The sequence below is a fragment of the Mobula hypostoma genome, chromosome X2 (assembly GCF_963921235.1).
Source record: "Mobula hypostoma chromosome X2, sMobHyp1.1, whole genome shotgun sequence".
Classification (NCBI taxonomy): domain Eukaryota; kingdom Metazoa; phylum Chordata; class Chondrichthyes; order Myliobatiformes; family Myliobatidae; genus Mobula; species Mobula hypostoma.
Genome location: NC_086129.1, coordinates 32824542 through 32896630, shown reverse-complemented (window position 1 = coordinate 32896630; position 72089 = coordinate 32824542).

Sequence of the window (72089 nt, the reverse complement as noted above, 5' to 3'; positions counted from 1 at the left end):
CTTCGAGCCACGCAGCCCAGCAATCCCCCGATTTAACCCTACGCTAATCACGGGACAATATACAATGACCAATTAACCTACCAACCGGTACATCTTCGGATTGTGCGAGGAAGCCAGAGCACCTGGAGGAAATGCCACAAGGTCACTGGGAGAACGTACAAACTCCTTACAGATAGCGGTGGGAAGTGAACCCTGGCCGTCTGCCCTGTGAAGTGTTGTCTTAACCACTACTTTATTGTGCCATCTAACTTTGAGGCTTAACTAACAGAGGCCAAATATGACTATTTTTGATTATCTCAGCCATTATTAAAATTCAAAAGCGTTCAAAAATATCCAGAATGAATCGTAACTAAAATTCCTAAAATATTAGTTCTTAAAAAGCTAAAAATAAAATATTTAAAGATGCTTGAAAGGGTAATATTACATGGATTTAAGATTACCCAATTCATTCAAAGAAATTAATTCACAGGCATCTTATCTTCCTACCTTACTGCAGTTCTACTCCGTTGAGATTATTTTAGTTCCAGAACAGGTGGCAAGTGCCTCAAGAATGCATCACTGTAATTCCCTCAAGAACGCATAAAGTTATCAGATTGCCATTCCTCCCTACGTAGAACCAACATCATAGAGCAAGTGACAAATTGCCAGCCAGATCTCCAATTAAGTTCAATGCATTTGCATTTTCACACAAAGGAGAGTTCAACCCCAGTATCATCTTTTAGGTCTGGCCCATAATCACAGCCAAAATGCTCATGGCTCATACTTCAATCATTAAGGCTCCTGAACCAGCGTGGATGATTTTGCTCACCTCATCTCTGAACTAATTCCACAACTTATGGACTTTACGATTCATGTTTTAATATTATTTATCTGTCTATCTATCTATGGGCTATCTTTCATGTTCTCAGTATTATTTACTGTTTTATTTGCACAGGTTGTCTTTTTGGTACATTGGTTGTTTGCCAGTCTTTGTGTGACAAAAGTCTTTCACTGATTCTATTGCACTTCTTTGCTTTACTGTGAATGCCTGCAAGAAAATGAATCTCAGCTTTGTATATGATGACATATATGTACTTTGATAATAAATTTACTTTGGATGTAGAGTTGCAATGGATCTTCCATATTGTGAAGGTACAGAAAGAAAAATTACCTTGTTCCTGATTGGATGCGGTCATAACAGCAGAGACCAGTATTTCTTGCTTGTCCTTAAATTGTGTTTGAGAATATGATGATGAGCCACCCTTTAGAATCACTGTAACACTTCTGAGGATGTGTTATTGAATAGGGCTTCCCTGCATTTAGACTCGGTGTTGATAATGGAATGACATTATATTTCCAAGATAAGACAGTGCGCAGTGCGCAACTTGGAACCTGCAGGTGTTTGTGTTACTATGTGCCTTCTTTCCTTAGCATTCTCAGTGGTAGGAGTTACAGTACTGTGCAAAAGTCCTAGGCATGCATTGCACTGCTGCAAAAAAAACACAAATTTCATGATATATGTGAGTGATGATAAACCTGATTCTGATATGGGTTGCCATTGTCAACTGAAAGTGGGAAGGGGGCAGGAAGAGGGGAATCATGGTTGGGAAAAAATGAAGGGAGAGGGGAGGGAGTGGGAAGCACCAGATAAATGTTTTGTAATGATGAATAAACCAATTGTTTGGAATCAAATGACCTTGCTTGGTGACTCAGGGCTGGCTGGCTATGTGTGCCACCCCTGCCCCTGCTCCCTGTTACCTGTCTCTGCCACCTGTCCCACAGCCCGCCATGGCACTCCACCCTTGTCACTCCCAACATCCTTTACTCTTGCCAGATTTATAAAATCGCTCTTCACTTCACGTTGACAAATACAGTATTGTGCAAATGTCTTAGGCATTCTGGCTATATATATGTGCCTAAGACTTTTGCACAGTACTGTAAGCTTAAGGTACTTTCATATTATAAACACAAGAGATTCTGCCGGTGCTGGAAATCCAGAGCAATGCACGCAAAATACTGGAGGAAATCAGCAGATCAGGGAGCATCTATGGGATGAACAAACAGTTGACATTTCAGGCTGAGACACTTCTTCAGGACTGGAATGGAAGGGTGAGGATACCAGAATAAAAAGGTGGGGGGGGGCTATTTTTTTTTAAAAAGCCACTTTCATATTCACTTAAGTGAGCAACTGTAAGTTATTTTATAGTTTGCACACACGGATGCCAGTGATGAAGGAAATGAATGGTTACATACAGGAAGTATTTAAATCAAGTAGGAGACTTTATCCTGAATGGCATCAAGCTTCTTTAGTTCGCATGCACTCATGCAGGAAAATGAAAGTTATTCCATTATACTCGTGATTAATACCTTGGAGGTATGGGAGTATCCGACGATGAGCGACTCACTGCCGGATAGGCAGGCTTATCTTGAAGACACAGTATTAATGTAGTTGGTCTAGTTAGTTAAATTTCCAGGCAATGTTTATGCCAAGAAATTGGCAATGGTGATATCTTTTAAAATGTCAAGAGTAGGAACAGGGTAGGAATGGAATGATTAGAGTTAAATAGTTTGATGATATGCCACTTATAATAATCTTAGGTTTATTCAACAGTCTGAGAGTCTTCAATGCAAAAAGTGAATGGTTGCAAATATTGTTTCTGAGACCATAGTTTCATTCTTCTCTCAAGAAACAATATGATTTAATCTTCAAGATATCAGCAATTGAGAAAACTGAATTAATTGTGTCTCTAGCTTCTTTTAGCTCCAGTCCCATATTTATGTTCAGCCTTCATTGCCTCATTAACTATGCTGCTATGAAATCCCAAGCCACTCAGCAGCAATTGCAGTTTTTCGAGATTCACTATATTGTAAAGGTTAATTGTTTTTTTTTGTGAGTGGGAATTCTTCTCTTCGGAATGCAACGGATTATGTAGCTGTGACCTTCTTTCTTCTCATGCTGACTTGGATAGAGAATTCTGGGTAACAGCTGCATGGTAGATTTATAACATCTGTAATCAGGTTAAAATGTTGATGTACAGTACGATCTTCTCTGAAGCAAGAATAATTAAATTATATCTTTTTCATGCTTGGTATTAGTTTGGGGAAATGTACGCTTGTAAATAAAATGGCCATGCAGCTGTAACTGTGAGAATTTCTTGCGTGTTGCTTATTGCTTTTCTTGTTAGCACAACCAATATAATAAAAGCATTGAGCAGACCTTAAAGACAATAGCCTTCAGTTAATTTCTTTGCCTATCAGCATGAGATCACACCAGGTTTAATCATTTTACTACTTTAATGAACTGCTGACATTCACTTCTACCTGAAGTGGGCAGGGTGGAGATGAGATCTGGCACCTGGTTTCCGGAAAAGTAAGCAGCTGCTTGTTGTTTGCTGGCACTGTGTTAAATACGAGGAAGGGTTTTTGAGTCAAGTTTGACAAGGAATGTGGGAGACCGGGGCAGTCTAAATTTTACCTGTAGCATCTTTAGGAGCATTGCTGTTCCCATAAGGAACACCTGGCATCTTCAGCTTCTCTATGCATTTCAAGGTGACCTTCATCAGATCCCTATATTGGATATTTTTCACCGTTCATGTAGAAATAGACCATTCAGCCCTTCATGTTCGTGACACCATCTCTATCAGTCCCAATCACCCTGTGGTGACCCACTTTCCAGTGCACTCGAACCGGCTCACAAAACGACGCGCACCGGCAGAGAGGCCGCTCCCAAAAAGGGCGCCAGGCCATCTTCACCAGCAGGGGGAAAAACCCGCGCGCAGGAAGGGTCTGCGAATATGCATTCCCCACAGCCGTCCCGCCCAGGGAGGGCAGGAATGGGAAGGCTTTAAAGCAGGCTGCAAAGTTTGAATAAACCTCTTTTTTCGCAACTCCAACTCACCGACTCCGTGTGGTTATTCTAGCGCTGTGTGTAGCACACCGCTACATTTGGTGACCCCGACGGCCCAAAGGATATTTGGACCAGAGATGACCGACGCTGCATCTGTTCATGCAGTTTCGTTAAAACTGCCAAGCTTCTGGACGCTACGACCTCGCCTATGTTTCGAACAAGCAGAAGCACAATTCCACATTCGGCAGATAACCTCGGATTCCACTTGCTACTACTACGTAGTGAGCTCCCTCGACCAGGACACAGCTGCACAAGTTGAGGAGTTTATACAGTCGCCCCTGGAGGACGGCAAATACACAGCATTCAAAGTCCTGCTCATAAGGACTTTTGGACTCTCACAGCGCGAGCGAGCTGCCCGCTTACTGCACCTGGATGGTTTGGGAGACAGGGTGCCGTCGGCATTAATGAACGAGATGCTGGTCCTGGCTGAAGGACACAAACCCTGCCTCATGCTTGAACAGGCGTTCCTAGAGCAACTGCCCGAGGACATATGCCTGCTGCTGTCTGACGCAGATTTCAGCGACCCCGGAAGGTGGCGGCCCGGGCAGATGTGCTGTGGAATGCCAAGAAGGAGAGAGCGGCGTCTGTCGCACAGATCACCAAGCCGCGTGCCCAAAGACAGATCAGACCAGGCCCGGCAGCAGAGCCCAACGAACAATGGTGCTTCTACCACCAGCGGTGGGGCACAGAGGCCCGCCACTGTAGACCGCCCTGCAAATTCCCAAGAAACGCCAGGGCCAGCCGCCGCTGATGGCTACGGCGGCTGGCCATCAGGACAGCCTCCTGTACGTCTGGGACAAGCAGTCGGGATGCTGCTTTTTGGTCGACACCAGAGCGGAGATCAGCATTTTACCTCCAATGAGTTACGACACCCGCAACAGAGAACCGGGACCCACCCTGAGGGCCGCAAATGGCAGCACAATACGAACCTATGGCACCCGCACGGTGCGGCTACAGTTCTGCTCCAGCCGGTTCACGTGGGACTTCACACTGGCCGCCGTGGCACAACCACTCCTGGGGGCGGATTTTCTGCGAGCTCACAGCCTGCTGGTCGACTTGCAAGGGAAGTGACTAGTCCACGCCAAAACTTTTCAAACATTCTCCCTGGGTGAAGCCAAGTTGCCAGCCCCACACCTGGACTCCATCACGCTGTCCGACGATGAATTCACCAGGGTCCTGGTGGATTTCCCATCAGTACTGATACCGCAGTTCACGGCAGCCATGCCCAGACACGGAGTACAGCACCACATCCCGACCCAGGGACCACCCCTCCACGCCCGTGCTCGAAGGCTTCCCCCGGACAATCTCCGACTGGCGAAGGAGGAGTTCAAGAAGATGGAGGAATTGGGGATCATATGATGGTCCGACAGCCCATGGGCCTCCCCGTTTCACATGGTGCCCAAGGCAAGGGGAGGCTGGAGACCATGCGGCGACTACCGCAGACTGAACGAGGCTACAACGCCAGACCACTACCCTGTGCTGCACATTCAAGACTTTACAGCAAACCTACATGGTGCAAGGATCTTTTCCAAGATAGACCTTATCCAGGGATATCATCAAATCCCGGTACATCCGGACGACATCCCCAAAACAGCACTTATCACCCTGTTCGGACTTTTCGAATTCCTCCGAATGCCGTTTGGTCTAAAGAATGCCGCACAGACTTTCCAGCGGCTAATGGACGCGGTGGGACGCGACCTGGACTTTGCATGCATCTATTTGGACGACATCCTCATAGCCAGCAGTAGTTGTCAGGAGCATCTGTCCCACCTCCGCCAGCTCTACTCCCGCCTGAGTGAATTCGGCCTTACAATCAATCCAGCCAAATGCCAGTTCGGACTCGACACCATCGACTTCCTGGGCCACAGGATTACTAAAGACGGGGCAACCCCGCTGCCCGCCAAGGTAGACGCGGTCCGCCACTTCCCCCGACCCAACACAATCAAAGGCCTGCAGGAATTCGTGGGTATGGTGAATTTCTACCACCGTTTCCTCTCTTCAGCAGCCCGAACCATGCGCCCCCTGTTCACTCTAATATCAGGTAAGGGCAAGGACATTACCTGGGACGAAAAGGCTGCAGCCGCTTTCGTTAAAACCAAAGAAGCCTTGGCAAACACCGCGATGCTAGTGCACCCCAGAACGGACGTTCCTACTGCCCTCACGGTGGACGCATCCAACACAGCAGTTGGTGGAGTGCTGGAACAACTCATCGAGGGTCGCTGGCAACCCCTGGTGTACTTCAGCAAACACCTACGACCACCTGAACTCAAATACAGTGCTTTCAACCAGGACCTATTGGCACTATACCTGGCAATCCGGCATTTCAGATACTTCTTAGAAGGTAGGCCCTTCACCGCGTTTACAGACCACAAACCTCTTACCTTTGCGTTCATGAAGGTGTCCGACCCTGGTCGTCCTGCCAGCAGTGACATCTGTCCTACATCTCCGAGTACACGACGGACATCCGGCATGTCTCTGGAAAGGACAACGTCGTGGCAGACGCACTTTCCAGACCTACCATACAGGCCCTGTCCCAGGGAGTGGACTATGCAGCGCTGGCAGAGGCACAGCAGGCAGACGCTGAGATCCCCAGTTACAGAACAGCAGTCTCCGGTTTGCAGCTTCAAGACCTCCCCGTAGGCCCAGGTGAGAGGACCCTACTATGTGACGTAGCTACCGGCCAACCCCGCCCCGTTGTCCCAGCAGCCTGGCGCCGGCAGGTTTTCGAATCCATTCACAACTTAGCGCACCCCTCCATCAGGACAACCGTCCGGCTGGTCGCCAACAGGTTCGTGTGGCATGGACTGCGTAAACAGGTCAGTGAATGGGCCAAAACGTGCATGCAGTGCCAAACGGCCAAGGTGCAGCGGCACACCAAGGCTCCGCCGCAGCGGTTCAAACCCACCCGCCGAAGGTTCGACCACATCCATATGGATATCGTGGGGCCCCTGCCAGTGTCGCGAGGAGCGCGGTACCTCCTACCTCTGATAGACCGGTTCACCAGATGGCCAGAGGCGGTCCCGCTCACCGACACCACCTCCGAATCCTGTGCCTGAGCGCTGATCGCAACCTGGGTAGCACGCTTTGGGGTACCGGCCCACATTACCTCCGACAGGGGCGCCCAGTTCACCTCCAGCCTGTGGTCAGCTATGGCCAACCTTTTAGGATCGCAGCTACACCACACAACTGCCTACCACCCACAGTCGACCGGACTAGTGGAGCGCTTCCACCGTCACCTGAAGTCGGCTCTCATGGTCCGCCTGGAGGGGCCTAACTGGGTGGACGAACTTCCCTGGGTCCAGCTCAGAATCCGAACGGCGCCCAAGGAGGATCTGCACACCTCGTCGGCCGAGTTGGTGTACGGCGCACCCCTGGTCTTCCCAGAAGAGTTCATACCAGCCCCAAGGGGGCAAGAGGAAGAACCCACAGCAGTCCTGGACAGACTACGTGAGAGGCTCGGTAACCTGGCCCCCATACCCACTTCACAGCATGGACAGAGCCCGACCTGAGTACCCAAGTACCTGCAGAACTGAAAGTTTCTTTTTGTACGATGGGGCGGACACTGGGCACCGCTACAGCGGCCCTACGAGGGGCCGTTTAAGGTGATCAGGAACAACGGGTCCACGTTCGTGCTGGACATTGGGGGGAGAGTTGAGGTTTTCACAGTGCACCGACTCAAACTGGCCCATGTGGACTTGGTGCAGCCGGTCCGGGCTCAGGCACCGCGGCGCAGGGGCAGACCTCCCAAACAGAGGCCGATCCAGACTGTGGACATTGGGGGATGTATCGCCGGTTCTGGGAGGGGGGTTATGTGGTGACCCACTTTCCAGCGCACTCAAACCGGCTCACAAAACGACGCGCACCGGCAGAGAGGCTGGCCCCAAAAAGGGTGCCAGGCCATCTTCACCAGCAGGGGGAAAATCCCGCGCGCAGGAAGGGTCTGCGAATATGCATTCCCCACGGCAGTCCCGCCCGCTGAGGGCGGGAATGGGAAGGCTTTAAAGGAGGCCGCGAAGTTTGAATAAATCTCTTTTATCGCAACTCCAACTCACCGACTACGTGTCGTTATTCTAGCGCTGTGTGTAGCACACCGCTACAACCCAATCATTTCTCTGACACATGAGCATCAAGTTCCCCCTGATTTTTATGCCACCCACCTGTATCAGAGCTCACTTACAGTGGCCAATTAACCTAGCAACCAACAAACCTTTGAGATGAGGTCACCTTGAGGAAACCCATACGGGCGTGGAGAGAAATCCACATGGACAGCAACGGATGGCAGGATGATATTTGAATCACTGGAGCTGTAGGAGAACACTATCTGAGGTGCCACAGTTCCATCCTTCTCAGGAAATCACTGCAGCAGCCACATACAAAGTGAAGTTATTAAAATACGCAAGTTGGGAATCGAATAACCGTGAATGGGCAAATTAACCTTCTATCCATATGGTTCATGAAGTAATTGCCAGAGGGCATAACCTAGGGCATTTCAAGGGTACAGACAGTCTCAACCAGATGTAGGTTTAACCACTTCCCTGCTACTCTCACACAATATCTGTGGAGTGTCACAGTAGCATAGCAGTTAGTTGGAGCTGTTACAGCTCGGGGCATCGGAGTTCAATTCCGACAACATCTGTAAGAAGTTTGTACGTCCTTCCTCCGGATGCTCCGGTTTCCTCCCACATTCCAAAGATGTACCAATTAGTAGGTTAATAGGTTAATTAGTCATTATAAATTGTCTTGTGATTAGGCTAAGGTTAAATAGATGTGTTGCTGGGCAGTACGGCTCGTTGGGCCGGAAGGGCCTGTTCTGTACTGTAAATAAAATAAAATAAAACCAATTAGAAAATAAAAAATAAGATCTCTTCTATCTCCAAATGAGTGAATACTGAATTCTGTTGAGAGGTATACAAATCTACTGAGAAATATTAACTGATAGGAAGTGGAAGAGATTTCACAATAAGATCAAAACTAAAACATGATCATTTCTTCACTATTTTTCATAGCAGCTTTGATTCAGTAGCATCAGTCCCACTTCAATATTCAGAAGGTTGAAATTTCAAAAGCTTCTCAGAGTATGGATTCACAATCTGATTGAGCTTTCAGTGTAACACTAAGGGAGTCGGAGTTACCAGCTTTCTGATGAAATTTTAAATTGAGTCTCTGTCTGTTAACTCAAGCGGATTTAAAACATCAATGCTGTAAAACAGTGTACAGCAGGAGATTTTTCCCCAGTATCGTTCAACCTCAGAAAAAAAACACTGAGATAAATTAATTGCTAATCCCATGCATATGTATGCACAGCTTTGCTGTTTACAAATTGGCTGATGCATTGCCAATAGTGACAACACTTCAAAGAATATTTTTTAACAACAAGAGGCAAGAAATTTGCTGCACAAATGCAAGTTCTTTCGATTCTTTGAAGAATTTAACATATTAGAAAATACTTGTTCATTTTAGAGTGTTAATATCTAACTACTTGCTTTAGACTAAACAGTCTTATTTTCTAGAAATGCTTCTCAGGAAATAATGCTTTTGCAGCGCTAATTTGCAAAATAAAAGAAATATTGGTTTGAAAAGAAAGCCTTCACGCATTAACCACCTTCCATATCCAATATTAATTAGCGGGTTTAATCTGAATAGAGTTTGTGCTATAAACCCTTGTCTGCTAGAACTGGACTAAGAATTTTGTACTCTGTTCATTTTTCCTTCATTCTGGTTCAGATTTGTTCCCTTGACAAGAGAGGAATTAACAACATTTAACTCATTTTTTTCTCTGTCTTTTCTTTGGATTTATTTCAACTCAACCCATGCCAACCCCATCATCTCATTGCTTGTAAATCAGAAAAGAATGATTCTTTCATGTAATATATGAAATATATATTACTTTTACTTCTCATTCTAGCCCTAACTGCACCTTTGTTCTTACTTGCTGAATCACTTGCTCAATAAGCATGTTTTATACTTGGTGTTTTAAAAACTATACCTGTATTTGTAAATCAACATTTCTAACTGAAAAATGCTATAACCATTTTGGAGTATGCTATTTAGAAAGGACATTCCAGTACAACAAGGAATGGTGCTACAAGTTTGTCCATGTTCATTCCTGAGTCAATATTTATGTGCAACACCAACTCTATTTCTAATTATTATCTTAATGCAGAACTTAATCACAAAGAGAGCCACTTCTGCAACATAGTTCCTGAATATAAATGCTTCTTAGAATGTATGCTAACTGAACTGTACGTTACCACACACCAAGTCTTTTCTCCATAGCAACCAGTGTTGCAATATATGCAGTAAGCTTGATGCTACACCTATCATTCTACACAGAACTCTGCATGCAGTGACACATTTAATGAATATTTATTTAAATGCATATTCTAAATCAAAAATATACAACTTCCAATTCTACTGTAGAGTTCTGATAAATAGAAGTGTTATTTCAGTAAATGATATAACATGTTACCATCTTTCAGAACACTTCAAGTGAGTTAAAAATGTCCTCCAATTTCCAGAAAGACATTTGCAAAATGCTGAGGAAAAGATGAGTAGTTTTGTTTTTGTCAGACAAATCAATACTCACAACTCTGAAGCAGAAATGACAGCAGCAAGTCAACATTAATCAAAGGAGGTTTCTTCTTCAACTTCAGGTGGATTTGATGGGATAAAAAATAAGGGGATCTGATTTATTATCAGCAAAGTTATACAATAGGTTCCAGACATCCTGCAAACTACTGGACTGTTTCAGTCAAAGGCAATTTGCTGTTCAGAATGCACTAGTCAGTTAAACCACCTAAGCTGTCATGTCTAATATGTCCCAGAGAGCCTTGTTTGGAATTCTAAGATAAGATGACAAAATTGCCCCTCATTGTAACTTAACTAAAGCCTAAAACATGTAATTGCAGCTTCTGTGCAATACAAATATTTCTGAATTATTCTAACATTTTTTGTTATGTTTCAGTTGATTGACCCATATCATGATTAACAAGAAGGTCTAAAGAGGGTCTTCACCAATAATCGAGATATTGGCTGTACATCAGTTTGTGTTAAAGTGAAGGAATCCTGCTTTTTTGGTCCATGGACTGCGTTTACCTTGAACTTACTACCACACAAGTTGAATGGATAATGAACACCTATGGAAACTGCTTAGATGTTCCTTCACAGACTCATATCTGTATCAAAATAACTACATAAGGAAATCAACCCAACCTACCTTCTCTACACTGCCCACAATGCAAATTCATCCTTCCTTAAATATGGAGATCAAAACTGTATGTAGTACTGCAGGACTAAATCTGCTTCAAACTATTGTATTGAATGTTCCTTATGTCCTACAATAAAGTTTAACATTCCATCCATCTCCCCGATTACTTGCTGGACCTTGGTGTTAACTTTCTCTGTTTCTGATCCCATTGTGCTTCAATGTTTGTAATCTCAGCACCCTGTCTTCCAACTTCTTGCCCATGCAGTTAATTTATCATCTTGTGAGCTCTTTATGTCCTCCACCTACTGGCTAATCCAACTGTTTTGTATCATTATCAGATTTGGTCGGGTACACTCAATTCCTTCCTGCAAGCTATCAATATAGAGTGTTAGCAGCTGAAGCCTTAACACTGATCCCTGAGAGGTCTCACTAATTATTGACTGCCAATCCAAAAATAACCCATTTATCTTGGCTCTTGCTTTTTTCTTTCTTTTAGTCACTCCTCTGTCTATGCCAATAGGCTACTCCAACCCATATGCTCTTATCTTTCCATTTGGCACCTCAATGAATGCTTTTCTAGAATTGTAAACACACTACGCTCTACAGATTATCCATCTGGTTTGTTACATATTTAAAGAATTCATACAATTTTTAATTATAATTTCCTTTTCGTGCTTGTCTTATGATTTTCTAAATGTCGTGCTATTTACTCCAGAATTGTGATTTTAGCATTTTCAAAGTTCAAAGTAGAATTTATTATTGAAGTACATATATGCCACTATATACAACCCTCGGATTCATTTTCCGATAGGCATACTCAGCAAATCTATAGAATAGTAACTATAACAAGATCAATGAAAGATCAACCAGAGTGCAGAAGACAACAAACTGTGAAAATACAAGTATAAATAAATAACAATAAATAACCAGAACGTGAGATAATAAGATAAAGAGTCCTTAAAGTGAGAATATTTGTTGTAGGAACATTTCAATGATGGGGCGAGTGTAGTTATCTCTTCTATTCAAGAGCACAATGGTTGAGGGGTAGTAACTGTTTTTGAACCTGTGGTGCGAGTCCTGAGTCTCCTGTACCTTCTACCTGATGGCAGCAGTGAGAAGAGAGCATGTCCTGGGTGGTGGGGATCTCCGATGATGGATGCTGCTTTCCTACGACAACATGAAGGTGTGCTCAATGGTTGGATTTCGCCAAAGAATTAACTGAGCTATAGTACTCACTTCTCTATCTCCCTTCTTCCATGAGTCAAGCTACTACATTTGCATTTTTCCAATCTTTTGGGACCTCTGCAGAATCCTGGGAATTTTGATTATAACTTACCATCAACTAATCCTTCACAATTCATCCTCCTGAACCGGTATGGATAACTTCACTCACCACTACTTAACTTGTAGACTCACTTTCAAGGACTTTTTACAACTCCTGTTGTCAGTATTTTTTATATATCATTTTGCACAATTTGTCTTCTTTTGCACATTGGTTGCTATCGGGGTTTGCTTGGGTATATTTTTTCATAAATTCGAATGCATTTTGTTATTCTGATGTAAATGCCTACAAGAAAATGAATCTTAAAGTAGACACAAAATAATCTGCAGATGCTGGGGTCAAAGCAGCACTCACAACACGCTGGAGGAACTCAGCAGGTCGGGCAACATCCGTGGAAAAGATCAGTCGACGTTTCGGGCCGGAACCCTTCGTCAGGAAACCCGAAACGTCGACCGATCTTTTCCACGGATGCTGTCCGACCTGCTGAGTTCCTCCAGTGTGTCATGAGTGAATCTGAAAGTAGTATAGGGTAATGTATATGCACCTTGATAATAATTTTTCCTTTAATTTTGACTTTGACATCTTCAGTCACTTTCTTTATGTGATTCTCCATGACGCTAGTCATCAAAGTTCAAAGTAAGTTTATTATCAAAGTTCATTTTTGTCACTATAAACAACTCTGCATTTAATTTTCCTGTGGACACACTTGATAATCCATAATAGAATAATGATCATAATAAAATCAATGAAGGACCACACTAACTTGAACGTTCAACCATTGTGCAACAGACAATAAACTGCAAATACAAAAAGAAAGAAATAATGATAAATAAATCAGCAGTAAATATTGAGAACATGAGATGAAGAGACTTTGAAAATGAGTCCATAGATTGTGACAAAAGATATATATAGGGATCACAATAGATATGTCTTTTGCTTACTTTTTTGCATGCAGTAAATGCAAATATATTTTTCCTTATATAAAGAGTTTTGAAGTCTCTTGCAGCAGCCCCAGCCTGCACATCTGAATCTCTGAGCAGATAATCTCTCTTTAAGAGGTTCTTCCATCAGCCTCAAAGTGCAACGCACAGAACAGAAAAAAAGGGTAATCAGTAAGATCAAATGGACAAAGTGATCTACTGATTCTGATTACCTGCTTCCACTGTGTTAACTGACTAGACCTTACTGTTTTATGAGCTTGATTAAAGCAACCACAAATTAACTATATTTTCAAAACATCAGCCATGTTTTTTTTTCATAAGATTTCTACCATATGAAATAAAACACATTTTATGGTATTATGCCTGATATTCTTCCTGCTCTGCTGAGGGTGATGTAACGATAAGAACAGAGCGCTCACTGTGTTCTGTGAGGATTCTTATTCAAATTGTTGCCTGGTCATCAGACTGTGCAACGTACAGTAATTAGCTAAAACTGTGGTGATACTTAACCCACAAAAGGCAGTGCAGTCTATCAACACTTCTCTAACACCTCTCAAACTGAAACACAGCAAATGTTGAAAGATGTAGACAGAATGGACAAGGAGAGGACATTTCCAAAAGTGGGAGAATCAGGACCAGGGGGCACAGTCTCAGAATAGAAGGACCTTCATTTAGAACAGAGATGAGGAGGAATTTCTTGAGCCAAAGGGTGGTGAATCTGTGGAATTCATTTCCATGGATAACACTGGAGGCCAAGTCATTGGGTATATTTAAAATGGAGATTGATAAGTCCTTGATTAGTAAGGATGTCAAACATTACAGGGAGAAGGCAGAAAAATGGGGTTGAAAGGGAAAATAAACCAGCCATGATCAAACAATGAAGCAGACTTCATGGACCAATTGGCCTAATTTTACTTCTATTTCTAGTAAAACAAGTCCAACTCCCAAAATCTTTCCAAAGTTATGACCAAATATTAGCTAAAAAAATCAGGAGATGAGCATCACTTAAGTGAATTTGAATTGTCAACGCCTGTCAAAGCAGTGTATCCAGCACGTGTGGAGACTAACCTTCAAATGTGGGCTGCCTGACACTGGCAATGGATTGGCATCTGCTCAGGTTTCACCACTCAGGTGATGTTCTGCCAGCTAGAGGCAGTTTGATAACAGAACAGCTATTTTCAATCTGTGAAGACTCGCTGAACCTGCCAAAAATATGGTTTCCCAACAAAAGAGCTACATTAAAGGGTTGGGCATACTGCCAATCAATTTACTAGCTGCTATTTATCATATTAAGCTGCACTTGATGTTATGTGCTAACAGGAAAATTGAAAACAATAGATATAGTGCAAAGAGACACTATTCTTTTGTTACAGACTACAGTTCTGATCTTTTGAAGGAGCAATGCTTAAAAAAGGGTGGAATGGGGTTAGGAGGTGGTTGAAAAATGGAAACTTAATACATTTTGGACTGAACTTTTTTTGAAAGGCAGCTGATGAAAAATTGAAAGGTGTTCTTGATAATAAAATTCAGAAGGTTACAAAAACTACTTTAAGCTTTAAGATTATACAATATCCAAACAATACCCGAACAGCAACGTGGTGGACCAGAAGCTGCTGGACACCCACCTGCGCTCCTTCCTCACCTATATTTACCCTTTCCGGGCACAGAACTGAGAGGTGGAAGGGAAGGTGAGTGGAGTTCGTCCTCCTGCAGCATTTCCTGAGGCCCCACAGCTCACACATCCTGAGGGCCTTCAACAGTTCAAATTGTTGGTGAATTTTGAAACTTTCAAATTGTTCAAACAGATCAGAGTACCAAATAAAGTAGAAAAGTCTCATGCGCAAATCTGCACTTATCCGCAGAGTCAGCAAATCCATTACAGGTCAAAATCAAGTTTATTGGCATATGCAGAAGTACGTGTAAATACAGATGCAATAAAAACGTACTTACAGCAGTGTCACAGGAACGTAATATCAGAGCAGCAGTATTCACAAGAAAAGTAGAATCAGAAACAGGTTCATTATCACCGGCATGTGACGTGAAATTTGTTATCTTAGCAGCAGCAGCTCAATGCAATACATAATATAGAAGAAAAAAATAATGATAACAAATAAAATAAAAGTAATAATAATAAATAAACAAGTAAATCAATTACAGTATATGCGTATGGGTTAGATTAAAAACATGCAAAAAAACAGAAATACCATATATTAAAAACAGTGAGCTAGCATCCAAGGATTCAATGTCTATTTAGGAATCGGATGGCAGAGAGGAAGAAGCTGTTCCTGAATTGCTGAATGTGTGCCTTCAGGCTTCTGTACCTCCTACCTGATGGTAACAGTGAGAAAAGGTCATGCCCTGGGTGCTGGAGGTCTTTAATAATGGACGCTGCCTTTCTGAGGTACCACTCCCTGAAGACGTCCTGGGTACTTTGTTGGCTAGTGCGCAAGATGGAGCTGACCAGATCTACAACCTTCTACAGCTTCTTTTGGTCTTGTGCAGGGGCCCCTCCCCTCATACCAGACAGTGAAGCAGCCTGTCAGAATGCACTCCACTGTACAAATATAGAAGTTTTTGAGTGTATTTGTTGACATGCCAAATCTCTTCAAACTCCTAATAAAGTATAGCTACTGTCTTGCCTTCTTTATAACTACATTGATATGTTGGGACCAGGTTAGATCCTCAGAGATCTTGCCACCCAGGAACTTGAAACTGCTCACTCTCTCTACTTCTGATCCCTCTATGAGGATTGGTATGTGTTCCTTCGTCTTACCCTTCCTGAAGTCCACAATCAGCTCTTTCATCTTACTGACGTTGAGTGCCAGGTTGTTGCTGCAACACCATTCCACTAGTTGGCATATCTCACTCCTGTACGCCCTCTCGTCACCACCTGAGATTCTAACGACAATGGTTGTATCATTAGGAAATTTATAGACAGTATTTGAGCTATGCTTAGCCACACAGTCATGGGTATAGAGAGAGTAGAGCAGTGGGCTAAGCACACACCCCTGAGGTGCACCAGTGTTGATCATCAGCGAGGAGGAGAAATTATCACCAATCTGCACAGATTGTGGTCTTCCAGTAAGGAAGCTGAGAATCTAATTGTTCTTATCTTCTTATGAGAGGATGAGAATATGTTGTCCACTGCTGGCTGGCTAAAGTTAACAGCTGCTAACGTTGGGCATCTAGAGCTAGAGGTTCAAGTGATGGGCATGAACGTTTCTAATTGTGACATTGTGACTTTCTAGTAGTCAGGGATTCTGTTAGCACTGAACAACCTGTCCTACACATTATAGGCATGAACATTATCAGAAAATGTAGTCAACTTGTCAACGTTGAATTTGACATGACCCTAGAAGGAAAGTTGGCTTTTGATTGGAGAGATGTTTTTCAGAAAGTGCAGATGCACACTGATTAGAAAGCCGTAGTCTGAATATTGGAAAAGGATACTGTGCACATACCTGCTGAATCTGTAGATACCATCGTGGCTAAGAAGGCCACTGGAGACGCTGGTGGTGACCATAAGATGTTGCTTGAGCCATTTAACACCCCTGTACTGGAGGTCTTGCAGTTATTCCAATGTTCTTTGGGGGCAATTGAGCAGAGATGGATCTCCCAGCTGTCAGTGTTTGACTTTGATGTTCAGTATCATCTGGGTCAGAGCAAAACCATGGCTGATGCTCTATCACTGCAGTCATTTGCATGGAAGCCTGAGCCTATCTCAGAGGATGCTGAGTTTGACAGGTCTGATCAATCACGACACGGCTCTTGACCAAGCACTGGTTACAGTTGGTCTTAAAAGCTGTAAGGTTAAGCAAATCTGAGCTCTAGAAGCTGGTTCTAGCGATGTAAGTGGTCTGATGCAAAGAAACACCCACCCCACCTTCCCGGGTTATTCTAATGGAGACTTGCACATTTTTCAGCAGCAAGACCCTGTGTTAAGTGTCTTCAGAAACTTATGGGGCATAAAAAGAAAGCCAAAAGGCAAGGAATTTAGCGCTCTGCCTAAATCTGTTTTGTCTCTGTTAAACCACTGGGACGGTATCAAGGAGCACAAGGGGTTACTGTATAGTGTGGTCAGAATCAGAATTAGAATCAAAATCAGGTTTATTAACACTGGCATGTGTCGTGAAAGTTGTTTACTTAGCAGCAGCAGTTCAATGCAATACAGAGCACAGGCTATTTGGTAGGACAGTTGAGGAACAGTGGAATACTTTCGAAGAGGTTTTTCACAGTGTTCAACAAAAGTATATTCCAGTCAAAAGTAAGGACAGTAAGTGTGGGGAGAACCAGCCTTGGATAACTAAGGAAATAAAAGATAGTATCAAATTAAAAGCTCATGTGTACAAAGTCGCAAAGAGTAGTGGGAGACTGGAGGATTGGGAAAACTTTAAAAAGCAACAGAGAACAACTAAACAATAAATAAGGAAAGGGAAGATCGAGTATAAAAGTAAATTAGCACAAAATATAAAAACAGATAGCAAATGTTTTTGTAAATATGTAAAGCGGAAGAGGGTGGCTAAAGTCAACGTAGGTCCCTTGGAAGACGAGAAGAGGAAATTGATATTGGGTGATAAGGAAATGGCTGAGGCATTGAACGACTATTTTGTGTCGGTCTTCACGGTGAAGGACACGTTTAATATGCCAAAGAAGGATGTTATGGACGAAATGGGAGGTGAGGACCTCGATAAAATCACTGTCACTAAGGAGTTAGTGATGAGCAAACTAGAGAGCCTGAAGGTAGAGAAGTCCCCTGGTCCTGATGGGATGCATCCTAGGGTGCTGAAGGAATTGGCGGAGGTTACAGTAGACGCATTGGTAATCATTTATCAAAACTCTCCAGACTCTGGGCAGGTCCCGGCGGATTAGAAGACAGCAAATGTCACACCACTTTTTAAAAAAAGATGTAGGCATAAGATGGGCAACTATAGGCCAGTTAGCTTAACATCTGTAGTTGGGAAAATGCTTGAAGCTGTCGTTAAGGAAGAAAGAGCGAAACATTTAGAAAAGAGTGGTTCTATTAGTCAGACACTGTTTCAATGTGGCGTAGGGAGTGGACCCAAGTGCAGGACACAGACACGGAGGTAACATTAACAGAAGTGTATTTATTAACAGATGCAAAGAAAACCGGAAAGCAAGGATTAGATGCCTACGTGGACGTGATCATTGGACAACAACCGGAGGAACCTGGACCCGGAGTGTGGTCATGGAGCCTGGACTTGGACTCGGACACAGAATCTGGACTCAGACACGGAACCTGGACTCGGACTTGGACTCGGACATGGAACCGGGACTCTGACTTAGGCTACGTCCACACTAGACCGGATAAATCTGTAACCGAAGCTTTTTCTCTTCGTTTTGACCCTCTGTCCACACTGAACCAACATTTTCTTCCCCCAAAAATGGAGCTTTTCTAAAACGCTCTCGAGAGTGTGTAAATCTGAAAACGCTGGTTGGGTGGTGTAGTGTGTACGGGGTAACTGGAGCTTTTTAAAGATGCTGTCATGACGTGCCGGAACAGATGGTGGCGGCAGCGCGACATTTCATTGTTTTCTTGAATGCATATAGCGTTCTTTATAGCGATCGAGGATGTCATTGCATTTGGTTTGGCATGACTCCCAGTCCCACGTTCTCCACTACTTTGCTGACTTCGTAGTCATTTGTAACTCGCAGAAGCAGCTCGACTTCATTGTCTGTCCAAACGAAGAAGTGTGCTCTGCCTTTTCCAGCAGAGGTTTTCTGTGTATTCCTCGAAGACATTGTTGAAAATTTTCTTTCGCTGCTGTTGTAGGGACTCTAGTTTTTGACCAATGGACATAGCTTGGCTCGGAATAGTGGCAAACGGCCTGCAAAACTCTGCTAGACAGGAGACGACAAAACCAAACAACGACAGAGAATTTGTATCTTGACTCGGGGTAGCGGCCAATGGCCTGCAATCCTCAGCTGGACACGAGACGACAACGACAGGCACCGAAGCAACTTTGAGTCCATTATTCTCAGCGGCCCAGAATGTGCATTGCAGCACTGGCTCAGTTGACGGTCCAGCCTTCTCGAAAGCCCGGAACGTGCATTGCCGGACTGGCTTCCGGTGACGGTCCAGCATTGAGTAGATGTAAGCCGGTGCTTTTATGCTGACCCGTTCGAATGAGGATCAGATGCCCTAATCAAGGAGCCCAGTGGGACACGGGGAAAAGGAAACTAACTGAAATGAGGAGTCAACGGACCGGACAGTGACAGACGCAGCATGGATTCAGAAAGGGCGGGTCCTGTTTGACAAGCTTACTGGAGTTCTTTGAGGACATAATGAGTGCAATGGATAGAGGGGAACAGGTGGATGTCGTTAACTTGGATTTGCAGAAGGCGTTCGATAAGGTGCCGCACAAGAGACTTATAAATAAGATACGGATGCATGGAGTCGGAGGAAATGTATTGGCATGGATAGTGGATTGGTTAACCAATAGAAGGCAGAGAGTTGGTATAAATGGGTGTTTCTCCAGTTGGCAGACAGTGGTAAGTGGGGTGCCACAGGGGTTGGTGCTGGGCCCACAGCTGTTTACTATTTACATTGATGATTTGGAAGAGGGGACTGAGTGTAACATAGCAAAATTTGCTGATGACACTAAACTGAGTGGAAAAGCAAATTGTACAGAGGATGTGGAGAGTCTGCAGAGGGATATAGATAGGTTAAGTGAGTGGGCCAAGGTCTGGCAGATCGAATACAGTGTTGGTAAATGCAAGATCATTCACTTTGGAAGGAATAATAGAAGAGCAGATTATTATTTAAATAGTGAAAGATTGCAGCATGCTGTTGTGTGGAGGGACTTGGGAGTGCTTGTGCATGAATCGCAAAAAGTTGGCATGCAGGTGCAACAGGTTATTAAGAAGGCAAACGGAATGTTGGCCTTCATTACTAGAGCGATTGAATTCAAGAGCAGGGAGGTCATGCTGCAACTATACAGAATTCTGGTGAGACCGCACCTGGAGTACTATGCGCAGTTCTGGTCTCCATACGTGAGGAAGGGTGTACTGTCTTTGGAGACAGTGCAGAGGAGATTCACCAGGTTGATTCCAGGGATGAAAGGGTTAACCTATGAGGAGAGATTGAGTTGCCTGGGACTATACTGTCTGGAGTTCGGGAGAATGAGAGGGGATCTTATAGAAACATACAAAATTTTGAAATGGGTAGATAAGATAGAAGTAGGAAAGTTGCTCCCATTGGTAGGTGAGACTAGAACTAGGGGACATTGCCTCAAGATTCAGGGGAAAGGATTTAGGATGGAGATGAGAAGAAACTGTTTTGCCCAGAGAGTGGTGAACCTGTGGAATTCTCTGCCCAGGGAAGCAGTTCAGGCTTCTTCACTAAATATATTTAAGATACAGTTAGATAGATTTTTACATAGTAAGGGAATTAAGGGTTATGGGGAAAAGGCAGGTAAATGGAGCTGATTTTACGGACAGATCAACCATGATCTTATTGAATGGCGGGGCAGGCTCTATGGGCCGGATGGCCTACTCCTGCTCCTATTTCTTATGTTCTTATGTTCTTATAATATAGAAGAAAAAATAATAAATAAGTAAGTAAATCAGTTACAGTATATGTATATTGAATAGATTAAAAATTGTGCAAGAACAGAAATAATACATATTAAAAAAGTAAGTTAGTGTTCATGGGTTCAATGTCCATTTAGGAATCGGATGGCAGAGGGGAAGCAGCTGTTCCTGAATCACTGAGTGTGTGCCTTCAGGCTTCTGTACCTCCTACCTAATGGTAACTGTGAGAAAAGGGTATGCTGGGGGTCCTTAATAATGGACACTGCCTTTCTGAGACGCTGCTCCTTGAAGATGTCCTGGGTACTTTGTAGGCTAGAACCCAGGATGGAGCTGATTAAATTTATGACCCTCTGCAGCTTCTTTCATTCCCCTGCCAGACAGTGATGCAACCTGTCAGAATTCTCTCTACAATACATCTAGAGAAGTTTTTGAGTGTTTTTGTTGACATACCAAATCTCTTCGAACTCCTAATAAGCTATAGCTGCTGTCTTACCTTCTTTATAGCTGCATCGATATGTTGGGACCAGGTTAGGTCCTCAGAGATCTTGACACCCAGGAACTTGAAGCTGCTCACTCTCTCCACTTCTGATCCCTCTATGAGGATTGGTATGTGTTCCTTCATCTTAATCTACCTGAAGTCCACAATCAGCTCTTTTGTCTCACTGATGTTGAGTGCCAGGTTGTTGCTGTGGCACCATTCCACTAGTTGGCATATCTCACTCCTGTACGCCCTCTCGTTACCACCTGAGATTCTACCAACAATGGTTGTATCATCACCAAATTTATAGCTGGTATTTGAGCTATGCCTAGCTACACAGTCATGGGTATATAGAGAGTAGAGCAGTGGGCTAAGTACACACACCTGAGATGCGCCAGTGTTGATCGTCAGCGAGGAGGAGGTGTTATCACCAATCCGAGCAGAGTGTGGTTTTCCTGTTAGGAAGTCAAGGATTCAATGACTCACAGAGTAGCTGATATCTTCACTTCTCAGCTGAATTGCCACTGTCCTTCAGCCCAATTCATTGCTGTAGAACTGAAAATGGACACCAAGTACCATACATACAATTTTCATTATTATTTTTATTATTATAAGAACTACCTCATTATGATTTGCTTCCACTTCAGTTTCGTGGCTTCTGGAGTGATTGCTAAGGCCAATGTTTTGAATGTATGAGGCAGGTGGTGCCATCATATGAATAAAACACAATTAACTCCAGTTTATCAAGTTTCCTCTTTAATGGAGTGATTAACCCAGTTATTTTTAAATGGCCTAACATATGTGTTTTAACAACACTTACTGGTTGATCATTTGACACATATGATGTGCAGACGGCAACATCAAAGTTCGTGACTTCTTGCTCATAATCCAACTCTTGACTATCAGAAGCAGTTATCAAAGCCTCAGGCGTGAACTGCATCCAAGCACCGAGCATGAGCTTCTAGCTGTTCAGACGTATGCTCAGCAAATTACGCAGAGCATTATCCTAAATCTGAGGAATGCTGAGGTGGAAGGATGACTGGTGCACCCTCTTCATCTCGGAGAGATACAGAAGATGTGTGTTTGATGATGGGACAGTATAGCGTGTTGTGTCATGAAGGAATAAAAAACACAAGGCGATTAGAAGAATTTGCAGAGCAGCATCATATGGCATGAAGGAAAAATATAAAGGGATTACTTACTGCAATCTGTTGTGTAGTGTGCATGTTTCCTCATGAGTATTTTTGATTTTAATTCACTTTCACACATATCAATAATTCATGATTGCCATGCTTTCCCACATACCCAGCCAATATGACATTTCAATCTAAATAAGAAGCATGCTCACTGATTTTTTTAAATGAATTACAATGGGAATTATGTGATGCTGCTTATTTTGCTTATTCCTTCCTCAAAGATGGGGAAAGACTGATCATGAAGCAAAGATCCAAGTCAAGTGAGGGGAGAGAACAGGAAATGGAAAAAATAACATTGAAGTTGGTGGACCAGGGTAAAGAGGGGAAGAGAGAGGTGGGGGTGGGTCCGAGATTAAAGGTGCAATCAACAGCAATTTCAAAATCAAAAACTTCTGGAAATCTCTAGAATTTCTGGAATTTTCCAGAAGCAGAACCCCCCCCCCCCCCGCGGGTCAGGCGGCATCTGTGGGGGGGGAGAGAGAGAGACTCTTCGCACTTCAGAATTAGGGTTCCCCATCAGAGTGCGGAGCCTTTGAAGTAAAATGTTAACTCTATTTCCCTTCTTCAAGGTTTCTGCCTGACTTGCTGAGTGTTTTCTGAATTCATGTTTTTATTTGCAATTTCAAAGCAACGTGCTGTCAAGCCTGGTCTTCACTGGACTAACAATTTTGCTGAAGTTACTTTGTCAAAGTCATGCTCTTTGGCAGAAGGAATAACGACATAGAATATTTTATAAACAAGGAGAAAATTCAAAAATCAGAGGTGCAAAGGGACTTGGAAATCCTAGTGCAGGATTCCCTGAAGGGTAACTTGCAGGTTGAGACAGTGGTGAGGAAGCCAAATGCAATGTTACTATTCATTTCGAGAGGTCCAGAGTATAAAAGCAAGGGCGTAATGCTGAGGCTTTATAAGGCATTGGTCAGACCACACTTGGAGTACTGTGAGCAGCTTTGGGCCCTTTATCTGAGAAAAGATGTGCTGGCAATGGAGAGAGTCCAGAAGAGGTTCATAAGAATGACCCCAGGAATGAAAGGGTTAACGACTGACAAACGTTTGATAGGTCTGGTCCTGTACACACTGAAGTTTAGAAGAATGAGGTGGGAGCTCATTGAAACCTGTCGAATACTGAAAGGCCTAGATAGGGTGGCTGTGGAGAGAATGCTTCCTACAGTGGGAGAGTCTAGGACCAGAGGGCACAACCTCAGAATAAAGGGATGTCCATTTAGAAAAGAGATGAGGAGAAATTTCTTTAGCCAGAGCATAGTGAGTCTGTGGAATTCATTGCCACTGACAGCTGTGGAGGTCAAGTCATTGGGTATATCTAAAACGGAGAATGATAGGTTCTTGATTAGTGAGGGTTTCAAAGGTTACAGGGAGAATGCAGGAGAATAGAGTTGAGAAGGATGATAAATCAGCCATGATGGAATGGCAGAGCAAATTTGATGGGCCAAATGGCCTAATTCTGCCTTATGGTCTGATGGTTATTTACAGTACTATATCTGTTAACATCCCAGGCTAGCTAGGGACCAATTAGTTGGATAGTGTGTTGCTGTCCATTATAAGATAGGCATCAGATGACTCTCAAAATGATAATTGCTAATATGAAGCCCAGCATATGTGCATATTTTGGTAACTCCTCGTAACAAGACCATTTATGGGCTTCAGTGGAGAATAAACCAGGCTGAGAAATTTGCAAATCACTAAGGTTCAGCCAAAAGTGGACCAGAGGACGGTCACAAAAATCTATTCTCTTTCTCTGGTCATTTACTTGCACTCCAAGCCAGGAATAGTGCAATAAACACAGGAGGTATTAACTAATGAGCATGTGACCTCAAATTCGTGAGATCCAGATGTTGTCCAGGTTATAGAAGGTAAAGCAAAGAGGGTTCTGTCAGGAAGAAAGAAAAGTGTTGATAGGTCTATAACTTAGTCCCAATGAGAAACACAATGGTTAAACACTCATCATAGAGGAAGATCTCTTCTTTGCATATTGCTATGGAGTTGTATGGCAATATATAGACAGAAGTTTGGGGAGGTTTAGAGTTGCTTGTCAGTCCAAGTTCCACCCTAGAGGATACCGTCAGTGCTTCTTATTAGCTTTATTTTCCTTACCATGGTTTTCCCTTTCCATGGCTTTTCCATACTATATACCATGAGGAAAAAGGGATGTCAGGAAGGTGGGATTTTGGATCAGCACAAATGCCACTGCTTCTCAACTAGCTGCTGGTAAAAAGATGTGGTAACCTCAGGGAGCTGATTGGTGGGAAGGACGAGATATTTGAGCCAAAGTATAAATGGCTCCTGAGCCTTTTTTCCCGAGAGAGACAATGTTCCATCTTATGCATCTCAGGCAAGCTGATCTTCTTGAATCTACTTCCACTGAATGGATACAAGAGACTCCTCAATTCATGCTCCTCAATAGAACCCAATTTATGCTTATTGATATAAATTACATGGATACAAATTACAGTAAAACAGGCATGTTTCTGCTATTCCACTTCCACGTGTCTAAAAGAGGAAGCTTTCTTCTCAACAATAAATTTAACAAAACGTCAGTCTTCCTTTAACATTTCATTGTACATACCATACAGAAAACCTTTCCCTCCAACCATAGATAAATTTGTCTTGAATTTACAGCTGCAGAATACATCAACCCACTCATACTCTGTAGGTGACAAACACAGAGGGAGACAACAGCTAAGACATCTACTCTGAAGAAAGTGTGTCATTTCTCTGTCTGCATAATACTGGAGTATTGCATTACAATGTCGAAATGCTGTCTAGGTTAACGAATGAAGCTGTGGAAAGGAGAGCTATTCCATTGGGCTTTGTGTGGAGATGAGGAGGTTGAGCGACTGATTCATCACACTGAAATAAAAGGATAAATTATTAATTATAATTAAGATTAATCTTAAGCCTGGAAGCAGTCGTGAGGGACAATTTCAATAAGTATTTCCAGAAATGTTAAGTCTGGCAAAAGATAGTTGAATTTAGTTAATTTGTATCCCTTAATTTATTATTTATAAGTAAAATACCTCCATGTGTAGAAGATTAATCTTCTGTTGACTGTGCTAAATCTGTATCAGAGAATCAGTTACCTGTCGGAATCAGAGGTGGGGTAATGCAGTGACGAAATTCCCGGATTAGTAGACTGGTTTTGGATTATTGATCCAGAGACATTACATTGATTCCTACCCGAGCAGCTAGAAATTTTAAGTTCAAATAAATGCATTGTTTTGAAAACAAAAACTGGCATCAGTACGGAAAACACAAAACAGAGAAATTAAAAAATTGTCTTTGGCCGCTAATGCTAGATGAGGAGTGAGTATCACCACCTGCATTGACTGTGAATCTTGTTGGAGACGTTTGCACTTGCTATCCATCTGAGATGAAAGGAGAAAATGGTGGCAATAATCAGCAGTTCAGGCAATATCTGAGCAAAAGAGAAACGGGTCCATATATGATTTCTTTTTCCTCCCCCACCCCTCTTCTTGCTCTGGCCTATTACCTCTTCTCACCTGCCTATCATTTCCCCCTGGGTCCCCTCCTCCTTCCCTTTCTATGACTCTAGATTTGCTGAGTGCAGATTGACATTTTAAATTAGGGATGGATAGCAAATGCAAACATTGCCAACAAGATTCACAATGAATAAATTTAAAGAAATCCAGAGCTCTTGTTCCATAGACAATGAGCAGATGGTATTACTCAGTACTCATCTAGCATTAGTGGCCAAAGACAAATTTTCTTTCCCTCATGGATTAGCAGAATATGCACTGAGACATCTGAACTGGATGAGGAGCCTTGGCCTGAAATGTCCACTGTCCATTTTCCTCCATTGATGCTGCTGAGTTCCTCCTTGATTTTGAACCTGACTAAGGATTGGTATCCAGGGATCTACTCACCTGTAGTCCCTGCTCCTCACTCATTCACTGAAGAAAGCATAGTAGGTCCAGTTCTTGAACCTTAATCTCACACTGACTGTGAAGGCTGTGGGCCCAGTCCCTGAGCCTCACTCATTCAATGACCAGTCTGTCTAGGTTTCAAAATGTACTTATTTAGAGATACGGTGCAGAACAGGCCCTTCCAGCCCAACAGGCAACCCATCTATTTAACCCTGGCCTAAACACAGGACAATTTACAATGATGAATTAGTTTACTAACCGGTACATCTTTGGACTGTGGGAAGAAGCAAGAGCACTGGAGGAAGCCCACACATTCACAGGGAGGGACATACAAACTCCTTACAGATAACGCTGGAATTGAACCCCGAAATCCAGCGACCGAGGTGTAATAGCGTTGCGCTAACTGCTACGCTACAGTGTTGCCCCACCCCCATTATTATGCCTAATCTTTGAGCCTGGGAGCAGGCTTGCCATTTTGACTGAGGCAGAGGGAGGTAGATTTGAGGATGCGGAGGGTGAATAGGGAGCGGTGGGAAGAGAAGGGCTGGGACATGGAGGGGATGGAGAGAAAGTGAGACAGATGAGTGAGGGTGAGAGTAGGGGGTAGATGGCATGCTGGTCAGTTGAAAGAGTAGGCTGTGGAAGTCTGTTTATGGCTAAGCTCTGCTATTTAAAATTATCCAGGGTAAAAGATTTCTCAGTGGAAAACATATATATTTCCCATCTGTAGACAGCTCAGTCGTAGTTGGGGATGATATGGTGGGTGAACATCTACGTTTTCTACGATGCATAGTAGTCGTCCTGTTGACTACCTTTTGATCATAACTTGTCCTGTTTATTTGTGATATGTCCAGGTGAAGGGTCTCAATCTGAAAATTCAACTGTCCATTTCCCTCCGTAGGTGCTGCCTAACCCGCTTGAGTTCCTCCAGCACCTTGTGTGTTTTTGTTGAGATAAAATAGTGGCAATTGTCTTCTGATCTAAAAGTCCAGGTCTCCGGAATCTACTTGAGTAACTTCACCATGAAGAGTCTCCAAATGGTGTAGATTCTCAGACAATCTGCAAGAAATTGAAGATATGCTCTTCATTTAATATGCTCGATCTACTTGTATTTTCTAGCTTTGTACATGAAAAGTGGAGGGCACAAGATGACTGTGATTCCATACCTGATAGCATGTGATGTTAATGTCAACTGTAAGAGGTCAAAGGGAGATATGTCATCCGATGTGATGTGACAGTTACATGACTAACTCTGTTGCAGGAAGAAAGCTATCACAAGGTATCATGAATCTTTGCTGTAGCAAGACGATTTGACAGACTAGAATTCTGGATTTGGATTTTATTAATTATTGTCTGGGATACTCAGATATGCAGCTGTAGGTTCATGGAAATGTATCAAGTTACTGAAGGACACTAAAACATGTTTTAAAGTAATTAGTGATAAACGATTATAATGTGTAATTGGAAGAATTAAAGTGTTATTTACTGAAATGCCACTTGCAGCTGTGTGATACCTACCACTGTCTTCACTATGGATATTAATTAGGACAAATGGCTGTCTATTTTAAGTGAAGCCTGGGCTTGTGTTAGTCTTACTGGTGCACGATATTATAAACAAGTGTAAACTGGCATTGGAAACTAATGCACAAAACTAGTCCTGAGATTATTTGAATGGACAAAGTTGCATTTACTACACAATTCTCTCCCTAGAGTTTGAGTCACTGTTTAATCAGACTCCCACACTTTATGCCAGATCCCTAATCACATTACGACTGCAAATGTGCTGTCAGACCACAGTCATAAGATTAAATTAGTACAGAAGCAAAAGAAGCTGATATTTAGCAAAAGGATGAGTCTCTTGAGGAACAATATCATTTAGCTTCAAGAAGTCATCAAGTTTGCATCATTTCTATTATTCCTAATTGAAGTATGGATATGCCATTATATTTTTCACTGTCTTGTGTTTATACTGTTTTTAATTGTTTCTTCAGAAGCAATTAGTGAAAGGGCAGTGCTCACTAAGCTATTAGCTCGCAATTAGCAATATGAGCAGACAATTAGAAAATGTATATTAAAACACTCATTGGGCTCTTGGGACTGGGCCAACACCTTGCAATGAGCTGACATGCTTGTACCATGGCTTTTTGATCCTAAGTCCTGATTATATGATCATAACAGTCTTATATACAAATTAGAGTACAGGCAAAATTATGAATTTCAATGCTTACCTATTGATCAAAATTTTCATTTCAATTTACAGAAGGTCATTGACTAATTTCATCAGACGTGAACGGTTGAAAGTTCCATATTTATCTAAACGTAAGATTAAGTGTTGATTGCGTCTTTTACCGACCTACCGAGCTGCCTGGGTCACAATGGAACTGAAGATAACTCTGTCACAAAAGGCAAACTTCAGATGCTCCAATGACCTAATGATGGTTTAATTTATCCAATCAGTTCAAGCAGCATGGATAAACAGACTGGCGTAGAGATCCGTTCTTGGTTGCTATCTCTCAACGTGCAACAAAGCAGAAACTATGGTCACTGAGTTTTCTGCTGTATTATCTGCTTGTTATTACATTGATGTTGTGGGACCTTGACATCTACAAATTAGCTGCCACGTTTTTTTATTATAACACTCAATACACTTCAAACATACAGTAGTTGATTGGCCATGAAGCTTCCTTCTTCCCTTTCTTCCTCCTTCTGTCCCTCCCTTCCTTCTTCCCAGTTCCCTTCCCTTCCTGTCTCTTTCCTTCCTTCATATATAATAGTAACCACAAAGGAGCTCAGTTATTTAGTATCAGGTCATGTGAAATACAGGTCCAACTTATTATGGTGAAGTTATTAAAATGTTGCAGCTTTTTTCCACAGATCACAATGACTAATTAACCTGTATTTCTGGCTGGGTTGCAGTGGAAGGCTGGCCAAGAGACGCAAATTATATCTAATATCCACAGGAACCATCATTGCGATGTTTTGGAAGCATATCTCATTCCATGGCTACCACTGACGATGTAATAATCAGATTCAGATTCATTTATTTATCACATGTACATCGAAACATACAGTGTGAAATATTTTGCTTGTGTTAACAATGAGCACAACATAAGGACGTGTTGGCACACATTCAAATGCCAAGATGAGATGCCTACAATGCCCAAAGGAACAAGACAAGCAACAATAACAACTACAGAACAACAGCAACAAAACTATTTGTTTCTGTATCTTTGTCAATGAGTTTATTTTCTTAACTGGGGTTTGTGCCTCTCTCTCAGAAGCATTGATGCTCCTTATTGTTGAATAGTGAGCAAGACAATTCATCCCTGCTACTTTAACAAATCTTGATAAGATTGAAATGGGGATCTTTCCTCCGTCTGGGTCCCCTGAAAGGAATGTAAGGGCTTGGCCATGTAGGGTTGAGGTGAGAAAATCAAAAAAGCTACAGATTGTGAAAATTTGGAATTAAACTGGAAAATGCAGGTGGTCAGGCAGCATCCGTAGAGAAAGGAAAGTAAAAGTCAATGTTTTAGACTTGAGACTCTGTCAGAATTTGAAAAAAGGGAGAAACAACTTCAATTTCAGAAGCAGAGTTGTGTAGCGTGAGTCCCAGAAAATGAATGGAGGTAGTTATAAGCACAGTCAGCTTCTTTTTCTGTGTTATGATGAGACTGTGGGACTGGCTCAGTGGTCCACACTTTATGAACAGAATAAGAAAACTGAGCAAACACAAAGATAGAAATGGCATTTCTGATGCAGGCAGAATAAAAGAAAGAATTAGCTAAAATCGGAGAATTTAACTTTGAGCCTTGCAGACCAATTGTACTGAAGCCAGAGTGAGCTTCCATTCACCTTCTCACTTGCACTCTGACCTAGGATGCTTTGGCCCAACCCAGCTTGAGGAACAAAGTCTCAACTTCCTTCTGGACATATTACAATCTTTAGGATTCAGTATTGAATTTTCCAACTTGAGGTAACCAGTTTTTGTCTTTCTGTTTATATCAGAACTGAACATTTCTGCTTGTCACTATCTTCATTCAGTTTTTTTTCTCTCTATTCATACTCGGGCCTGCAGGAATGTCCAGCTGAAGGGTATCAATGTGAAACATTGACGATCCATTTTCCTCCAGAGATGCTGCCTGATGCTGGAGGAACAAGGGGGCTGGAATATAGGAGCTTTGTATTCTGAGTTGTGCACTTTTTATGGTAGCTAGTCACACTAGTGGAGGTGGCAAGAGCGAAGGGAATAAGTTACATATTCTTGCTTAGATTGTGACAGTTTGTGACTTGGGACCAGCAGAGGTCATATAGTTGACCAGCAGAGATCAGCATTTAATATTGTTTCAAGATTGTATGTTTGCTAATAGTTAATAAAAGATCGAAACAAGGAATTTGACTCTTTTGAACAATCATTTCTTTGGAGTTGAGGGTACATCATGCAAGTATGACAACCCCATGGCATTCGCAGGCTGGCGGCGATTGCTTTGATCTTGGATTAATTTTTACTGCTACAAATAGTATTCGTGCTGGAATGGCCCAACTTTAAGAACATATTGTACACAGAAGCTTGTAAGTGATCCCATTAGCTCATTTGGACTCACTCCATCAGAGATCTTTGTTCTGCCCATCCATTCCTCACTTTCTTTCCCACTGAAAACTAATTTATTTATCTCATTCCCAGATCTATGAAAGACACCAGATTTGAAATGCTAACAGTTTACCCTTCCACAGATATTGCCTGATATTTTCTAGTCCCTGTTATCAAAGACGATAGTGGACTTCTGATTTCTCTTCACAAAAAGGCCTTTAATTCTCAGTCACTAAATATATTCAAGACAGTGATTGGTGGATTTTTAGGTGTGAAGGATGTGGAGTTAGTGCAGGAATGCGGTGCTACTGAGGTAAAAGGTCAAAGCTAATCACCGTTATATGACTAGGAGACATGGAAGCAGGGTTTTCTTTCCCTTCCTGGTAAAAATGCATCCAATTAACAAGGAAAACAATTTATGAAGCAAAAAATAACAAGACCAAGATTTAATGTAGGTTATAATCTTATTGTTGCACCAAAGGGACTTAACTGTAGGTAGAGTCGAGTCTGGTGACATTTGAGAGTGTCTGCGTCTCTGAGGTACTCTGTCTTTGATTCAACTTCTTTAAGCAATCCCAGGCTAAAAAGAGTTGAAAGTTTAAACCCAAATTCTAAAGTGAGTGAATTCACAGCTGCAATACTGATTATAAATTGATATTTAATTAGTGAAGGCTATCTGTGTGAGTAAGTAATCATCTAGGACCCTGTGTCTTAACAGCCCTCACTGTGAAATAAGCTGACTAAATTTCATATCTCCAAATGGCTGAGAATATTATTGTAAAAATGATGACAGAATTGGACATCTCATTAGAACAGTTCTGTGGAAATTCAAATTTTATATATGGTTTTTACTAATTTAATAACATTAAAAATTAAATCTCCTTTATCTCTCTTTGACAGGAGTTACAGTTCAAATTTCTTTCTCAGCAGCTTTAAAAGCGATTTGTGGTGTTGCTTTGTTGTATGTCCGAGGTTATGAAATGCCTGGAATGGGGGGGTGGGGTGGAGGTGGAGATGGAAACAAATTATTGAGCAACACACACACCAAATGCTGCAGGAACTCAGCAGTTCAAGCAGAATCGACGGAAAGGTATAAAGAGTCAACGTTTCTGGCCGAGACCCTTCATAGAAACATAGAAACATAGAAAACATACAGCACAATACAGGCACTTCAGCCCAAAAAGCTGTGCCGAACATGTCCTTACCTTAGAAATACCTAGGCTTTACCCATAGCCCTCTATTTTCTAAGCTCCATGCAGCCATTCAGGAGTCTCTTAAAAGACCCTATCGTTTCCGCCTCCACCACTGCCGCCAGCAGCCCATTCCACACACTCACCACTCTCTGTGTAAAAAAACTTGCCCCTGACATCTCTGTACCTACTTCAAAGCACCTTAAAACTATGCCCTCTCATGCTAGCCATTTCAGCCCTGGGGACAAGCCTCTGACTTTCCACATGATCAATGTCTATCATTATCTTGTACACCTCTATCAGGTCACCTCTCATCCTCTGTCGCTCCAAGGAGAAAAGGCTGAGTTCACTGAACCTATTCTCATAAGGCATGCTCCCCAATCCAGGCAACATCCTTGTAAATCTCCTCTGCACCCTTTCTATGGTTTCCACATCCTTCCTGTAGTGAGGCGACCAGAACTGAGCACAGTACTCCAGGTGGGGTCTGACCAGGGTCCTATATAGCTGCAACATTACCTCTCAGCTCTTAAATTCAATCCCATGATTGATGAAGGCCAATGCACCGTATGCCTTCTTAAGCACAGAGTCAAGCTGCATAGCAGCTTTGAGTGTCCTATGGACTTGGACCCCAAGATCCCTCTGATCCTCCACACTGCCAAGAATCTTACCATTAATACTATATTCTGCCATCATATTTGACCTCCAAAATGAACCACCTCACACTTATCTGGGTTGAACTCCATCTGCCACTTCTCAGCCCAGTTTTGCATCTTATCAATGTCCCGCTGTAACCTCTGACAACCCTCCACACTATCCACAACATCCCCAACCTTTGTGTCATCAGCAAATTTACTAACGGATCCCTCCACTTCCTCATCCAGGTCATTTATGAAATTCACAAACAGCAAGGGTCCCAGAACAGATCCCTGAGGCACACGACTGGTCACTGGCCTCCTTGTAGAATATGACCTGTCTACAACCACTCTTTCCCTTCTGTGGGCAAACTAGTTCTGGATCCACAAAGCAATGTCCCCATGGATCCCATGCCTCCTTACTTTCTCAATAAGCCTTGCATGGGGTACCTTATCAAATAACTTCATTTGGACTGGAAAGGAATGGGGAAGAAGCCAGAAACCACCCTCCTCCCTTTCTCTCTATTTCCATTCCCCATTCTGGTTCTTCTCTTACCCCTTCTCTCCACCTCTCCCGCCCATCACCTTTCTTCCATGTTCCACTGTCCTCTCTGAACAGATTCTGTCTTCTCCAGCACTTTACCTCTTCCACCTATCACCTCCCAGCTTCCTACTCCATAACCCCCTTCCCCACCCACCTACCTTCACCCTCAGCTGGTTTCAGCTATCACCTGCCAACTTGTACTTCTTCCCCTCCTCATGCCCGCCTTTTTATTCTGGCTTTTTCCCCTTTATTCCAGACCTGAGGAAGGATCCCAGTCCAAAACATCAACTATTTATTCCTTGCCATAGGTGCTGCCTGTCCTGCTAAGTTCCTCAAGCACTTTGTATGTATTGTTCTGGATTTCCAGCATCTAAAGAATCTCTTGTGTTTTTAATTTTACCCTGAGTATTAACCTGAGGTTGAATTAACAATTGTTCCGAGCTGAAATTGGTGCCAGTGGCAAAATTGGATAGAGCTCTTCTGTTTGCAGTCCATGTTAAAGCACCTATCATTTGCTGGTGTCAGGAATACACCTAACAATGTCACTATTCATGCAAAGCCCATTTTCACCCACACTGACATTAACTGGAACACAATGTTCCGCACTGTGATCGTTGTGAAAGAGCGTCGGTAGAAAAAGCACATCACACAAGCTCGCTGCTTTTTAAAGGGACAATATGGTGATCTTGGGAGACTTGACTGGGCAACTTTAGAAGGGATGAAAGGCTAGTCACACGCATAAAAAGACCACTGAGTGTGTTTAAGCTAACATCTGTGGAAAATCTCCTCAGACTCATGTTAGAGTGGGAACGAGACCTGGGTCCTGTGGGACACCAAGGCAATGTGGTCAAACCAGAAAGAGTTCAGAAAAGATCTGTGCATGTTACCAGGACTAGAGAGCCTGAGTCATAGAGAGAGGTTGGCCAGGCTAGGCCTTTCTTCCTTGGATAAGAGAACAAGTGGGGCAGTGGGGATAAGCTCCCACTACCAGCTAAATGCTCCCAATGGTGTGCATCTCAAATACCCTCTAACAACTAAGTCCAGCTCCTGGTCTACCCTTGTAGCTTAGCTACTAAGCCCAGCGGAACTGTTTCTGCTAACACGAGAAAGGGAAAGGTACTTTGGGCAGATGGGGTTCATCAGCCACTGCTGGCAGCTCATCTAGGAGAAGGAAAGCTCTCCTCTCAAAGCTCTGCTGCCTTGCAGCTCTACAAGTGTTGAAATATTGAGTGTATTATTAAGATGGATGGTAACAGTCCTTTCGTTAGGGTAGGGGAGTCCAAAACTAGCGGACATGAGTTTGGGTGAGAGAATATAGAGAGTGGTGAATGTATGGAATGAGCCACCAGAGGAAGTGGTTGAAGCACATACGATCATATCATTTAAAAAGCAGTAGGATACGTACATGAAGGCTCAAGGCTTAGAGGGATATGGGCTGAATGCAGGAAACTGGGACCAGCTGACTGGGCAACAAGGTTGCATGGATTATTTGGGACAAAGGCCCTATGTATGCTGTATGGCTTTATGACTCTGCAACATCTCTGCTCAGCATTCACTATCTCATCTTCCAGATGAGTGACAGAGGGATATTTTGTCAGCATAAGCCATAAGGAACTTTCATACAGAGACTCTCCTCTGAAGGAGCCTACAAAATCACAGCCATCAATAAAAGCTTCTGTGCGCCCCAACCATTAATACCATTGCACTAATGAGCCCAATACAACAGATATGTAAATGATGCTGTATTTTCTACTGCAGTTTATTTTTAAAGAATTAAGAATTAAGAAATGAAAATACATATTTTGTGAGAATCATTGCCAAGCAGAACATCTTCTTGTATCTTCATGTGTGAGGATTGCAACTCCTGTGAGGTATTTCTACAGCTATTTTTGGCCAGGCTCTTCTCGGTATGGACCACAGGAATCTATTGGGAACAGCCTCTATGCCCAGAGCATAGAACCTTCCTGCTGGTATGATTCTCATTGAATGTTCCTTCAGGTAAATGCATGAATTGCCTTCCTCTCCCATCCAGCTGCTGCCAGCTGTGCTGTGTTTCCATGGAGTGTTGTTTCCTTAAGGTTGTCATAGCTGGGATGGGGTGGGGGGTAGAGGGGATAAGATCCCACTACCTATTAAATGCTCCTGAAGGCATATATCTCAAACACCCTCTGACAACTAAGTCCAGCTCCTGCTCTTCACTTGTAGCCTAGCTACCAAGCCTGGTGGAACTGTTTCTACTAACACGAGAAAGGGCAAAGGTTCTTTGGGCAGATGAGGCTCATCAGCCATTGTTGGCAGGTCATCTAGGAGAAGTAAGCTCTCATCTCAAACTTCTGCTGCCTTGCAGCTATACCCAGTCATGGGGAAGGCTCTGGGAGTAAATCTCAAGGAAAAATCTGGAGCTAGAGTCCCCAAGGCAGTCCTACATTGAGTTCAATGCTGACTGGCAACTCTGTGGTGAAACGAGTGTCAAACTGTATTGGTCTCTGCTGTTCCTTTGGATTCATTAGCTGTGTAGAGAGGGGAAGCCTGCTGCATGGACGACAGCTAGCTTTCTATATTGCAATGCTCTGGCTTGCATACTGATTTGCGTATGACAGCTAGGATGTAACATTCGTGGTCAACCCCGACCATCAAAGGGCTTCACTGTGTGTCTGACATGTGGAGTGTTCCTTTAAGGCTTGACACCCTCCAAAGTGTGGGCAGCTGCACTGAGCTAAGCCAGATCCTGCCAGGAGTTGCACGATCTTCTCAGGGCTTGCTTCCAGGAGTAAAACAACCAGTTTCATGCTAGATTTTGGCCAATCTCATGATTTGGCACAAGTGTTAAATGCAATACTGTATCATGGTAACAAAAATAGAGCAATCTAAATTATTCTGGCAGCCATCAAACAGTAGGTGCTTACGTTAGCAATAACAAGATACAGCCATCCTGTTAGTCTCTTACCCAAAATATTGTCGCTCTTATGAAGTAGTATACGATTGGAACTTGTACACTGTTATATCAATGTTTTGTGTAAAGGAGTTTGGTTTCAGGCTTGTTTACAGCATTCCACATATTATTAGGTTTACATGCATGTGAACAGTCCTCATGCAATATACTGTTCAGCAACATGCCAAATATATTTCAGTCAAGAATGAATGTGATGGACTGACACGAAGTAGAGATAATTATAAAAATATAAGACCCTTAAGAAGGGGCTGCTATTATCTCCAGCTACAAACCTCATAAACTGAAAAAATATCAGCAAACACTTCAGGGACTGTCATAACTTGCCTGATAATCTTGCATTTAATTCAAGAGATTGTTCCTTATCTTTAACCACACACTTTGATTTCTTCCAGTGATAAGCTCCATAAAATGACATTTCCTCTTCTAATTTTTTTCCAACATGATTATTACTTAAAACTTGATGACCTACATGATTAATTTTCAACGAAGGCTGATATTTTTTCTCTCAGTCACAAGTGTCCTGATAGAGATGTTGATAAAAAAAAACTTTTGGAGGTTAAAAGAAACATTTCCATTTGCGGAATAGTCTAAGGCCTATAAATATAGAATAGACATTAGCAAGTAAAATAAAGAATTAAATAAGAATAAAAATAATAAGAATCTGTATTTATATTTTGTCTTTAATGTAGAAAAAGTTCCCTGGCATGTCACAGAAGTGCAATTGTAAAAGATTGACCTGAACCACAAAAAGTGATCGCAGAAAATTCACAATTGCCTTCTGTTTGCCAAGAACCTTTGGTTGTAGGAGGAAAAGAATGTTTGAAGATCAGGATCTCAAACCTGCCACAAATCTCATGCAACACACATCAAAGTTGCTGGTGAACGCAGCAGGCCAGGCAGCATCTCTAGGAAGAGGTACAGTCGACGTTTCAGGCCGAGACCCTTCGTCAGGACTCAAATCTCATGGCCTATTTGGAAGCAATGAACTATCTTCCTGTACACGGACTACTTGCAACAGGTACCACAGAGCACTGGAGGGATCCCACCAAGACTCTTGCCATGAAATTCACTGACAAAGCCAGAAAATCAATGGCAGCATCCTATTTAGGCCATAAGACCATAAGACATAGGAGCAGAATTAAGCAATTCAGCCTATTGAATCTGCTCTGCCATTCCATCATGGCTGATTAATTTTCCCTCTCAGCCCCATTCTCCTGCCTTCTCCACAAAACCTTTGACGCCCTTACTAATCAAGAATCTATCAACTTCCACTTTAAATACTGTATACCCAATGACTTGACCTCCACAGCTGTCTGTGACAATGAATTCCACAGATTCACCACTCTCTGGCTAAATTCCTTCTCACTTCTGTTCTAAAAGGACGTCCCTCTATTCTAGACCCCTAGAACCCCCCCTGCCCCCCTCTCCCCCCCAACTACAGGAAACATCCTTTCCCCATCGACTCTATCTGGAGCTTTCAATATTTATAGGTTTAAATGGGCTCCCCTCTTATTATTCTAAACTCCACCAAGTACAGGCCCAGAGCCATCAATTGATCTTCACCAGTACATTAATCCTTTCGCTCCCGGGATTATTCTCAGGAACCTCCTCTGGACCCTCTCCGTATCCTTTCTTAGATAAGAGGTCCAAAACTGTTCACAATACTCCAAGTATGGTCTGACCAATGCCTTAAAAAGCCATCATTCTATCATTCCCAGTGTTGGGGTCCTGTTTACACTCATTTGGATTTGATAGCCATGTGACATAAGAACATAAGAAATAGGTGCAGGAGTAGGCCATCCGGCCCATCAAGCCTGCCCCGTCATTCAATAAGATCATGGCTGATCTGTCTGTAAACTTAGCTCCATCTGCCTGCCTTTTCCCCATAACCCTGAATTCCCCTGCTATGTAAAAATCTATCTAACTGTATCTTAAATATATTTATTGAAGAAGCCTCAACTGCTTCTCTGGGCAGAGAATTCCACAGAATCATCACTCTCTGGGAAAAACAGTTACTCCTCATCTCCGTCCAAAATCTTCTCCCCTGAATCTTGAGGCAATTTCCCCTAGTTCTAGTCTCACCCACCAATGGAAACAAATTTCTGACTTCTATCTTATCTATCCCTTTCAAAATTTTGTATGTTTCTATAAAATCCCCTCTCATTCTTCTGAATTCCAGAGAGTATAGTCCCAAGTGACTCAATCTCTCCTCATAAGTTACCCCCTTCATCTCTGGAATCAACCTGGTGAATCTCCTCTGCACTGCCTCCAAAGTCAGTATACCCTTCCTCAAGTATGGAGACCAGAACTGCGCATAGTACTCCAGGTGCGGTCTCACCAAAATCCTGTATAGTTGCAGCATGACCTCCCTGCTCTTGAATTCAATCCCTCTAGTAATGAAGGCCAACATTCCATTTGCCTTCTTAATAACCTGTTGTACCTGCAAGTCAACATTTTGCGATTCATGCACAAGCACTCCCACGTCCCTCTGCACAACAGCATGCTGCAATCTTTCACCATTTAAATAATAATCTGCTCTTCTATTATTCCTTCCAAAGTTGATGATCTCACATTTACCAATGTTGTATTTCATCTGCCAGACCTTGGCCCACTCACAACCTATCTATATCCCTCTACAGACTCTCCACATCCTCTGTACAATTTGCTTTTCTACTCAGTTTAGTGTCATCAGCAAATTTAGCTATGTTACACACAGTCCCCTCTTCCAAATCATCAATGTAAATGGTAAACAGCTGCGGGCCCAGCACCAACCCCTGCAGCACCCCACTCACCACAGACTGCAGAAACACCCATTTATACCAACTCTCTGCCTTCTATTGATTAACCAATTCATTATCCATGCCAATATACTTCCTCCGACTCCATGCATCCGTATCTTATTTATAAGCCTCTTGTGCAGCACCTTATTGAACGCCTTCTGCAAATCCAAGTGTGCGACATCCACCTGTTCCCCTCTATCCACTGCATTCATTATGTCCTCAAAGAACTCCAGTAAGCTTGTCAAACAGGACCTGTCCTTTCTGAGTCCATGCTGCAACTGTCTAATGGAACCATTCCTTTCTAAATGTTTCACTATTTCTTCCTTTATGACAGCTTCAAGCATTTTCCTGACTACAGATGTTAAGCTACCTGGCCTACAGTTGCCCGTCTTCTGCCTACATCCTTTTTAAAAAAGTGGCATGATATTTGCTGTCTTCCAGTCTGCCAGGACCTACCCAGAGTCTAGAGAATTTTGGTAAATGATTACCAATGTGTCTACTATAACCTCCGCCAATTCCTTCAGCACCCTAGGATGCATCCCTTCAGGACCAGGGGACTTATCTACTTTCAGGCTCTCTAGTTTGTTCGTCACTATGTCTTTAGTGACAGTGATTTTATCAAGGTCCTCACCTCCCATTTTGTCCATAACATCATTCTTTGGCATATTAGACATGTCCTCCACTGTGAAGACCAACACAAAATAATTGTTCAATGCCTCAGCTATTTCCTTATCACCCAATATCAATTTCCCTTTCTCATCTTCCAAGGGACCTACGTTGACTTTAGCCACTCTCTTCTGCTTTATATATTTATAAAAACTTCTGCTATCTGTTTTTGCTATCTGATATCACTCACATGCCCATCATTACATTCCTAAGACAGATACTCAGTACCGTGTTCCATTATAGCAAATGACCACTCAGTGGATAGGGGAGAAGATATTCTCAATCTACTTTGAGTTAGCAGGACATCCCCACTGGCATGTGGCAATACCTGGTCTGTGACTACTCAAAATGGACAAGGAGCATTTGAAGACACAAAAGACTGTGGATGCTAAAGTCTGAAGCAACATCCAAACTGTTGGAGGAGCTCAGTATGTCAGGTGGCAACTATGGTGGAAACCACTATCAATAGAGTTAGGAGTGGGATCTACAGTGGAAGCAAATCATGCCTGATCCTCAGGCAGAAGAAGATGGTATTGGACCAAATGGCCAGAACTTGCCTCACAAATCTCCTTTAAATTTTCTCCTTCTCTCTTTAAACCTATGTTTTTTTGTCTTACATTTGATATTTGTTATGTACTGTATTTAGTATTCCTAGTACTGGAAAAAAATGATTCTGCCTATCTACCTTATCAATGAGTCTTATAATTTTGTATAGTTCTATCTGATCACTCCCAGCTGGCAAAGCTGATATCTGTTTTATCTTTCCTCACAGCATCTCTAAAATGCGTTCTATATTCCTTAACTGTTGCATCTTCTCCACCATTGTTAACACATCCCTTAGCAACAACTCCTCTATTTCCCAAACATTTACTCTCTCTTTCACCACCCCTAGAACAAGACTGCAGTTTTCCTTGCCTTCATCTTCCACCCCACCAGCCTTCAGATTGGATGGATCATCCAGTACCAGCAAGGAGATTCCTCGTCCAGTTACGTCTTCCCCCTTCAGTATTCTAAAGGGTCCATTCCTTTAGTGTCTTTATTTTCTCTTTCATCTCCACCAGCTACTCTATTTCCCTATGCACTTAAAGACAAAGATTAGCTCAATTTGTCACATGTGCATCAATGCATTGAAACATCCAGTGAAATGAGTCAGCAACCAACATAGTCCGAGGATTATGCTGGGGGCAGCCTGCAAGTGTTGGCATGCTTCCAGTGCCAAAGTAGCATGCCCACAATTTACTAACCCTAATCCTAATTTTGCAATGTGGAAGGTAACTGGATCACCCGAAGGAAACCAACACAGTCACTGGGTGAACATACCTACAACTGCAGGAATTGAAACCTGATCACAGTCATCAGCGCTGTATAGCAATTGTGTTAACCTCTAAACTACACCACGTAATTGCAGGAATGTAACGCTTAATCATTCTTTTCCACTATTTTGGGACCCAGCTGGTCCTGCCAATTCAGAGATCAATTCACTTACCTTTTTCCTAATCTAGTGTGCTGCATTCAGTGCTCATGATGCAGGCTCTTCTACAGCGAAGAAACCAAATGCAAATGGTTTGATTGTTTTGCAGAATACTTCCATTCACTACACAAGAGAAACCCTGAGTTTCCAGCTGCCTGACACTTTAATCCTCTTTCCCACTCTGACCTTCTTTACTTTGACTTCTAACGCTGTTCCAATGAAGCCAGTGTAAACCTAAGTACATCTCAACTTTTACTTGGGTACATTGAAGCCTTATTGTCCAATATTAAATTCAACAATTTTAAACAATGATCATTTTCTGTTTGAGTCAGAACTAGCCAGTTCTGTTGTAAGCACATTCACCTGTAATATAAGTTCATGTACCCTCTCTCCTGCAGAAACAACTGGGGATTTTCAGCATTTTCCTTTATTTCAGAATTCCAGCAATTTCTGTGTTCTGCCTCTCATGGGCCCAGCGTGTTGTTTTGTTTACCTTAACTCTCTCAACAGCCCTCATTTAACTATTAACCAGGCAGCTCAGAAATCATTATGTCATGTGGACAATTTTAGTCATCACCCTGTCACAAACACCTCCCCCTCTCCAATTTAAACACACACTTACCTTCTCAATTTTACAGTCAGTTCTACTGAAGGGTTGTTAATCTGAAATAATAACTGTTTCTCTCTCAACAGATGCTCTCTGTCTGACTAAATATTTTCAGTATTTCCTGTTTTATATCAATTTCCCAGTTCACTTCACTGCCCTAATAAAGAGCAATTAATTTTAGAAGCTGATAGTATGTATGATGGAGAGGAGATTAAAAATAGGACTTGTCGACTTTCATCTCACTCAATAATGTATCTCTACGTCTTTTTATGTTACTTTCCGTTTCAATTGTCTGAATTGATAATTTCTCTCATATTGCCAATCATTTTCCCTTCCATTTCATTCGATGCTATTGAGGCTCTCGTTCAGATGTTAGATCGATCGATAGTAAGCTCGTAGATGATTCAATAAAGCAGTTGACGCATTTTTAAAAAATTCATCAACCCTTCATTTAACATTTTCTGAGGACACAATTTTTTTATAACATCACTGTATCTTGTAACACCATCTTCTTTCTGTTCTGTCTCTGATTCTGGGGCTTTTCCGTTCACCATATTTAAAATTCACTGGGTTGTAAAGGATTCAGTTTTCCTTTGTGCACCAAAGTGGAAACTGCAGTCATGGACTTAGTTCAAATCACTGTGTGTGTGTGTGTGTGTGTGTGTGTGTGTGTGTGTGCGTCTGTGTCTGCCAGGCAAAGCATTTATGAGTTATTTTCAGTTCTTTGAACTGAAGTTTTAAATTCTTGCTCATCTCATTGCTGCTTTTGCAATCTGAGTGTTAATGAAAGAGTCTTTTCATTTCTAAACGGAACAAGCTTTTGTGTTGTTTTATTGAGGCAATCCTATGTCCCATGTGTTGAAATGCCTTACATGGTAAAATGGAATGAAATGAAATCACAATCAGAGCAGTGTACCACTGAGCATTCAAATTCCACCCTCTGGTCGTGGGTACCTTGTATTCTTTTGACATATTCATGGAATGTAGTAGTAACTGGCAAAGCCAGAATTTGTTGCACATCCTTACAGGTTCATGGGTTTCCTCTGGGTGGTTTGGTTTCCTTTCATATCCAAATATCTACGGGTTAGAGTTGAGAGGTTGTGGGCATGCTATGTTGGTGCCAGAAGCACGGCGACACTTGCACACCCTCGGACTGTGTTGGTCATTGGCGCAAATGGCACCTTTCACCCTATGCTTTGAGAAATAAAGCTAATCTTTTTCTTCTTTCTAAAAAAAAGAAGGTGGTGTGAAAAAATCTCCCTGAGTCCCCACTGTCCTAGTGCTCTGTTGGGTTGGGACGACCAGGATTTTGACCCAATGTTAGTGGAAGAACATCAATTTCAAAATCAGGGGCAACAAACCATCTGCAAAAGACCTCAGGGGGTCACCTGAGGAGGAAGTGAGGGTGAGGGGAGGAGAGATGCTTGTAATTGTCAATGTTTTGAGTCTAAAACCTGCATCAGAACTGTTTGTTGCTCTAGCTTTCAGGATCAGCAGACTCTGTCTCTCCAATTTCAAAATCAGGCTGGTGTATGACTTTGAAGGCAGGTTAGCTGGCCTGGAACTGCTGGCTCACAGCTTCACAAACAAGATTTCAATCCTAACCTCAGGTCCTATGTTTGAAATATGTACACTCTCCCTGGGACTTCACTGGTTTCACACAAGTGCTCCAGTTTCATCCCACTTCACAAAGATGTGCTGGTTTGTAGGTTAACTTGGCATGGTAAATTACCTTCAGTGTAGGTGGGACAGCAAGAGAACTGTGGGAGTTGATAAGTATGTGAAGACAAGTAAATCATGGAGAAATAAGATTGGAAATAGGATTGATATGAATCTTTTGAAAGGCAGCATGTTCTTGATAGCCTGAATCCCATATCCTTGCAATGCAGTGGGGAAGGATAACAGGTTAGGTAACGTAAAAGAAAAGTGAAAGGGTTTTGTTATGAATTTTAAACAATAGTCACATCCTGAATAGTGATGTAACCAGAATTATTTATTTTGTCCAAGATACTTTGTTTATTTTTCTTAGCCAGTGAACTAATAGAGGTTCCACAAGGTAATTGCTTTTGCTGTAGGGAATTTTCCTGTTCAGATTGATTAAATGAATGTTGGCATTGTTTTTAAATGATGAAATATGCTAAGTGGGTCACCTCAGTTGCTGGTTGGTTGCACAGTTACACAGCTTATAGATCCACTGTCTCACAGTGCCAGAGACCCGTGTTCAGTTCTGGGATACGTCTGTTCTGGGTTTTTCCACTTTCTTTGGGTTGTGTGGGTTTTTCCTGGGTGAACTGTTTCTTTCCACATCTAGAGATGTCGGGTTGTTATGTTAATTTGCCACTGTAATTTGGCCCAGTATGTAGGTGAGTGATAAGCATATATATAACCATATAACAATTACAGCACGGAAACAGGCCATCTCGGCCCTTCTAGTCCGTGCCAAACTCTTACGCTCACCTAGTCCCACCGACCTGTACTCAGCCCATAACCCTCCATTCCTTTCCTGTCCATATAGCTATCCAATTTTACTTTAAATGACAACATCGAACCTGCCTCAACCACTTCTGCTGGAAGCTCGTTCCACACAGCTACCACTCTCTGAGTAAAGAAGTTCCCCCTCATGTTACCCCTAAACTTTTGCTCTTTAACTCTCAACTCATGTCCTCTTGTTTGAATCTCCCCCACTGTCAATGGAAAAAGCCTATCCACGTCAATTACCTAACCTGTCCCCCTCATAATTTTAAATACCTCTATCAACTCCCCCCTCAAGAAAGGATAAAAAAAGGAGGGTTAATGTAGGATTAATGTAAATGAATGGTTGATCATCATATGGACTCAGTGAGTTGAAATTGCTGTGAAATTCTATCACAGAATTTCTGTTTCTGTGTTATATTTTTCCATGATTCCGATATAGTTGCCATTATACAAGTTGCTGTTGTATTACAGGTGCTACAATAGTATAGCAATTAGCATGACAGTATTCGAGCTTGGGGCATTGGAATACAGAGTTCAATTCCGGAGCAGTTTGTACGTTCTCCCCATGACTGTGTGGGTTTCCTCCCACAGTCCAATAACCTACAAGTTAGTAAGTTAATTGGTCATTGTAATTGTCCTGTGATTAGGCTAGGGTTAAATAGGTGGGTTGCTAGGCGATGCGGCTCGTTCGGCTGAAAGGACCTGTTTCCCGCTGTATCTCTAAATGAATAAATAAATTATGATATACTGAAATATTTTGTTAACAAATATCTTAGTTTTTATTTTTATTTTATTTTATTGAGATACAGCGTGGAATAATCCCTTCCAGCTCTTCGTGCAACGCTGCCCAGCAACGCCCAATTTAATCCTAGTGTAATCACAGGATAATTTACAATCACCAACTAATCTACCAACCAATAACTCTTTGGACTGTGGGAGGAAACTGAAGAACCTGGAGGAAACCCATGCGGTCACAAGGAGAATGTACAAACTCCTTACAGGCAGCAGCGGGAATTGAACCCAGGTCCCCTGAACTATAAAGCGCTGTGCTACCGTTTTAGGTATAATACATTGCAATGAAAGTCTTTAATAATTTACTGGTAAAGTCTAAACTATTGTGAAGGTGCATAACATTGCAATTTCTCCTTAGATAATCAACTTATTTTACAAATGCCACTTTTTCCTCTCCTTGTCTCTGCTGTTGCTGTTTCACATGATGTTAGGCAGGTAGATTTCAAATCCACTGGGCTACAGAGTGGGGGCAGAAAACAACAAAGTATCTCTCTCCTGCTCAATCTTCTACAGCTCTTCTGGAACACGTGTGCACACTAACGTCAGGTGAATTCAAGTAGAGGTCATAGTTGGACTGGATTTTATAAAACATAAGAACCTTTGTATACTATAAGCAGGAATCAACCACTTGATCACTGATCCAGTCTACCCTGCCATTGAAAAAGATTGGAGATGATATGTAAGCAAGGCCTAATCGAGCAAGCCTATTGGGCTCAGGTAACAAATGAAAGAGAACAAACAATGTATATTTTTTATTTCAAAATTAAATATTTATCATAATAAAAATATGTACAAGTACAAAATAAACTGAACAGTGCATGGCTCTTTGATAGTGTGTTCAGTCTATACAACTACAGTTCTATACCAGGTATATGCACGTCATTAGGTGTTTGAAGAGATTTGGCATGTCAACAAATACACTCAAAAACTTCTATAGATGTACCATGGAGAGCATTCTGACAGGCTGCATCACTGCCTGGTATGAGGAGGGGTGGGGCTACTGCACAGGACTGAAAGAAGCTGCAGAGGGTTGTAAATCTAGTCAGCTCCATCTTGGGTACTAGCCGACAAAGTACCCAGGACATCTTCAGGGAGCGGTGGCTCAGAAAGGCAGCATCCATCATTAAAGGCCTCCAGCACCCAGGGCATGCCCTTTTCTCACTGTTACCATCAGGTAGGAGGTACAGAAGCCTGAAGGCACACACTCAGCAATTCATGAACAGCTTCTTCCCCTCTGCCATCCGATTCCTAAATAGACATTGAACCCTTGGACACTACCTCACTATTTTTAATATGCAGTATTTCTGTTTTTTGCACATTTTTTAATCCATTCAACATACATGTACTGTATTTTTTTCCCTCTTCTATATTATGTCTTGCATTGAACTGCTGCTGCTAAGATAATAAATTTCACGACACCTGCCGGTGATAATAAACCTGATTCTGATTCTGATTCTGAGTAATGTTAGTGTACTTTTTGTACGTACATAGTACCATTGCCACTCATTGACCCATGCAGTGATACAACTCTTGGTTGTCTGAGGGGCTTCCAGTGGCTGAAGGGCTCTATATTGCAGACTTCCCTCACAAACCCCTTACAGTGGCTGCGCTGAACTTGAGCGCACCCTCAGCACATTCTCCTGCACCGTGGAAAGTGCCAGTCGGCAGCATTCCCCTACAGACATTGGACATTGGACATTGCTGGTCTTCCAATACCATACGGTATTGGAAGACCAGCAAAGTTTTGGACAGACCAAGGAACATCTTTCACTGAGCTGATAATCTTTCAGCAGCACTTGATGTCCATTTGAGCATGTGTCCCTGGGAACAGTCGCACTGTCATGTAGCTACTCAGGAATAACTGTGACAAGGCTTTTTGCACCCTTCTCTACATCATCTGCAAATGCAAAGTTTTGAATGTGTACATTACTTGCACGAACTAATTCAAGTGACCTGGTGCAGAACTCCAGCATGGGTCCAGCCAGAGCTGAGCTGCTTCAGATGTCAAAACAAAAAACAGAGCAGTTTCAAGCTTCTTGTGCTGTGATAGGTCTCTTTGTACTCAGAGATCAAGGGTTCTTAGCTGCCAACAGAGACTGTAGCCAATCTGTAGGAGAGGCTAAGTTACAGCGTCAGTATTAATGATGCCATACAATAGAGCTAGTTCTGCAGCTCACAGACCCAGAAGTTGTTCAAAACTTTATTTGTCAGCATGCCCGGAGGAATCAAAGGACTTTGCAAGGGACTTCTAAAGAATAAATGTGGAAGGGAGATGGAGGGAATGATACATATTGCTGAAATTAGTATAAAGCATATTTTTTCTCTCTAAGCTCCTATGGTGTAGACTGTCTTTGAGATTCTGCAGTTGTCAAATCTGTAACAAACTGCCGACAAAAGATCATTATTCATCCCTGAGGGTTTGGAAATGTTAATGGTCAGATTGTCACTGAGATAAATCTATTAATCAGCTGAGATAGACTCTTGCTCTCACAATCTACCTTGTTATGACCTTCCACCTTATTGTCTACCTGCACTGCATGTTATCTGTAACTGTATCACTTTATTCTGCCTTCTGTTATTTTTTTTGTTACCTTGTACTACCTCAGTGCTCTATTGTAATGAATTGATCCGTATGAACAGTCCGCAAGGCAAGTTTTTCACTGTACCTCGTTACATCTGACAATAACAAACCAATTCCAATTTTCAAAAATGTAGACAACCTCAGGACTATTTTCGTTAAGGTATTGTATTGCAACAAGAGTCTGTCTGTTAATGGAATGATATTCTCACCAGTGACCAGGGCTTGGTGATTGCGACAAACATATGATAGAAAAATGGTGAAATCAAGGAATTGGAAGAATTATTAAAGTTGTATATTCCCAGGGAAAATATAACTCCTGAAATAGTATCAAGCTCACGCATGATCCCAGGAAGAAAAGGGGAAGTGCTTCTGCCTGATCTCCAGTATGTTTTGGCCAAGGAAGTGCAAATGACATGAAACTTACTTTAAGGTCAAAGAGGAGGCCATGGAGACAGCTGATAACGGCTAATGGAATTAGCTTTAAAGCACAGATGGCTCTAAACCACAGAATTACTGTAGTTGGAGAGGGGTGACTTCTCAAGCACCAGCAGACACTGGCAGGTTTACAGTCGGCAGGAAGAGTGAGCAGTTCACGCACCAAAATTCATGCCTCATCAGCTTGTCTGCAGATTAAACCCAGAGACAGGCATAAGCACAGAAACTATGAAGTTGGGAAGAGGGAGGGTATTATGGTGTTAACCATTACAATCTGTTACTCTCTTTTTCTAAGGTAAAGTTAGACTACTACTGAATGAGAAATTCCAATCTACTGTAATGTTCTAAATCCATGGGCCATGTTCTTGTATGGCTGGTGGATGTTCAATCATCAGCCCATGGAAAACTAGGTAGACGGAGAGATTCCCATCCAACAAGATCAGCAGTCCAAAGCTAATTATCTGTTAAACTTCCTGTGTAAGTTAATGAATTGTGTGTCACCAACAGACATTTCACCTGATCCTGTGGGCTTTGGAGGAAGACACAATGCCAGAATTTTCAAGGCATCTCTGAGCTTAGACCTCAGCATAATACCCCAAAGCAGAGGGAGGAGTGGAGTGGGGAAAAGACTCATATAGGAGAGCATATGAAATTTCAGAAACTCCAAGGTGTATGTTAAAGAGACACAGATTCTGCAGTGTTTGTTTCTGCCATTGTTTTTCACTCTGCTTCTGCTTCTGCTCCTGGGCAATTAGGAATCGTGGTCAGTCTATCCCGGTTGCTAAGCTGATGAGGGAACTACCCAGAAGTAGTCAAGATTTAAGGATTGGCAATGTAAATGTAAAGGTGACTATTGTTTAGATGGGGTGCGACATACTCTGAAGGAGTATTCTCAATGACAAACAAGAATATTTTTCATCTTTACCAAGAAACAAGAATGTAAAAAAATTGCAAGGTCAGCACAATAGCAGGCTTGAAAATTATCATTATTTTCCAATCTTGGCTGTGGAATTGTGTTTAATGGGTAGCAGAACAGTAATATTTGATAGCACTTTCATGATTAGAAAGATCACCATGCACACAAGTTGAGTGTGAAGCAGGCACTGCAAGGAGGACCGAGGATCTAAATTACAAATACAAATGGAAGCAGACTCCCTGATGGCTTTAAATCAAATTTCTCTCCACTGCACTGATAGCAACACAGCAGAACAGCAGAGTAAGAATGCAGTGGAGGAGGCAGACAATTACTGGCAAAAATCAGAATACCAGCCTAACAGGAACAGTTTGACAAGCTCCAATATCAAACTGTCAGTGACAACGATTGCCTAATGAGCAATCAGACAGTTTTGATGGACCTCCAAGCGAACGCCGAACTACTTGGCCAAAGTTAGCCCAGGCTCCCAGGCTCTGAATGATTGGATTCAATAGAAATTACATTCATAGGATAGAGAGAGGGAGCATCAATCAACTGTTAATCTTCAGCAAATTGCAAGGAATTTCCAAATGCGCAAAACAAGATTTTTTCAAGGATCTAGTGCGTTCCCGGTCTACATGACAAATAAACTCTTCTCGGGCTTCATGAAGACGGCAGGATTTGTCATCGAAACATCGGTTATAATCAAAACTTGTACCCGGCTGGAAGGCAGGAAGGAGTTTATTCATGATTTATTCAGTTCATAAAACTTTGAAAATACAAAATTAAATGATTTTTATCATTTCAAAACATACATATATTTTATTTTATGCACTTTCACATGCCATTGATTGGAACATCAGAGAATTTCAGCAGCAAACCTTAACAAACCAAATATTTTCCAGCATTATAACAGCGATGGCACTCTGAAAGTATCCCAGTCGCTATTAATCAGACTAGGAGGATCTGTCAAGAGAGTGGTAATATGTGCATGGCTTGGTTTTGTTCTTTTCTTTGATATGAATTAATTAGAGCCAGTGGAATAGAAATGCTCTCAGACAGTCTTATAGAAGCTTATAGAGGCGTATAAAATCTTGAGGGGTATCAATAGGGCCGTTTTTCCAGGGAATGGGAGCCAGAAACAGGGGACATATGTTTAAGGTGTGAGGTGAGAGATTTAAAAGGGAAATGAGGTATAAAGTCTTCACGTAGAGAGTGGAGCATATAACAGAGAAAGCAGTTGAGGCAGGTACAATAACAATATTTAAAAGACATTTGGATAAGGACATGGATAGGAAAGGTTTGGAGGGGTATGGGCTAAACATAGGCGAATGGGACTTGCTTAGGAACATGCACCTCAGTTGGCATGAATGAGTTGGGCCGAAGACCATAAGACATAGGAGCAAAATTAGACTATTTGACCTATCGAGTCTGCTTCACCATTTGATCATGGGTGATTTATTTTCCCTCACCGACCCATCCTCCTGCCTTCTCCCCATAACCTTTGAAACCCTGAATAATCAGAAACCTGTTAACCTCTGCTTTATGTTTATCCAATGAAATGGCCTTCACAGACGTCTGTGGCAATGAGTTCCACAGATTCACCACCCTCTGGCTAAAGATATCCCTTCTCATCTCTGTTCCAAAGGGACATCCTTCTATTCTGAATCTGTGCCCCCTGGTTCTAGACTCTCCTACTATTTGGAACATCCTCTCCACATCCACTCTATCTTGGCCTTTCAATATTTGATAGGTCTGTTTCTGTGCTGTGTTACCCGAAGATTCACAAAGAAGCAGAAGCAAAGTGCCTGTGATGCTGTATCCTGACCACGAATGCTGCCTTTGTGGAGTTTGCATGGTTTCCTCTCACATCCCACAGATGTTCAGCTTAGTTCACCACTCTAAGTTGCCCCTAGTGTCTAGGTGAGTGGTAGAATCTAGGAGGAGTTGATGGGAACGTGGGGGATTATTGTGGCATTACTCGAATGAGTGCCCGATATTTGGCATGAACTTTGAGTCATATAGTCAAATAATCACAGAGTACTACATCATGGAAACAGTCCAATCCATCCATGCCAACCAAAGTTAGTTCTTTTTGCCTACATTTAACATCTATCCCTCTAAATCTTTCCCATCCTTGTATCCATCGAAGTGTCTTTTAAATGTTGTCATTGTGCATGCCTCAACTAATTTCTATTTACTCACCAATCTCTGCATGAAGAAGTTGCCCCTCAGGTCCCTTTTAAATCTTTCCCTTCTCACATTAAACCAATTCCCTTCTAGTTTTTGATTCCTTTTCCCTGGAGCAAAGCTTTCACTTTATGTCACCCATGATGCTCTGCACCACTGTGAGGTCATCCCTCAATCTCCTGCATTCCAAGGAATAAAGTCCTAGCCTGTTCAACCTCTCCCTTTAACCCAGGCTCTTGAGTCCTGGCAAATTTCTCATAAATCCGCTTTGCACTCCTTCTAGCTCAACGTTTTCTTCCCTAAAACAGAGCAATCAAAACTGTGCACAGTTCTCCATGTGCAACCTCAGCAATGTCTTGTACAACTGCAACATAATGTTCCAACTTCTATACTCAGTGCTCTGACTGATGAAGGCCAGCATGCCAAATGCCTTTTTCACCTCCCTGTTTACCAGTACTTTCAGGGATCCATTTCTTTGAAGTCCAACACTCCCCAGGGATCTACTATTCGCTGTGAAAAACCTACCTTGATATGACACTCCAAAATGCAACATCTCATATTTTTCTGCCATTTCTCCTCCCACTTACCTAGCTGATTAGCTAGAAAAGAAGTAATTTTTGATACCCTTCTTCACTGTCTACAGTAACACTTTATTTTGCTAGGAACCGCGCTCCCTCAAACCACTCAGCACTTCTTGGGTTTCTCCAACTTCTACTGCCATTTAATCAAGAACTACAGCCAAGTTTTTGCTCCTCTCACCTCAGCCATCAAATTACCTACCTCATGGATAACTTGGTCCGCTGCTGCGGACCACGCTTCTGAAGAATTCAAGAGACACTTCACCACTGCTCCCATTCTCTATGTGACTTGAGCACTGGTGAGGACTGGACAGGAAGACACAACCCTTGTGCCTTCTTCTCTCACAAGTTCAACTCTACATAATGTCGTTATGGAATAGGAGACAGGGAGCTACTCGTCATTAAATGAACCTTGGAGGAATGGAGACATTGGCTGATGGGAATCACCAAGCCCTTCCTGATCTGGAAAGACCACCAGAACCTCATATTCAACAATAGACCCGCCAATTCAACCCACATCAGGTTCACTGGGATCTCTTTTTTGAATAATTCAACTTTACCATCTCCTACCGGCCTGGCATCAAGAACACTTAAGGTAGACACCCTGTCAGGACAGTTCAATCCAGCTGAAAAGGAGATAGACCCTCAGACGATTATACCATCTTCACAGATCCTCATCTTGATTAGCTGGGATCTTGAGAACCAGTTTCGCCAGGCCCTACAGCATGAGGCTGCTCCGGCCAACACACGTGACAACCGCATGTACATACCAGTGGCCATGTGCTCTGAGGCACTGCAGTGGGCCTTCTCCTCACCCCTCTCTGGCCATCTAGGCACAGAACGGACTCTGGATTTTCTGCAACGCCGGTTCTGGTGGCCCACCACGATCGCAGACATACATCGATTTGCCACTGCCTGCCCTCAATGTACCCAGTCCAATTCCTCCAACAAGTGGCAGTCTGGGCTCTTGCAGTCCCTACCAGACCCTAACACCCATGGTCCCACATCACCATGGGTTCCATCACGGATTTTTCACCTTTTGATGGGGCCACGTTGATCATGACAGTGGTGGACTGGCTCTCCAAGGCGTGTAGTTCACCTCCATGGTTTCCCTCAGGACATTGTGTAGGACCAGGGACCACAATTCATCTCCCACTACAGGCGAGCCTTCTGCTCCCTCCTCTGCACTTCAGTGAGTTTGTCCTCCGGCTATCACCTGCTGATCAATGGTCAATCGGAAAGAGCCAATCAGGAGTTTCTGGGATGCTTCATCGCCCCTAACCCTTCCACATGGAAGAAGTATCTGCTCTGAGTCAAACTGTCCCACAATTTACACACCTTCTCTGCCACAGGTCTGTCACCCTTTGAAGTGCTTTATGGCTACCAACTCCCATTGTTTCCCACAGAGGAGCCAAGGGTGAAGGTCCCATCTGCCAGGGACCTAGTTCGCTGATGCCAGAAGAGCGCATGGAAGGCCATCCTAGCCGCCAACCACGCCTGCTGCTGCCAGGCTCACCACCATTGGCATCCAGCCAGACTACTCCGGCCTGAGACCCATGACTGAACATCCACCTGAGATTTACCTCCGCGTACCAACTCCCACAGGCTCTCTCCTGGGTTCATTGTTCCCTTTAAGATTGCCATCGCATCAACCCAGTCACTTACCATCTTCAGCTACCACCATTCTTCAGGATGACACCTACCTTCAATATGCCCTGCCTCAAACCCGCTGTCCATGGACCACCAAATCCACCTGAGACTGCACCTCCGGAACCGAGGACGGTGGAAGATGGTCCAGTGTACATGACTTGCCGGTTGAAGGATTCATGTTATCATGGATGGGTTGTGATGTACCTGGCTGACTGGGAAGGGTATAGCCCAGAGGAGAGGTATTTGGTGCCATCCAGATTCATCTTGGATCCATTGCTCAGCAAGAAGTTGCAACAGACCCATCCGGATTATTCTGAGCTCTCAGATGTCAGCCATGTGAGGGGGCGGTCTTATCAAGCCTGCACAGGCAGGCATCTGCCACTCTCCACCCAGCTAACAGAACTTACCACTTACCACTTGTTTCCAACTCATCACCTGCAGCCTATTTAAGCCCAGCTTTCATCTACAGCCCTTTGTCCACCCATCAAACTAGCCAGCCTGAACCAGTTCTCCCAGCCTTCAGTTGTAGTACCTTGTTGCCTCATTATGTTAAGTGTCTGCTCTCTCTTGTTTAGTAGCCCCTCATGGCTCATTATTTTGCAGATGATTAGTAAAATATTAAAGTTAAACTCTGTCCCGAGCCTTATAGCCTCATCAGGCCGGTGCTTATGCCGGTTTCCATGGCGTGAAGCGACTGAGAGTACGAGACTCCCCCCCGGATAGGACGCCAGTCTATCACGAGATTATCCACCAGCATTTTGCTGGTACCCATTTTCAGCTGGGTGGACTGGAGCAGTGTGTGGTTTAGTGCCTTGCTCAAGGACACAACACGTTGCCTCAGCTGGGGCTCGAACACACGACCTTCAGATCGCTAGTCCAACACCTTAACCACTTGGCCATGCGCCACATTAGTAAAATATTATTTACTGCTAAATCGGCTCTGCTGCTCCGCTGTTGGGTCAATCTTCCTCTAAATTCCCTGACATGAGTTCCATTCACCCCACTTCTACCCTAAGCTGCTTCACAGCCCAGGACAAGCACAGGTGTCCCGCTGGTGGGCGGGGGAAATGGACAACATCAAGAAAACAAACCTTCTTTGGAATATGAAAGCTCAAGCCACAGCTGTTGAAAAATCTTAGAAGTTCCTTTATTTCGAAACCTCATTGTGCTTACATTGTCAAGGAAAATCATTTCATTCTCTTTTTGACTTACTGAGTAAAGACAGAATTTTTGAAGAATTAGCCTGCATCTGTGGAGTTTTCTGCATCATGCCTTCTGATCAGAACCTTATCACCAATGAGTGGGAAGACTTGCATTTAGATAGCCTTCCATGACCTAAGGATAAAGTGTCTAATACAGTGTGACTGTTGCTTCAAGGACTGCAAGGGGATTGGTTGGGGGGGATGGGGAGGGATCTTCCACTGACTAGCAAGTATCCCAGATTTGCCCTCTTTCCTGCAGCATACCCACTGGTACTGTCTTCTGCTGGGAAACTGGATCCCAGTGATGAGAATCCTATTGTGGCCCAGGGCACCTCTGAACACCAAATATGAAGATCCTCCCCTAGAATGGGCTTAACAACCAATGAGATCTCACCCCAGTTTCACTACTCAAAATTAGCCAAAAAAATAAAAACCACTAAAATTTCAAAAAATTAAAATACTAAGAAATACACAGATTTAAAAGACATTAAATATATTTAAATTAATTATCAATCTCAAATAATAAGTAAATAATTTCTAGTTACCAGCTGTAGATATGCTTTACTTCCTAATGGTTTCAATGCGACTTCTTTACTTTTACTGGTTAAGTGCTGGTTAAGTTCTGGTAAGTTTCAACTACCATGTGAGACTTCCAAAGCCATCCTTCAACTCCATACCCCTCAGTAGTTCTGCATTTCTGCCCAGTTAAACGCTTACAAGTCCAAGTGAATGTGTCAGTTTCTAAATTTTAACACAGGAGAGATTTTGCTCAAAGCCGGATCAATGTATTTTTCTGTGTCAACAACCTTTGTAACTGACTTTTTTATGTTCAAATTGCTAAACAGGTTACAGAGGCAGGTCACACAACCCTCTTTTAGTGACACACGCTTACAAGAGAGGTTTAGAGATATCCTCCAGGGTAGAATTTTAACTCACTATACCAACTCTGTGTGTGTGTGTGTGTGTGTGTGTGTATGTGTTGCTCCAGCATTTTATTATATTTCAATTTCCAACTATTCCAATACACTGCACCCCACTATCTGAACCATTGTTCTTTTATGTCTCTCTAACCTCTTCAGTCCATTTATTAACTAGGTCCCACCAAAAGCATCATCTCCTAAAGAATCACGACCTCTGCTCTCCTATGGAATGTTTCCAATAGTGGGGGAGTCTAAATCAAGCAGGCACAACCTCAGAGTAGAGGCCCATCCTTTTAGAACAGAGATCAGGAGGGATTTCTTTAGCCTAAGGGTAGTAAATCTGTGGAATTCATTACTACAGATGGCTGTGGATGCCAGGTCATTGGGTGTATTTAAAGAGGAGTTTGATAGGTTCTTGATTAGTAAGGCTGACATTGGTCATGAAGGCAAGAGAATTGGGTTGAGAGGGAAAATAAATCAACCATGATGGAATAGTGGATCAAACTCGATGGGCTGAATGGCCTGATTCTGCTCCTATGTCTTATGGTCAATACTCTGTCTTCACCATCTATCATAGTAAGGTTGTATGGGAATTTGCACTTTACTTTGAACCCAAGCAATACAGAGTATACAGAGAAACCTGAGGAGACATTCTGGAATATGTACAACTCTCAAAAATTGCCATAATAACAAACAATTAAATTAACAGGAGGAAGAGGCCTCATAGTCTTTGAGCATGTATTGCAATTCAGTAAGATAAGGACAGTTTAAAACCTCATCTCCTTGTTCCTCATTCATGCAGTAAATTTTTTATCAATAAAGTAGAGAAATCATATTGTCTTGATGTATAATGGCTTAATATAGCACTTGCTCTGCACGAGACCACAAACACTGCAAGGAGTTGTGGTCACAGCTCAGTATGTCACAAGAACCAGCCTCCCCTGTGCTTGTACTTCTCATTGCCTCAGTAAAGCAGCCAGCATTATCAAAGACTATGCTCACACAGGATGTTCTTTGTTCTCCCCATTGACAGAAGATACAAAAACCTGAGACATACCACCAGGCTCAAGGACAGCTTCTATCCCACTGTTATCAGACTCTTGAACAGACCTTTGGTATGATACGACAGACTCTTGGCCTCTCAATCTACCTCGTTATGGTCTTGCACTTTATCATTTACCTGCATGGCACTTTCTTGGTTGCTTTGTTCGACTTACCTTATTCAATCTCACTACACTGGGTAATGATTAGATTTGTATACACAGTATACGAGACAGGCTTTTCACTGTATCTTGGTACATATGACAATAATAAATCAGTAATTTAATTCCAACCGCCCCCCCCCCTTGATTCCGAAGAATAATAGTCATAGTCATACTTTATTGATCCCGAGGGAAATTGGTTTTCGTTACAGTTGCACCATAAATAATTAAATAGTAATATGTAAATTATGCCAGGAAATAAGTCCAGGACTAGCCTATTGGCTCAGGGTGTCTAACCCTACAAGGGAGGAGTTGTAAAATTTGATAGCCACAGGTAGGAATGACTTCCTATGACGCTCAGTGTTGCATCTCGGTGGAATGAATCTCTGGCTGAATGTACTCCTGTGCCCAACCAGTACATTATGTAGTGGATGGGAGACATTGTCCAAGATGGCATGCAACTTGGACAGCATCCTCTTTTCAGACACCACCGTCAGAGAGTCCAGTTCCATCCCCACAACATCACTGGCCTTACGAATGAGTTTCTTGATTCTGTTGGTGTCTGCTACCCTCAGCCTGCTGCCCCAGCACACAACAACAAACATGATAGCACTGGCCACCACAGATTCGGAGAACATCGTAGAACAATAAGAACTGAAGAACACAGAAAAACAAGAGCAGAAGGCCACTCACTCCCTCAAACGTGCTTTGCAATTCAATACATTCATAGCTGATCTGGCCTGCCTGCTCTTCTCTGCCAGTTTCACAAATCCTAGTTCCCCGATCTTTCTAAAATGTGTCTACTTCCTCTTTAGACTTCTCTCAATGACCTACTCTTCACAACCTCCAGGGTACAGAAAATCAAAGATCTGCCTCTCTCTCTATGAGAAGGGTACCTGAAGGGAGAGAGTCTAAAATGAATATTTCTTGTCTGTATTTACAGTGGAGAAGGTCATGGAAGCAAGGAAATTCAGGGAAGAGAATACTGATGTATTCAAACATATGCATATGGCAAAATAGGAGGTGTTGACAAGGTTAGAATCCATAAAGATGAATAAATCTCTGAGTCCTAACTAACTGTATCCTAGGACATTGTGACGACATTGCTAGGGCTCTGGCAGAGATACAGTATTTCTTTTATCATTAGACACAGGTGTAGTATAAGAAAGACTGGAGACTTATGTTGTGTCTTTACTTAAGAAGGGCTGCAAGCTATAGAAGTACAGGTCAGACACCCTATCATCAGTGATGGGGAAGTTATTGGAGGAGATCCTGAGAGACAGGACCTACCTGCATCTGGAAAGTCAAGGACTGATTGGGGATAGTCAGCACAGCTTTGTGCATGAGAAATTGTGTCTAATGAATTTGATTAAGTTTTTTTCTTAAGAAGTAACCAAGAGGGTTAATGAGGGGGCGGGTGATTGCTGTTGAACTTTGGATTTTAGTAAGTCAGGCTGTTTTAGAAAGTTAGATCACATGAAATCCAGGTGAGCCAGCTAATTAGATATACAATTGGTTTGGATGAAGAATTTAAGGTGTGGTGGTGGAGGTTTGTTTTTTCTGATTTATGATGTGTGACCAGCACTGTGCTGCAGAGATCAGTTCTGGATCCACTGCTATTTATCACTTATACTAACAATTTGGATAAGAATGTAGTTGGAGTGGTTATTATGTTTGTGGATGATATCAAAATTGGCAGTAGAGTGGACAATGATAAAACTTATCTACACCAGGATCTAGATCAACTGGGAAAGTGGACCAAGGAAAGGCCGATGGGATTTACCATGGAGAAGTGCAAAGTGTTGCATTTTGATAAATTGAAACCAGGGTAAGATTTGCTTAGTAAGTGGTAGGGCGCTGGAGCGATTTGTTGAACAGAAAGATCAAGGGTTGCAGGTATAAGTCCAGAATTTCTTGAAAATGGCAACAGATGTAGAGCAGGTGGTGAATAAGTTGTATAGCATCGCTTGCCTTCCTTAATCAGGGCATTGAATACAAGAGTTTGGATCTCATGTTAGAACTGCAAAAGACAATGGTGAGACAATACTTTGAGTATTGTGTGCTGTTCTGGTCACTTAGCTGTCGGAAGGTCATAATTGATCTGGAAAAGAATCACAAGGATGTTAGTGAACTGGAAGGTTTGAGTAATAAGGAGAGACTGGATAAGCAGGAGCTTTCTTTACTTGGAATGTAAGAAGCTGAAGGGTGACCTTATGGAGGTATATAAAATTAAGAGACACAGTTAAGATGAATGGTCACTGCTTTATTCCCAGCATAGGGTAGTCTAAAATTAGAGGGCATAGATTTAAGGAGAGAGGAGAAACATTTAACAGGACCCTAAGGGGCAACTTTTTTTTACACAAAGTGTAATTTGTATGTGGAATAAGCTGTCAGAAGAAATGTAAAGGCAGGTAAAAATGCAATGTTAAAAAGAAATTTGCATAGGTACATAGACAAAAAAAAGTTTCAAAGGATATGGACTAAATGCAGGCAAATGTGACAGGTTCAGGCAGGCAACATGGCCAGTATGAATGAGTTGGGGTAAAGGATTCATTTCTATGCTATATAGTTCTATGACTCTATAACTCAACTGCAATCTGCTGAACTACTGGATTCCTCTACAATTGTATTGTAGCCAAATATTTTCATTATTAATTCATGGAGTGTGTTTGCAACTGCGAGCTGGTGGGAAGCCACCTTCTTGAATTTCCACACACTTTGAAATATTCCATGCAGTTGATATATAGAGAGCTCCAGGATGGAGGTCGATCTGAAAAACACAGTGAACCTAGTCCTAAACCCTTAGATCTTAATTCCCCTCCTGCGTATATGATTTTGAGCTTTGATGTATGGCCTGATTTAAGATGTGCTAGTTATAGTTCAGAAAGTACTTTGAAGATGCAGTTAACTTGTTTTAGTTAAGTTTTGTCACTAATAGTACAGTGCTTATTTATCTAAGGACATCCCTTTGGGTTTGACCATTTCATCTTCAATTGGTTATCTTCTCATTGGGCTACTCAGAGATAATCATGCCTCCAAGCATTTTAACCCCTATAAAATCAATAGGTTTCAGGCCAAATCCAAATTGAACACACTGAGAAAGAGGTGAGGTTAGGATGAAGGAAATCACTAGCTCTCAGGAAACCATTCTGTTAGTAACAGGCAGTACCTCCAATTTAACACACTTGCTATTCTTCGTTAATGTCAGCATTGTTTCCCTGGTCTTAGGGAATTTGATGTATAAAAAAGACAAAGGTGAAAGGCAAAAGTACTCCATCCATTAGCTTGTGGACCAGAAGGGGAGGAACATTATTTTCTCGGACCAAGATGCTTGCCCTGTAAACTAAGCCCATTATCTGATGAGTATTTCAACTAGTGTTATCTTGTTCTTTCTACAATTACTTCCTGACCTGTTGAGTATTTCCAGCACTTTCTGGTTTGACTTCAGATTTTTTTTTCCACATCAGCAGGGTTTTTACTCCCTTGGTTGGTTGCCTAGGTGCAGTCTGTCCCACTTACATTGCTATCCACTCAATTTCTTATATGGTTGCAGCAGTTAACCACAGCCTTTAGTGTCCATCAACCAGGATGAATAGCCTGTAGAAAAATATTTTTTAAATATTCTGGATTTTAAAAAGTAAACTGTTTGACATTTCAGGGTTTCTGTCTGTTACTTCACTTACTAACATCATTTCCTTTGCATGGTTTCTGCAGTGGAGTCTCTGCAGTGGGATTAAACAACCTACTGCAGAATATCCCATTTGGTAACCCTTTGCTTATATAAGCCACTCAGGAGTAACTTTTCATGTCTAAGCCATGTGATGACCGAAATTCTCCAACAGATGTGAGCTACTGTGTCACCAGTTCTTCCTCTTCCACCACCCCCCCCCCCTCAGTAGGGTCAGGGAGTGAGGACAATCACAAGCCTCAGGATTCAGGCCTGTGTTTGATCTTGTGTTCTGGACCTTCTGGGTGATGACAAGGCATAAGAAAATAAACTGAATACCAACATTCTGGAGCTGATTATTGTCTTCAAAATGCCAGAGAAGAGCAGAAGAAGTAGAAGTTTATTTACAATACAGCTGATAGCTATTTACACATTGAGCCTTTAAATTGGCAGATTGAATGTCAGTCAATCTGTAAAGCGAGAGCATCACCTAATCTTGATGTATTACCACACCACAAGACAAACACAATCAGAAATACAGAGAAAGCAGCATTTCAATGTCCAAATAAACAAATAAAAACAGAAAGTGTGAGAAATACCCTTTTAGCAGAGTGGAGGGATGTGTAGTCAAGGTGTCTGTGGGAGTCAGAGGGGACTTTCCATTGATATTGGTTGCTTACCTATCTGTTGTGATGAAGTTATGAAAAGAAATGGAACATGCAAAGACCAACCCTCTGAAAGTAACAACAGGATGCAAATTGGCAACAGACCTAAAGGTCTTTTAAAATTCTTAACGAGAGCAAAACACGGCACTGGGACATTTATCAACGTACCAGAAAATTAGGTGATGGAAGGGACACAATATGACTGAAACAAAAATCTGTTCCATGTTTCCAACAACTATACATTCCTGAACATTACTCTGAGCAACGCCTAACAAAGAAAAAGAACCATTATCATACTCCAAGTACTCCCATTAATTCACCTGAACTGGTCTCACCTATTTCAAATATTTACTTTGTCACATCCATCCTTTCCACCACCTTCTCTGCAATTTAAGCCGACCATTTTTATCTCTCTTTCCCAATTCTGGTAAAAGATCTCCAGTCTGAAATGTTAACTCTGTTTCTCTTTCTGCAGATTCTGCCTTTCTTGTTGTGATTCCTATGAATTTTATTTGAGACTTCCAGCAATCTGCTGTTTTATTAATTTCTCACCTTTGTTGGCACAGTTCTAAGGGGCACAAGGTTGCAAATTCAGAGGAAATAAGTTAGAGTGAGACAAGGGTGAAAAAAAAATGAGAAGGTGAATATCATATGGACAATTAGCTATGACTAAATCCAGAGAAGGCGAAAAGCCAAAGAAGGAGTCAGTTGGATTGGGAAAGCTGGAGATAAGAGGTTCTATATCCTCTGTCTGGGTTGAAGAATCTTCACTATTGAAGTGAGCTCAAAGGTCGTGGAGGAACAGCTCCAACATCCTGCTATGTTCAGGATTTATTGATATAACAATGTAGGCTGACGAAGTTCTCCTGAGGACTGATTGGGAGCAGAATGGGAAGATAAGAAGACAAAAACACAACCAACGTTAAGCTGGGGTCAATGAAAAGTGAAGGTAAGGAAACCTCAGCTGGATTGATAGAGTTCAAGACAAAATATAATATGACTTAAGTACTTGAGATTTAGAATGTTTTCTTTCTTTATGGTCATACATATATGAAATAAAAGACCTTCTAAAGCACTTAGTGTTGGAGGGGTTAATTCTTAAAAAAATTACTGCATGAACGTCTGTTTGGAAACAGGATTAAAGGTAATAAAGTAACAAATAGATGACTGAATATATTGTAAACATGGTCCCTAGCAGGGAATGCTGAATGCTAAATTCATTTCATTGATGTCAAACAGAACTGAACTTTAGAAGCTAAGAGCTGATGTGATTATATGGTGCATTTTGCATTACTCCATAAGGGATGGATTTCTTCTGGGAAATAATACCAATGAAGACTGAAGTTGGAAATTAAATTTGAGCTGGGACTACAGGAAGGCGGAGCACTGGTGTGGAATCAGGAATCAATGCATTGGAGCTGACTTCATAATGAACCTACAAGGCACATACATCTGGCTGTACCCAACACCGTGACATTTGAAGTTAAACCTGGTTTATATCTACAAAAGTTTGTCATAATTCTGCACCTTATAAACTGAGTTAAAGTAACCCACTGTTTACATGAGGCGGTTCAGTCATAACTCCACACCGACTGGAGAGATGAGGGAAGGGATTAGTATTCTTTTGCTAGAAAATGAATCAGCATCAAACTTCTCAAAGAGAAATATCTTTACAACATTAATAAATGTAATTTGCCGATCCTTGTCACGTGAAAACTCATGTACTTCAATTTCACTCAAGTCAGGCCTGAGCAAGAAGAGAATATTATTCCTTCAGGCAGACAAGCTGCAAATCTTCTTAAATTTTACACCGGTACCTTTGAGTTGCCATGTTTCTGTGGACATTAAATAATGTCCTGAATTAATTTTCCAGAAGCCACCTACATTTGTAGCTAATATGAAATGTATTTGACAATAATGGAGTGGATTTTCATCCTGTCACATAAGCATAAGTCCGGTGCTACAGGTAGCCCCACTCCCACTGGGCTTCATTCCAACTGATTTATCTCCTGTCCCCTGAGGATTTTCTATTTCCCCAGTGAACATACTTCTCACAGAAATAAGGAGCATTAGATTCAGGTAATTTTTGTTTTTGCATTTTAACTTTAGGGCAGCTTAAGAGACTGAAGAGAAAAAGAGATGCAGGGATGTAGGGAATGACTTTAGAGAAAGTGGGGAAAGGTAGTGCGGGAAAGAAGAGGAAGGCAGAGACACACCTGCAAAAAGAAGAGGAAGGTGAAGAAGACAGCAACAAGGAAGAGGAGTTGGTATATTTTTACTTGTTGAACTTGACTTTGCACAACCAAAGAACAGTGTCCTTAATTCCTAAGTTCAGAGTTGTTAGAACTTACCTCATTTTGATGAGAGGACACTACTCAATATACAAAAGGGACTCTACAACCTTTGATACTATGAATGCTGCAGTAAGGAAGTTGAGCAGGTAATTCCTTTGGCCTGGTTGGCAGGTCTCAGACTCACCACTCTTACTTCAATCCTTGGAAAAAATTTGTGAGGTTACTCATTCCCACTGATCTCCTCTCTTAGTTCCAAAGAGAGACATGTGTGGGTAAGGTCAACTGTCCCATGGAGGATGGCATTATGGAAGGCAAGCAGCGGATAGATTGAACAGGTCAGTGAGTGGTGGCAGGTCAGGTACAGCATGAATGTTCTCATCATCCACGTGAGAAACTGCCAATGACATATTGAACAACCTTCATTTCTGGAGGCTCACTATGCTGGGTAAGGTGATGCAACATTTTTAAAGTGTCAGCATCTACAATGTAATGAGGGTGTTAATATTTTTGACCACTGTTTGCCATGGAAACCAACACCCCCAGCAATCTCTTTGGATCCTTGCAAGGATTGGCCGGAAGCATTTGCAGTCAGTCGCACATTGGTGCATGGACATCTGGGTGCTGTATTATTGAACATACACAAGCACAGTGCTTCCATAGAAACACTAATGCTACCAAAGGCTTGTTAGTAACCTCCGGGACCAACTGATCCTGCAGGTCAGTCACCTGCGCAGCCATAGACGTTGCTATCTGTGACCTGATGTGGGCTAGGAAAGCTGCCACTGCTGGATGACTGCATCCTAGGTTACGCCCTTGTTCCTTGGATAACTACTGTAGTGCAAGTAGTATAATATTAAGCCTCCTATTCCAATTCCTCTGCTGTCTTCTAAATGGGACCATCTCCTGGCCTGTGGAATCCCCCTTGTTCATGTTTTCCTCCTCATGTTGCAGCTTAATATGGTGACATCACATTTGTGCAAACCTAATGTGTTGTCTGATTGTTCCATTACAACTGTTCTAACGTCCAGAAAGGGATGTGGAAGGAACTACATAAATGCAATTCTTTCTTTTGTCATGATTTTTAATAGCAGTGTCTCGTCTTTCCAGACATTCTGTTGAAACAAATTATTGCATCTGTAAAGCTTTTCCCTCTGTCTTGAAGTAGTTTATAGAGCAGGATAAATAAGTAATTTGGTGTTGATAGAGTCTATAGTGACATGGATTGTGAAGATGTGTGGAAAGAAAACACTTCTCCCATACATGTACAATTCTGCTCAGCTGCAAATTTACTGCTAAGTAAACTCATAGAATCATAGAGTTATATGGCACAGAAGGAGGACCTTCAGCCCAAATCATCCACAGTGACCAAAATCTTCATTTAATCTAGTCCCATTTGCTCATGTGTGCCCCATATCCTTCAAAACCTGTCCTATCCATGTACCTGTCCAAATATCTTTTAAATATTGTTATCATACCTGGCTCAATCACTTTCTCGGCTGCTCATTCCATATACAGTATGTGCCACCTGTATAAGAAAAATCTACCCTTCAGGTTCCTATTTCACCTCTCAACTTAAACCTGTGCCCTCTAGTTCTTGATTCCACAAACCTGAGGAAAAGTTCATCCTACATAGGGTATGCCTCTTAACATTTTAAACACCTCTACGTGATCACTCTTCCTTCTCTACTATGGCCTAAAGCAGGTGTTCCCAAACTTTGTTATGCCATCAGCACTTAACGTTAACCGAGGGATCAAGTTGGGAATCCCGGGACTAAAGAATAAAGCCTTAGCCTACATAACCTCCCCATATAACTCAGTCCCTCAAGTCTGGACAATAGTCTCGTAAATCTTTTCTACACTCTTTCCAGCTTAATTGCATCTTTCCTATAGCAGGGTGGCCAAACTATACCAAGTGCTCCAAAACTAGTCTTACCATATCTTGTACACTTGCAACATAATATCCTAACTTCTGTACTCAATGCCCTGACTGACGAAAGCCAGCACGCCAAAAGCCTTCTTCGCCACCCTGTCTACCATGTAAATCCGCTTTCAGGGAAAATGTTGCATTAATAATTGTAGCCCAAAGGTTACTGTTGGTATAAATACCCTTTATTATATAATTTAGAGAAATGGCATAAGCAGTTTCAGAATGTAGCACCATGCACACTTTTCCATTATATCAAACCTTCAAAGGTTTCTGTGCAGCAAAGCATACGTTGTAGATATTAGTTCAATTAAAGCAGTTAATGTTGAATAATTTCTCATACCTAGGGAAAAATTATATTACTAGGCTTGTGTGTCACTTGTGAATTGTGCTCCTGCTGTTCTTCTCATCTCTTGGAACTGGGTCAGCATCACTACAGTGCCAATTGTCAGTGACAACTGCCAAACTGATTTTCCAAGCATCTTTTTCTGTACATGCACCATGAAAATCTTTGCATTCAAGACACTCCAAGCAACACTTGTGCTGAGGAAGATCACCAAGAGGAAAAGGAGGAATTATCTGAAAAAATATTTATTTGTACTCGGTAGGATAGAACAGATCTAGCAGCTCAAAGCCAGATGTCCATGAAGCGCTCTGGTGAATCAGCAGTAAGAATCTCCATCATCACAAAGTAGATCTTCATGGCATGGCATGATAGGGCTCTTAAGTGACATATGGGCTTACCGATAACCTGCTCAGCCATGCTAATTTTGAAATTTTCTCAAAAACTCAGCTGTACATATCATGACCTTGGCCCAAACATGGATCAAAGAGGTGCATATGATAGAACATGACATTAATGCAGCATTTGAACAATCGTAGCATCTACTGAAGTCAAGGTCATCAAGGAAAAACTTCCATGAAGATAAACCCATACCTTGCAAAATAGAAGATTGCTGAGGTTACTGGACATCAGTCATCTGCATCCCAGATAATTGCTACAGGAATTTCACAAGACAAAGTCCCCAGCTCAAGGGTCCCCACCTGCATCATCAATGTCCTTCCTACACTAAGGTCAGAAACGGAGATCCTTACTTATGATTGCACAATTTGTAATTCCTTGTCAAATTAAGCTATTCATACCTGTCTGCATAAGATCTAGTCAGAATCACACACAAACTGATATGTGGTAAGAAGCATGCATTCCAGAAAATGGTCAGGCAATAATCATCTCCACCAGGAATGAAACTACTCCTGATATTCAAGATCCCTCAGTATCTTATATAGTTCATTTTCCCTCTCTGTAATGGATATAGTCCAGTCTGTCCATTCTTTCCTCAGAATATAATATATCCATTCCTCAGGTATTAGTCAACTGAACATCTGAACAGCTTCCAATATATTAACATCACTATGCATTCCTCCGTCAACCCCCTTGACCATAAACAGTGCCATACTGTATCTACTAGGGCAGTCAGAGATTGTATGCAAATGACTCACCTCAAATTGTGTCAACAATCTCCAAGGTACAATCACATATAGACAGGCGAAATGAATGGATGGGGATCTGGCAAATGGTCTTTATGTGGGAAAATATGAAATTGGCCATTTTAGCAGGAGTAATATAAAGCAGGCATGTGACCTTAAATGTGAAATATTACAGAACCCTGAGGTGCAAAGAAACCTGGGTGTCCCAGCGCGGGATTCATAACAAGAATAGTGTGCAAGTACAGCAACAGGAAAACCTAACATAATGTTACATTTTTACGATTGAGACCATGAAAACAGGTGGATACATTTCAGAAGAGATTGAGGAGAAAACTTTTTAGAGATTTGTGTATAGTATTGGTTTCTGTAGTTGAGGAGGGATGTTAATATATTGGAAACTGTTCGGAACTTTATTTGACTAACACCTAATGGAATGGATATATTGAGAAGCCTCAGTCAGTCAGAGTCAAACATAGATGTTGCATCTTAACTGTCTAGATAAGCAAGCCTGGGCAGTACAATATGGAGAGCAAGCTGTTGCCCAAGCAGCAAGTTCCCCCACTCCACATATCTGATGAATCCAAAGGAATGGCAGAGACTGATACAGTTTGACACAAGCAGCATCACAGGAGTTGCCAGTCAGTGTTAACTTAAACATAGGGATTCCAGCTCCAGATTTTTTCCTTGGGGTTTTACTCTGAAGCCATGAGTGAGTATCACCTTGAGACAGCAGAGGTTTGAGATCAGAGTTTTTCTCCTCCTAAGTGAGCTGCCAACTACAGCTGACAAGCCCCATCTGCCTGAAGCAGCAGGTTTTAAGGTGCCAATAACCCACTTTTTCCCCTTCCCTTGTCAGTAGAAATGAGTCCGCTGCACTTAGGAGCTAAGCCACGTGATGGCCAGGAGCTGGACTTGGTTGTCGGAGGCTATTTGAGGTGCACACCATTGGGAGCATTTAATAGGTAGTGGGAATTTGTCCCCATTACCAGCCCCAGTGAGAACAACCTTAGGAACCTATGAATATTATTGCCTTATGAGAAAAAAATGGACAGGCTAGACTTCCATCCACTACAGAGACAGTAAATGAAGTGCTGAGTGGATTTGAGAAATAAAAGGACATCTGTTTCAGACGGAGATGAGGTAAAATCCATTCTCTTAGTTGCTTGAGAGTTCTTAGAACTTTCTTCCTTAAAGTATGGAAGAAATTAAGTTTACGAGTATTTTTAGGGTGGAGTCAGACAGTGAATGGTAAGCATGAGGGTAAAAGTTGGCAGCACGTGGACAGGAATATAAAGCTGGGATTGCAATTAAAACAACCTTGAACTTATTAAATGGGGACAGGCTTGAGATCCTAAATTCCTGCTCCTAATTCACAATCTGGAGGGAACCCATGTGGTCATGGGGAGAATGTCTGAACTCTGCTGTCTTTAAGGAATTTGTATGTTCGACCCATGACCACATAGGATTCCTCCGGGTGCTCTAGTTTTCTCCCAGATTCGAAAGACAAATAAGTTAGTACAAAGCACAAAGAAGTACAAAGTAAATTTATTATATGTCACCACATACAACCCTGAGATTCGCTTTCTTGTGGGCATAAACCCAAGATCTATAATGGACTCAATAAAAGACCACACACAACAGGACAGACAAACAACCAATGTGCAAAAGACAACAAATTGTGCAAGTACAAATGAAAAAGAATAATAAACAAATATGCAAGAACATGAGATGAAGAGTCCTTGAATGTGAACTCAGTGATGGGGCCAGTGAAGCTGAGTGAAGTTATCCTATTGGTTCAAGAACCTTATGGCTGAGGGGTAATAACTGTTCCTGAACCTGGTGGTGTGAGTCCTGAGACTTCTATGCCTTCTTCCTGATAGCAGCAGTGAGAGGACGGCATGGCCTGGATGGTGGGGTTCTTGATGATGGATGCTGCTGCCCTGGAACAGTCCTCCATGTTGATGTGCTCAATGGTGGGGAGGGTTTTACCCGATGAAGGACTGGGGTATATCCACTACATTTTGTAGGATTTTCCTTTCAAGGGCAATGATGTTTTTGTGATGTAACCAGTCAATATTCTCTCTACTACACAGCTATAGAAGTTTGTCAAAGTTTTAGATGTCACGCCAAATCATTGCAAACTTCTAAGGAAATAGAGGTGATGCCTTACTTTGGTCACATGGTTGTAATTAGGTGGCATGGGCTCATTTGGCCAGAAGGGCCTGTTACTGTGTTGTATCTCTAAATAAATAAACATAAAATAATTAATTCATATACACAAAATATTCTGAGTTAGAAAAGTGATATAATACTCTTTCTCCAGGTCCATGACGCAAGTGATGAGCCATTGACAACATTCTAGAACATTTACACCATGCAGGCAAAATCAGCCCAACTGAAGGTACCCATCCACCACCCTGAGCATTAATTCCCTTCACCACTAGTTCACTGCCGCTACTTGTCCAGTCTACTCCAACAGCACCTCCAAATCCATAAACCCAACCACCAAAAAATGAAAAGGGCAACAGGTACAGAGAAAAACCTCCAGCTGCAGATTTCCTTCCATGTCACACACTAATTTGAGAATGTATGGCTGGTGCTACATCACCTCTTGGTCTAAATCCTAGAACTCCCTGGCTAATAGTACTGTGGGAGCACCTCATCAGAAGATTTCTCTAGCTTCTCAAGAGAAATTAGGGATTAGCAATAAATACTGGCATTGACAGTGTAGGACAGATCTTGAGAAATAAAGTCATTAAACCATCACTATATTTCCCATTGAGTAGACATCCTTACGGTAGCCAGAAGGTCTGGCTTTTGTGGCTACTGGTTGTAGAGGAATTCAGGTCTGAGCCATGTTATCTGGTAAATAAAGACTTTGAACATAGACCAGTACTGCACAGAATAGGCTCATTGGCCAAGCCAAATAAATTAATAATCAAATGACTTACTCTCTTCTGCCAACACAATGTCCAAATCCTTCCATTTTCCTCAGATTCATGTGCCTTCCTAAACATCTTTTAAAAATCCCCAATGTATCTGTCTCTACCACCACCCCAGGCAGTGCATTCCAGGCACCTACCACTCTCTGTGTAAAAAAAACTTACCCCTCATCTCTCCTTTGAAATTACCCCCTCTCACCTTAAACATCCTCTGGTATTAGACATTTCAACCCTGGGAAAAAATACTCTCATAAACCCTTATACTCTTATAAAGTTCTATCACATCTCCTCTCTGTCTCCAAGCCTCCAGACAAAACATTCTAAGTCTGTCCAACCTGTGGTTATAATGCCTGCCTTCTAATCCAGACAGCATTCTGGTAGACCTCTTCTGTCCCCTCTGCAAAGCCTCAACATCCTTCCTATAATGGGGCAACCAGAACTCTATACAACACTCCAGATGCAGCCTAACTAGAGTTTTATATAACTGCAACATAACTTACTGACTTTTGAAATTAGTGCCTCAACAAATAAAGGCAAGCATGTCATTTGCCTTCCTAAACACCTTATCATCTATGTAGCCAGTATCAGGGAGCTATGAGCTTGGACCCCAAGTTCCCTCTGTTCATCAGTACTGTTAAGAGTCTTAATGGTGCACTGTCTCTTTGCATTTTACCTACCAATGTGCAACACTTCACATCTGGCCAGGTTAAACTCCATCTGCCATTCCTTTACCCATATTGGCAACTGATCTACATCCCGCTGCATTTTGTCAGTCTTCTACACTATGCACAACAGCACCAATCTTTATATCATCTGCAATCTTACTAACCTGCCCATCTCCTTTTTCATCCTGGTCATTTATATTCATCACAAACAGCAGAGGTCCCAGTACAGATCCCTGCAGAATACCACTAATCACAGACCTCCGGCTAGAAAAAGTCCCTTTGACCATTACCCTTTGTCTTCTGTGAGCAAGACAGTTGTAAATCCAAATGGCCAATTCACTATCGATCCTATGCATCTTAATATTCTGGATAAGCCTCTCATGAGGGGCCTTGTCAAACACCTTACTAAAATCAATGTAGGCAGCTCTACCTTTATCAATCACCCTCGTCACCGCGTCAAAAATCTCAATCAAGTTAGTAAGAAATGGCTTGCCTCACACAAAACCATGCTGGCTCTCCCATAATAGGCCATGATTTTCCAAATGCTCATAAATACTATCCCTAACAATTCTCTGCAGTAACTTCCCTATCACTGATGTGAGACTCATCAGTCTTTAATTTCCAGGATTATCCATTGGTTTCCTTCTTGAATAATGGAACAATATTAGTTACTCACCAGTCCCCAGCAATATCTACTCTTGCCTTTCTCAATAACCTGAGGTATATCCCATCAGACCCTGGGGATTTATCCACCTTAATACTCTTTGAGACACCCAACACTACCTCTTCCCGTACCCCGAAATAACTTAGCATATCAATACGTCCTTCTACTTGTTAAATACTGATGTAAAGTTCTCACTAAGGACCTCACCCACATTCTCCCCATCCAAGTAAATGTCCCCCCCTCCCCAATCCTTAAGTGGTCCTACTATATCCCTAGTTATCCTCTTGCTCTTGATGTATGTATAGAATTTTTTGTGATTCTTTCTAATCCTACTTGCCAAGGAATTTTCATGACCTCTTCTGGCTTTCCTAATTCCTTTTTTTAGTTATTTTCTGGCTTCTGGACAACATCTAAGTATTACTATTGTTGTAACAGTGATTGCCAAATACAGTTAGCAAAGTATATGAGTTCTAGGCAGTAGACAGAAACCAAAAAAACTCTTTAGGTCTCAGCCTATTTTGCAGTTGTTCTCATCTTCAAATAATCCAGTGATCTATGACTCAGTCACTGGATCCATATTAGCCTCCATCATCACCCTACGCAATGCACGTCAGGCATCCACCACCCTCTGTGTAAAAAATCTTGCTTCACACATTTCTTTTGAACTTGCCACCTTACTTTAAATGTATGGCCTCTGGTATTAAACATTTCAGCCCAGGAAAAAGATATAAGCTACCTGCTCTGGAGGAGTTTTTCATAATATCTGCCATTTCAGAGAAAACTTTGTAGCACAAGCCCTTTAATTCAGGTAGCATCCCGGTAACACTCTTCCACATCCTCTCTAAAGCCTCCACATCCTTCTTATAATGGAGCACCAGAATTGAATGCAATTCTCTAGGTGTGGCCCAAATAGAGTTTTATAAAGCTGCAACATAAGTTGAACTCATTTCTTTAACTAATAAAGGCAA